The sequence below is a fragment of the Epinephelus fuscoguttatus genome, linkage group LG15 (genome assembly GCF_011397635.1).
Source record: "Epinephelus fuscoguttatus linkage group LG15, E.fuscoguttatus.final_Chr_v1".
NCBI classification, from domain to species: domain Eukaryota; kingdom Metazoa; phylum Chordata; class Actinopteri; order Perciformes; family Serranidae; genus Epinephelus; species Epinephelus fuscoguttatus.
Genome location: NC_064766.1, coordinates 17,358,401 through 17,429,527, shown reverse-complemented (window position 1 = coordinate 17,429,527; position 71,127 = coordinate 17,358,401). Strand labels below are relative to the sequence as shown.

The 71,127-nt window shown below is 40.9% G+C and overlaps 4 protein-coding genes across 7 annotated transcripts; 1 reads left to right on the top strand and 3 right to left on the bottom strand.

Annotated features, from left to right (window-relative positions):
* Positions 1 to 27,076: 27,076 nt before the first annotated feature.
* On the top strand, positions 27,077 to 29,568 carry LOC125901696 (Krueppel-like factor 2). Its single transcript, XM_049597534.1, has 3 exons — positions 27,077 to 27,413; positions 27,697 to 28,606; positions 28,729 to 29,568. Exons 1-3 carry the CDS (start codon positions 27,342 to 27,344, stop codon positions 28,902 to 28,904), a joined length of 1,158 nt encoding a protein of 385 aa, XP_049453491.1. The 5' UTR covers positions 27,077 to 27,341; the 3' UTR covers positions 28,905 to 29,568.
* A 2,232-nt stretch (positions 29,569 to 31,800) lies between these two features.
* LOC125901695 (epidermal growth factor receptor substrate 15-like 1) lies at positions 31,801 to 49,879 on the bottom strand. Of its 4 annotated transcripts, none has more exons than XM_049597529.1 (24): positions 49,790 to 49,879; positions 49,226 to 49,267; positions 48,993 to 49,082; positions 48,850 to 48,897; positions 48,660 to 48,755; positions 48,375 to 48,440; positions 48,168 to 48,293; positions 48,002 to 48,061; positions 47,609 to 47,875; positions 44,035 to 44,192; positions 43,653 to 43,818; positions 43,360 to 43,422; positions 41,904 to 41,989; positions 40,582 to 40,654; positions 40,285 to 40,446; positions 38,916 to 39,113; positions 38,199 to 38,363; positions 37,749 to 37,857; positions 37,171 to 37,310; positions 36,813 to 36,864; positions 35,337 to 35,422; positions 35,000 to 35,063; positions 33,609 to 33,745; positions 31,801 to 32,404 (listed from the first exon to the last, which is right to left on the bottom strand). In XM_049597529.1, exons 1-24 carry the CDS (start codon positions 49,814 to 49,816, stop codon positions 32,261 to 32,263), a joined length of 2,625 nt encoding a protein of 874 aa, XP_049453486.1. In that variant the 5' UTR covers positions 49,817 to 49,879; the 3' UTR covers positions 31,801 to 32,260. The 4 variants fall into 4 exon arrangements, with proteins under 4 accessions (XP_049453486.1, XP_049453488.1, XP_049453487.1 ...); XM_049597531.1 differs by lacking the exon at positions 33,609 to 33,745 and adding an exon at positions 32,845 to 32,861; XM_049597530.1 differs by lacking the exon at positions 43,360 to 43,422.
* Positions 49,880 to 51,643: 1,764 nt separating this feature from the next.
* LOC125901847 (calreticulin-like) lies at positions 51,644 to 56,152 on the bottom strand. Its single transcript, XM_049597800.1, has 9 exons — positions 55,975 to 56,152; positions 55,446 to 55,547; positions 54,169 to 54,372; positions 53,985 to 54,079; positions 53,671 to 53,880; positions 53,308 to 53,421; positions 53,052 to 53,195; positions 52,868 to 52,960; positions 51,644 to 52,744 (listed from the first exon to the last, which is right to left on the bottom strand). The coding sequence occupies exons 1-9, from the start codon at positions 56,069 to 56,071 to the stop codon at positions 52,526 to 52,528; spliced, it is 1,278 nt and encodes a 425-aa protein (XP_049453757.1). The 5' UTR covers positions 56,072 to 56,152; the 3' UTR covers positions 51,644 to 52,525.
* A 6,365-nt stretch (positions 56,153 to 62,517) lies between these two features.
* On the bottom strand, positions 62,518 to 68,494 carry LOC125901848 (retinal homeobox protein Rx2-like). Its single transcript, XM_049597801.1, has 3 exons — positions 68,045 to 68,494; positions 63,753 to 64,009; positions 62,518 to 62,955 (listed from the first exon to the last, which is right to left on the bottom strand). Exons 1-3 carry the CDS (start codon positions 68,325 to 68,327, stop codon positions 62,518 to 62,520), a joined length of 978 nt encoding a protein of 325 aa, XP_049453758.1. The 5' UTR covers positions 68,328 to 68,494.
* Between the last annotated feature and the right edge of the window lie 2,633 nt (positions 68,495 to 71,127).

The window sequence follows — 71,127 nt, the reverse complement described above, 5'->3', positions numbered from 1 at the left end:
GGCAGATCCCATCATAAAGAATCAAAACAGTCTTGAGTGACATGCAAGATGCAGATTTGGAGAAACAGGCAAGGAGAGATGTTCTGTTGTCTTTGAGCTACCATGCAAAAAACGCAGATAGGAATACCTCACAAAAGCTTAAGTCAAACAGATACTGTACTTAAGGCATGAGAAAAGATCGACAGTCCGGGTCCCATCCAACAAGCATGCGATGAGTCACGGCAGCTTGGGCAAACAACGTTGTCTGGCGTGACTCATAACCACTGACACATGGGCATCCAGAACACGTGGATGGGCACAAAACAGGCAAGTCTGGGCAGACTGCTGCATCCAGCCTGACAGCCATTTACACCTGGATAAATCCCTTGATCTAACTAAAACCAAACCATCCTCTAAACCCAGCTGTAAGAGTGTAAATGCATGTGAATGCATACGTTTTCATTTCATTGCACGTTTGTTTTTGTTGTTTTTTTTTCTTGTTCTAATGTGTGTCCGGATTGGTCCATCAACTGCAGCTGGATCCTGTTCCTCCACCCGCTCACATGGCCATATACTCTTGTGATTAACAGCCCAGTGCAAACAGCAACAACCTCGCTGTGAGTCACTAAGTCAACATGCAAGTTGTCGTCTTGTCTTTGGCTCTAAATAGTTCCCATCACACTGTCCAAGTCTGCTCCACTGGCTCAGAATGCGTGGCACAGTTATTTGTGCATATATCTGCAAAGTACGTAAAGTATGTTTACAATATGTGATTTTGTTTGTTTGCTTTGTTTTTGACTGAAGTTTCAAAAGCAAATGCACACACACACACACACACACACACACACACACACCTGTCACCCTGGCAGTTATGCAGGCTTTGCATATCCTGTCTTCCTTTTTGAACAGGATTCAAAGCTTAACATTTCACAGTGGACAAAGCAGAGCAGCCAACATCTCCTCCGAGCTAACATAAATCAATCTGATGCAAAACACAATGCTGTATATTTATTCACCGTTTTGCAGGAACTAGAGTATATACAGCTGTGACATGTGAATCCTGCCAGTTGAGGTATTGAAAGGTTACTGTAAGGTCGCTCGGTTGGTTATTTGGTACAGGGTGCTCCCACAGAGTGAAACAGGGTAAGCTGTCTTCAATGTGACATCAGATGACACTCCGTGCCAAACGATGAATGATTCTAGAACATTCAGTACTCCTGTTTGAAGCTCTTTGTTAAAATGTATGTGCCCATACTGTTTGTAATTCATTTAGAGGAATGCAGCTATTCCTGCTGATGCCCTCGGGGAAATAAAAAGAAAACACCTGATGACTTTCCAAGTCTTACAGCGCACATACTAACAAAAATCTGTTGGTGGTGTGGAGAGATTTTATTTGTCTCAAGAATGTTCCTAAATCAAATGACTGAAAACAAAAAGAGTAAAGTGGCATATTTATGAAGCTTTGGACCATTTTGTCTTATCTGCATGTAAAAATAAAGAAAACCAGAGACTGTTTTATGATGGGATCACTTCAGCTGTGATACAGTGATTCATGACTTAAGGCCCGACACACTAAGCCGACAGGCGGTCGTCAGTCAACGTTGGCTCATCAGCGAGCATCTGTCGTCCTAGTCTTTGCAGTGTGTCCCATACCGTTGGCCCTGGACAGCTTTTTTTCAGCCAATTCAGCATGTTGAATCAGTGTCAGAGACGGCAGAGCACAATGGAGAATGAAATCACTGAATGGCAGTTCAGATTAGTGCAAGAGAAGAGAAACGAAAGTGAGGAAAGTAAACAAACGGACAAAAAATCAAGAGGGAGTGAGAGCAAAACAAACTTGTTACATGAGGTAACGTTACTTTTCTTTAGCCAGTGAGCTCTTTGGCAGCAACATTGATGGTTTGTGTTTTTCACTGGTGCATGGTAAATACACCTTTCAGCATTGGATTGTGTTGTTAATGTGCTAACTGGCCTACGAGCGTCCTGTTGGTCTTCCAGTTTCCTTTTTTTAAATGATGATTACAGACGACCGCCATCTGCTGGAGTGGAGAATTATTTCTTACGCAGATGTTCACGTGCAACTTTCTGGCCGAGACGCAGGCAATGTGAGGCGACACAAAAGTCAGATTTCTACTGCTAGCTCACCTAGTACCACTGAGCTAGCTAACGTTACAGCTCAGTTGAGGAGGACACAATTACTGTTTAAATCTCGCACTGTCACAAGCACGAGCCTCTCGTCCATGAGTAGATGCACATTTCCTTCTGCGCCATGATACATTTGGTGGGTGTACTTCAGTAGACAGAAAATATTTCCTACATGAAACTGCTCACAACAAGGGTCATGATTTCTGGAAAGAGTTTTTGCTGCTGAATTTTTCAAATGTATTTTTTTGACGCTTTGAGCACCACGAGCTGAGCGCCATCTAGTTCCATTATATTAGAGTAGACAGACATCTCTATGGCCGATATCTCCAACAAGAGGAAAATATGTTGATTTTGGGATGAGGTGTCCCTTAAGGTTTCCCTGGACTTTCCCAGTGTGAAAACAAAGCTTTTGAATTCAGGATTTTTTTTTAATGTACTGAAAATGATAAAAGTGAAATGACTATTACTAAAAGCATGCATGGTAAGAATAAGAGGTGGATGGTTTCTGCCATTCATCTCAACTGTGTTCGATGTTTCAACTGTTTAACGGCTTTGGCACAGTCATGTGTGAATCATAAATAAGCCACAACCTGCAAAATTCCTCCCAGTTTACCAGTTTGTGATAACTGATAAAAGTACTGGCTATAATCCATTTCACAAATCTTGTTTCATGGCCACTTGTTGGTTAGACATCTGTTTTCAATGTTCATGGCAGCAGCAAGTGATGAGAGAAAATAAAGAAAACTCTTTCTGTGCTGACTTGGAGCGACCGTGACTGAACTGTAAACATATTTGAGATTCTCAACTGGATAACTTGCATGTTACATTCAGGATATTTTGAAGTGCAGAGTTAATGGAGGTTACAGCGAAGGCAAACAGATGCAGCAACTTTCAAATAGTACTTGAACCTTAGCGCTCTCAGCACAGCTGCTCCATGTCAAAGCCATGCTGGAAATAAAGTATCTCCAGCCAAGAAGCTGTTGTAGTTAAGTTATGAAATTTATGAGACTGATAAAGGGAAATCCTAATCAAAAACACATGTCATACTACAAATGAACCTGAATAAACCAGCTGCAAGTGACATCTGCAATGAGAACTCATAATCCAAAGGAATCCGACAGGTTGAGTGGAAATGTTTCACGATCAGTTTCATTTTTTGGCCCTCATGACCCTTGTCTAGTGTACATTTGTCATCTGCTGTTGTACTTTCCACAGAAAATCCACCCCGCTGTGGCTTGAAAGTGCAGCCACGACCTCTCTCTGTGGTCACTCGGGGTCCGAGGATCAAGACGAGGTCCCCGGGGTCCTGATGTGGCCGCTGCACTGGACACCACAGCTCAGAGGTCTCGAGCAGAGAATGGGATACGTTTTTTCTTTTCTTCCTTTTCTTTTTTTTTTTCTCCAGGGTCGCGTAAACACCAGCTCCAGACCTGAGTGGGATCAAAGTGCTCATTAAAGAAGCCCACAACCCTGAGAAATGGCAGACCAAATAGCAGCCCATGGTGGCGGGCAAAAACTAAATTTGGAACAAGGGCACGCATTCATTTCCCAGGAATGGGGTGTCTTAGGCAATTGCCATTGAGCAACGACAGTGTTTTAAACAGTAGTTTTTTAAAGCTACAGTTACAAACGGCTGAGTTTTGATGCGGCAAACAGAAGAAGAGTTGTTTTGATAGATAGATAGATAGATAGATAGATAGATAGATAGATAGATAGATAGATAGATAGATAGATAGATACCACACACGCATAGAAAACACTAATTTCTGACAAGTAATTTGGATGTTGCATTAAAAGTGAAATCGGTGGAGACTGACATTTCTGAACTTATATTGACTCCGAAAAGAACTTTGTCACATGCTTAGGAAATACTGTTGACACATCACAGAGATCTTGCACAGAATTTATGATGTGTTACAGAAAGGAAATTAAAAGTTTTATTTCAGAATACGTCATTAAAAAAGACAGAATGGTGCAAATGTCCTGCCAGCTACGTTATTTATTACATAGGTCAGTGCAGCTCATGCATGATCAACAAGTCTATAAACAGGTGAAAAAACCTCCAGTTAAAACAACATACACTTCTATGGAAGCTTTCTATAGAAAATGTGCATTACATCTAATTTTCATTCCACTGAGGTGTCATAGTTTCTGCTCATTTAACAGTTTCCGCCTGCTGGGCTAAATGTTGGAAATGCAGTGTTTGTGTGTGTAAAAAAAACACACTGAAGCATCTGTTGTAAGCAAGCGAACACAGGGGTGCGATTCACAGTTGGCCACTGATTCAAATCAGTATTGTTGTTTTTTCTCTTACAGGTTATGAGCATGATGGCAGATACTGCTGACGAGATAGAGAAAAACACCTTTGATGTGGCTTTTCAGTGAAAGCAAAAACACAGAAGCACAATTACACATCACCGCTTACAGGCTTCTTAAAGGCTCAATCAGAGAAATGTTAACATTTGTGCAGGGGACAATAGGTTTTCCAGTTCCGAGCGTAAATCAAAACGGCCTTGTGTAAACAGAGAGAATGAAACAATCTGGAATCATCTGTTGATTCAGATTTCTATTTGAGTCTTTGTGATTATGGCTTTCCCACCATTGCCCTGTAATTATAGGCCTGCTCTGCTCAGCAGTATAAGGTTCACATTACAAGTGCGGTTATCAACATGTGTGCGAGAGCGAGTGAGAATGTGTGAGAGTGAGTGTATGTGATGGGCAGCGGAGGACTTTACAGCGCAGGCTGAGCGTGCCTGTGGTTGACCTGTTACCCTTAACGTCCACTGTGTACTTCTGATCAGAAGTAATGCCTCTGGTGAGACAGTGTGATACATGAGTGTGCTGATGACAAGTGTGCATGCTTGTTAATGCTGGGAAGTAACTAAATACATTTACTCAAGGCTGACTTAAGTCCAGGTACTTTTTCTTTACTTGAGTTTTTTATTTTGTTCTTTCTCCCCACTACATTCCAGAGGATATTATTGTATTTCCAAAAATTTATGTGGCAGATATAGTATCAGTCACTTAGCAGATTAAGATTTTGTACACCAACAAATGATCAGTTTATAATATGATACATTATTATAAATCATACTAAAAACAGTACATGATAGTGTACATAGGGTCGCAGGGGGGCTGGAGTCTATCCCAGCTGACATTGGGCAAGAGGCAGGACACACCCTGGACAGGTTGCCAGACAATCACAGGGCTGACACGTGGAGACAAAAAACCATAACGCTCACATTCACACCTACAGGCAATTAAGAGTCCCGATTTAACCTAACCTGCATGTGACTGTGGGAGGAAGTCAGAGAACATGCAAACTCTATGCAGAAGGGCCCCAGTTGACTGGCAAGTTTGAACCCGCAACCCTGTTGCTGGGAAACAGTGCTAACAACTGCACTGTATTGGCATTGTACATTTGCAGATATGTTAGGTTAATGTGTGGTTATGTTTAGGCACAAAACACCAGGTCATGGTTTGGAAAAGATCATTTTTTGGCGTAAAACACCCAGGCTTAATGGCACAATCATGACTGGAAATGCCGCCCATGTCTTGCTAAAAAAAACCACCCAGTGTTGGTGGCACGGTCGCCGCTGGAAATGCCGCTTATGTCTTGCTAAACTCAACCGGTTTTGTTGTCTTGAACAGGGGTCTGCAGTGGTCTGGATCTTGGCAGACATCTTGCATAGATGTCACACTATCCACCACTCACTCAACCTCCCAATGACAAAGTCAGCTCGTACACTAGGCCACTTTAGAAACGTTAATATGATGCATATGTAACGTATTCGTAGTTTGCAGAAATGTACAATGCCAACATCTTCTTCTGGCGAATGGACTGTAATTAGGGATGCAACTAACGATTATTTTCATTGTCCACTTATTTCTTTGATTAGTCGACTAATCATTTTATCGAAAAATGTGTTAAAATGTTGAAAAATGTCAGTCTGTCTCTCCCAAACCCGAAAATGATGTCATCTAATGTCTTATTTCATACTCACCTCAAAGGGTTTTAGTTCAACGTCATGGGAGAGTGTGTAAAGCTGCTAATATTTTAACGTAAGAAACTACTAGAAACATGAGTGTGCTGATGACAAGTGTGCATGCTTGTTAATGCTGGGAAGTAACTAAATACATTTACTCAAGGCTGACTTAAGTCCAGGTACTTTTTCTTTACTTGAGTTTTTTATTTTGTTCTTTCTCCCCACTACATTCCAGAGGATATTATTGTATTTCCAAAAATTTATGTGGCAGATATAGTATCAGTCACTTAGCAGATTAAGATTTTGTACACCAACAAATGATCAGTTTATAATATGATACATTATTATAAATCATACTAAAAACAGTACATGATAGTGTACATAGGGTCGCAGGGGGGCTGGAGTCTATCCCAGCTGACATTGGGCAAGAGGCAGGACACACCCTGGACAGGTTGCCAGACAATCACAGGGCTGACACGTGGAGACAAAAAACCATAACGCTCACATTCACACCTACAGGCAATTAAGAGTCCCGATTTAACCTAACCTGCATGTGACTGTGGGAGGAAGTCAGAGAACATGCAAACTCTATGCAGAAGGGCCCCAGTTGACTGGCAAGTTTGAACCCGCAACCCTGTTGCTGGGAAACAGTGCTAACAACTGCACTGTATTGGCATTGTACATTTGCAGATATGTTAGGTTAATGTGTGGTTATGTTTAGGCACAAAAACACCAGGTCATGGTTTGGAAAAGATCATTTTTTGGCGTAAAACACCCAGGCTTAATGGCACAATCATGACTGGAAATGCCGCCCATGTCTTGCTAAAAAAAACCACCCAGTGTTGGTGGCACGGTCGCCGCTGGAAATGCCGCTTATGTCTTGCTAAACTCAACCGGTTTTGTTGTCTTGAACAGGGGTCTGCAGTGGTCTGGATCTTGGCAGACATCTTGCATAGATGTCACACTATCCACCACTCACTCAACCTCCCAATGACAAAGTCAGCTCGTACACTAGGCCACTTTAGAAACGTTAATATGATGCATATGTAACGTATTCGTAGTTTGCAGAAATGTACAATGCCAACATCTTCTTCTGGCGAATGGACTGTAATTAGGGATGCAACTAACGATTATTTTCATTGTCCACTTATTTCTTTGATTAGTCGACTAATCATTTTATCGAAAAATGTGTTAAAATGTTGAAAAATGTCAGTCTGTCTCTCCCAAACCCGAAAATGATGTCATCTAATGTCTTATTTCATACTCACCTCAAAGGGTTTTAGTTCAACGTCATGGGAGAGTGTGTAAAGCTGCTAATATTTTAACGTAAGAAACTACAATAAGAGTATTTTGGGGCACTTTTATAGTACTTTTCTATGAAAAATGACTCAAACCGATTAGTCGACTACTGAAATAGTCACCGATTATTCTGATAGTCAATTAGTCATCGGTTAGTTGACTAATAATTGCGACCTAACTGTAATGTACTGGTAATCGATTGTCTGCATTAAACTGGGTACTGTCCTTAACCAAAATACAAAAAACTGGCACTATGGCACACTTTGCTTTTTGGCATACTTGTGTTTCTATAGCAACTGAATTTAGGATAAACAACACATATAAGCATATATAAAAACCAAATTGATCTCCCACTGTGATATTCAGTCAGTAAATCGTAAACATAAAGTGACAAGATGATGAAGATAAAATGTGTTTGTCAAATTTAAATACGGGATTTTTACCTGTGAGGGAGAATTTCATATCATGGTATTTCTATCTTTGCCTAAATCAAGGACTTAGAGTTGTCTTCCACCTCTGATGTTTGTTTTTTCGAGAATGTGGCCAAAAAAAACTAAAGGATTAAGCAAAATGCTGTTTCCTGTGTCAAACGGGGAGGACGTTTGAGGAGAAACGCAGGCTTGCAGCTTTTAGGTAAAACCACATTTTAACTGTGGAATTTGGATTCTCCAGAGAAGTCATCAGTCAAACAGAGGACAGGACTGAGTTGTAGTTTCTCTAAACTCAAGAGACAGCGCCAACAGTCCCACTTTTTAAGCGTAGATAGAGATATTCCCTGATGAAGCTTAGACAGGCCTAACCCCGCATGATGAATTAGGCTATTCACCTCTCCCAAATCCACACAGACCTCTGTGTGTTTTGTCACATGAAAACACAAGGTTGCCTCTTGTACCCTGGGCCCAAGTATGTAAAAACAGAGGAAATAGCTGAAAGAAAAGGTGTCATTTTTCTTCTGAAAGAGTGCGTATGTGTGATGTGTGCATGTGTGTGTGTGTGCAACCCAGAGAGGGTGAGTGAGAAAAAGCTGCATGCGTGAGAAGCACATGGAGGGAAAGTGAGAGCGCGAAGGGAGAAAGAGAAACCAGCCTCTAATTCGCTGATCTCAGCTGATTACATTTTCCCGTCCAGACGGTAGACATTCCTCCAACCTGTGGCCGCAACCGTCGGGCCCCTCGGTTTTAACTCTGCAGCAGAGTCCCATTAGAGGTAAACAACCCTGAGTCTATGCAGACCACAGAAACAGGTGGGCGTGAGGGGTGAGACTGGTCACTGTAACCCTGTTAGAGGTCAACAGACGGAACATCTTCCCCAAAACTTTACAGCCACACCATGAGGATTCAGACTTCAAGGATTGTGAACGTTTTGTACGTCTGATTTTCTCACGGACATCAAAAAGGAGAAGAAAAATATCCCCTGTGGTTTGTGTTTGTTTAGACGGCTGTGAAAAAACAACATCTGTGCCACAAAGAGTTAAACATCAGATCTGTTTGCTGCTCTAAATACACCCTCAGAATGTGATCTGCCTGAGATGATGGGAGTGAAGCTGTCATTCCCACTGGGACTAAACCACTTCACATCACAGGATCGGATGACGCTGGGAAGACATGACATGGCAGAAATCACTCATAGTACATCCATGTTGTGTGTGCGTGCTCCGGCTCGAGCAGTCGTCTCGTCAAGCCTGCGTGTCACTGTCCTGACCTGTGGTGGAGTAAGTATGAAGAGTTAGTAAAAGGAAAAGTACCAATGAAAATATACTCGTTAAAGTCCTCAAAATATAATCTAATAAAATAAAATAAAAAAATATCTAAATCATTTGCTATGTAAAGATATAGTGAGGCAGTGACGTCCTGAGCAGAGACTATGTGTGTGCCGTACGTGCAATGTGTGTATCCCACTGGCTAGCTAATCACCATCGCTCTGCTCCGCGCTCACGGTGGTTACTGCTGATATAAGGACGCTGTTGTTGCGGAAGCGTAGTGCCCAACCTCCAATTCCCTCCTGGTAATCACCTGCACTGCTGCTGTAGTCAGCACTGTTTACTGAGTTAGCACCATTAGCTGCTAGCCACCAGCTAAGCCACCTCAATGTTGAAAGCCATGTGAAGATTGTCCAGCCCCAGATATGCTTAGATTGTGACATACAGCTCCTTTAATTAAAAGTACATAAGTAGTAGCAGTAAAAGTACTTGTTCTTTTAACTTATATACAGTTCTCTAGTTTAGTGCAGTGGTTCCCAGCCTGGGTTGGGTCCCTCCGAAGGGTCACACTCTGAGAATGTGGGGATTGCCTGAGGTTCAGCGTCAGTTTCTCGCCACCATGAGTCAGTTATCAGCAGTAAGGTGATGATTAATTAGCCAGTGGGATGCAAATTTTATTTTCCCAAGCATGTTTTGGAGTAGGCGGTACACGCCATGGAAAAAATAACGCCAATGGGGAGCACACACAGGGACTCACAGGGACTCAAAAGAGAGCAGAGAAGCTCAGATTGTGACACACACAGAGATACCATGACTTCATTTTCCGCTCAGGATGTCATCACTACACTGTATCTTTACATTGCAAATAGTAGTTTGCTGCTATATGAGTGCTCTGAATGTCATATACAGAACCTTAAACTTGTTCACTACACTATATCTTCCAGGAGAGTCCAAGTATATGTATGTCTGAAAATGTGCACCGTCATATTTAAACAATATTACATCTTCCCTCTTTCTAGGACAGAGGACAGACGACTCTACCCACAAATAGACATCTGAAATATAACATGGGCCTGGCCTACTGTACATTGCTCTTTTTTGAGGCAAGACCACTTGTTTGTATGTCTTGTATGATAAACGTATCATATTTTTTTAATGTAAAATCTTCTGTAAAATCTGAAGAGTAACTAGTAACCATATGTGTCAGATAAATGTCACAAAGGAAAAAGTACAATATTCCTCTCTGAAATGAAGAGTTCATACAGTATATAAAGTAGCATAAAGTGGAAATGCGCAGGTGGGCAGGCGAGTAGAAGTATTATGACATTGTTCTTGAGTAAATGGACTTGGTTACTTTCCACCACCACTGTACACCCGCAAACACATAAACACACACCTCAGTCCAACGCCAGCATCAGTTTTTCCGCCATGAAGGCCACAAAGGTCAGAGAAACACTGGCAGCATTTCAACAAGCTCCCCCCTCCCCTCCTTTTCTCTGCTCCTCAGCAGGCTGCACGTTTACTATCAACAGGAAACATCTTTCACCGTAAAGGAAGTGTTACTCTCTAATTGGCCTGATGTGATTCAATGACCGGACCGCTCTCAGCCAATGGGAGGGGGCTTATTTTAAGAGGAGGTATAAAAGGGAAGAGAGGCCTTTCCAGAAAGCTTAGACGGCACAAAGTTCTCACACTGAATACACAATGTGCTCTCAGCTCAACTTCTGCAAAGTTGTTAAGACTGTACATAGACGCATTACTAAGCACATCTGGTTTCATTGTTGTTTCATGGATCCCATAACACATCATGAAACCACAGTCTAAGCAAAAGAAGATGGGGGAAACCCAGAGTGCAAAAAAACTGACCTCATTATGATTCTCCAGTCTTGGCATATGTGTTTTTCCTTGCACATTTTATGAACAGAGAAAAATGATCCATGTATCCAGTAGCCTGTAATATATCAAATCATAAATCATTCTGGAACTAACAGGCATATGAAGGTGAGAGGAAGGACCTGTTGAGAGGGATTTAATGATATTTTTTTTTACTTTTGGAATTCTGCCTCATGACGGAGTAGTTACCCCCTCAGCTGCCGCTGATGCCACAATCTCATTTTTAGTGTGCACATTCCTAAAGGTGATTGTTCTTGCCAGTTTTTGATTTTTTTTGTCACAATGGGCTGTGAAAGGCATGAGAGCAGAGCCAAAAATATTACACACAGAGGGTGACATTCAGGGAGCGCGGCCTGGCGACGGGGAGCTATGACGGAGTTCCCTGATTAGTGAGTTACCACGCAGAGACAAAGGGCCTCTGAAATCACAGGAAACAGAACAATCAAAGAGCCAGCACACATTCCAAGAAAAGCAGCGCGCCACAGAAACACAACATGATCCAGGACGTTGCTGCGTCTGAACATCTGATGAAAGCTTTAGCTGAACAAGTGCAGTGAATTATTAGTAAGGAATGAAGCCAAGGACATAGCAAATAGCTGAAATCTTAAATTACTGGAATGCATACATTTGATGCTATCTTTGATCACTGTGTCTCCCATTTTCCTGCAGAGAGGGGGAAAATCAAAAGTAGACATGACTGTGAGCCGTAGTTAAATAGGAACTGACCCTAATTATAACTGCCACACTGTTTGAATCTATCTTACAATCTCACTGACAGGTATTTTCATACACTCGCAGATGCAAAACCCCCAAACCCTCAACACTGTGGGGTCCCTCGTCTCCCAAAAAAACACCACCAAGGCCCACACAGCTTCCCCACGATCCATTAGATGTCGGCCTGGAAATAACTGGCTCCTTCCCCTTCTCCAAAATGGCAGCTCCGTTTCCGCAGCATTGGTCTGTTGGATTAGAACAATTCCCCACCAGCCCATAATTTGTGGGATTCTCATAACATGCCACGCCCTAACATACATTTCCATTATAACCCCATTTTGTCCTCTGATGAGGATATTTCAGGATGAAGGAAGACATCTTACCCAGTATTTGGTGAAGGACCCTCCAGTTTTTGGGGGCCGCTCTGGGTTACGGCCAACATGGATGAGCTCCTTGCTGCTAAATGTCTCCAGTTTCTCCTCAATTGTTCAGTAGCAGGTAACAACAGGGTTGGGTGGAAAACCCTCAATGTGGGCGCTCAAATTCTAGGTCAAGCGAAGATGAAGGAGATCTATTTTCAGCAAAATGTGCTGTTTATCTCTGTGTGTAAAACCAGTGGGGAACCTCTTCCCCCACAAGTCAAGCCCACTTCTCTAACTTGTGGCGCATGTGGCTACCTCTGTGATGCGGTTGCTGGATTATCTGTTTTCTCTTTGTTAGGTCTCTTTTTGTGTGTGATGTAAACAACTACCACATTGATGAGCAATAAGTAGCTGATACTGAGTTTGACCTTGACGGAAACGTTCAGTATTTACACAAGATTAAAAACATGATTGCAAATCTCTCATCTGAGCATCGAATGCAGAGAACAGAACAAGCTGTGAGCCCTTCCTCTGTATTTCCAGGCCAACAGTGTATCAGTCAGGCTTGTGCAACGCAATGGGGCGAGGACGAAAAATGCCAGATGAGTATAAATCTTAGCACGGTCGACATCAGAGTCTGCAAAAACAAATTAGGGCCCGGCAGTCCCCTTGGCTCACTCAGAGACACACACATTATAAACACAACTGGTGTACATGTGTTCCCGTTAATCCCTGATTTGAAAGACAACATTCGACATGGGCCTCAGCGTAGGCAAAAATGCGGTATCTCTGTCGTGAGCCTGTGTGAGGTCCATGCTGCCAAGCTGACTGTAGACAAAGCACAAAGGAGAGATGCAGAGATCAAGAGACAATGTGAACGCAGCTCGCACATGTTACAGTTTAGCTGGGCAGGAAGGTTACAGCACGATGCCAGAATAGTGAATGATGCATTGGTTTCCTGATAGTGTTTAAGACAAAGAAACTTCAACACATGCCACTCACACAAAAAGGGACGCTCATTTTGTTCCATTACACCATCCCTCTGTTTACACCACCACACATACATGTGAAACTACACGGGCACACACATTTGCATAACTGCACATGCACAAGCACACAGATACAACTGTTACTGGTGCATTCATGCCAGAAACTTAAGGTAGCAGCTCAGAAAGGTGCATGGAGTAGAGAGGAACTGTGATTGTTCTTTGCAAACATGCAAGCCACCTCACTTTGCGTTAACCCACAAAACACAAATGCTCGCGCTCACACACACACGAAACACACACTTCAGGAAACTATGGCCAAACTGTGAGAAGATTCACTGTTCAAAAAACAGGAAGTGGTTACCAGCTGCATTAACCCAGAGTACACCTCTGTAATACTTACACTCAGAATACACTGACAACCTGCAATATCTCACTACTTTAAAACTCTAAAGCAGAACTGAGAAAACTGTTCCACCACCTCCTTAAAATTGGATTTTTATTGGCTTTATTTGCGCAAGAGACATGTGTTTAAACAGGCACATTATTCAAGGAGTCTCATTTGTGCTGGAATGCAGTTTCTCAAAGAAGCAGCCCCTTGTCATTAGAAAGTTGTATTCACTCACTCACATGCTAGTTTTTGTCAAGGAGCATCTCTATCCCTTTAACAAAAGAATGTCTGAATTGCATAATATGCCAAGCAGGTAGATTAGCAAAGGCTTATTCTCCTGCACCGTGTCTGTGCCTCGGGTTAAACAGAGCAGCTGCATTAGAGAATGTCACCCAGAGCTATAGGGCTCCCCTTACAAATGAGCACCCATGTATTTATGGATCAGATGTGTTTATCCCCTCGGCCTGCCGCAGGTTGAAGTGCATGACCTGTCCTGCTGCAGAGAAGTGCCCGGGCACGCTGATGATTGCGAGAGCTTAGATGGGAACAAAAGCATGAAGGAAATTAATCGAGCCAAGAGTCATTATCTGAGCAGTTCGTGTCAGCGGTTCAAGAAACAACACAGGCGACAGGTCTTGTGACAAGCCGCTGTGAGAACAGGTTCTGACAGTTGAGCTGCGCTGCAAAGAAGATGGGCCTGATAAGTGCTTAAGAGAGAGCTAAGGTGAGCTTTAAGTGGTCAGTCAAGGTCAAGAGGGTGGGGACCGCAAGCGAGGTCATGGATTCAGGGACACCTGAGAGAAGACACCACTTTGACCTCTGACCCTTAAAGACGCCTGTAAGACGTGGTGGCAGGCTCAGATTTTTAGGAGTGAGAGTTGCTCTGTATCGGCTTTCCCCGCTTTGTCATGGCACAAGCCGTTGCTAAGCACTGGGTGTGTGTACGTGGTGTAGTCACTATTCACTGTTACGGCACAAGATGATCACGTATTTTGGGAACAGTTGGTTGATGAATAAGAGACTCAGTCATAAAATACCGTGGCACAGTTACGTCAACAGTCTTTCCCTGTAGTAATAACCTCGGCCATTTACAAATAGACCTGACCCTGCTGTGACATATTCGAAAAACACGCATTGACACACATGGTAGTTATATTGTTCTGTCATAATCACTCTGATGTCACATGCCGTCATCTTCTTAGATTTCAACTATGCTATTAGTTTAGTCTTCACTCCTCAGCTCTTCAGCTATGATAAGAAACAGCCTCCGTCTATTTTCACCCTACAAAAAGGTCATAAATTACTGGCTGATCAATGGTGGGCCCCATTCAGGAAGTGACTGAAGAGGCACAGATGATACAAGAGATACAGGTTATTAAAGAGCAGCGGGGAGGAGGGGGAGTTTGAAGTTAACCAGTCGGGTGAGGCCCCTGAGCCATTACATTGGGTTAATTATACCTTAGTTGAAGTGTTAAATAGACCAGTAACCTGCGCTTTGGTGCCGTTTATTGAAGCCAGGTGTAGTAAATAAATCAATTAGGTATGCGGCTTCACAAGTAATTTGACTCACTTCGCTGCTTGGGGGAGGTTTCAGCTATCTTTGACTTTATGTTTGGGCACCGTGCGGGTGTTTTCAGTTCTGCTACAGCAGTTAAACACAACCATATTTAAAATAGATGGAAATCCTCTAACTGTAAACGACTTTTGTACAGATTTAAAATCAGGTTTCATCAGTGGATTGCTCATAGCCACAAAAGAAACTGCTGAAAGTTGGAGAGGAAACCGACATGCCACTCAGCAAACCACTCTCTCCGTTGAGGTAGCACACTTCACACATGATGAACTGAATATTTTGCATTGGTGTGGATTCACTCTGTGCGTCGTGGACCCACCTGGTTAGCTGACAAAACCACACTACAAACACCAATTCCTGTCAGCAGGCTAAGAGTGAAAGAGGGACACATCAAAATATGAATACTGCGCGTGCCAAATGGTCGGTACACACCGGATCTCGTTTGCTTGTCAACCACAGGTTGTTATCTGCTCAGCCGTTCTGCAACCAAACCCAAAAATCTAAATTACTCAGTTGTAGATACACCCTCCGCACCTGAACACTCCCTTCAACTGTTCTAACTGTCCAAAGTCAAAAACACATTGATTTAGCACTTGTTGTACCCAGAAATCACTTAACCATCTGTGTTTTTCTCAACATGAAACTCACACTGTGGCCATCACCGTATGAAAATTGAATCAGTCAAACAGTAATGCAGTTTCTATAGTGTGCTGTGTTAGACAACACATGGTACTAAATATACTTCAATAGATGCCAGCCGTCATCATCTTTCTCACCCCTCACCCACTCAAAAAACGTGTGGCAGTTTGACTCAGAGTTAATGTCCCCATCCTCCTTTGAGATAGCATCTGTAATGTGCAGAGGAACCTGTCTGACCCCCGCAGTGACATGGTCTGGTGAGTTATTGACTGCGTGAGTGCTGGACGGCTTGCAGGGAAGATGCCTCTGGCTTTGAGACTTGGAGGAGAACAGACTTCACCTGTGTGAATTTGAGTTCTGTATTCTGTATTCTCATTGAGAGCACCCACATTAGATATTTAATTATAATAATTATACTCTCACCACGAATAGAGGATGTACAAACATAAAACTCACTTTAAACTTTAAAAATCACTCTTTGTCAGTGGTTTCTTGGCTTTTGCTTTGTTAACTGTCATAATTCCAGTAATTAGAGTTTTTGACAACTTTTAATTTGTCAATAGATGATGTAGATGACACACACTGCATGTTACAGCACGGCTCTGCTCAACTTAACTTGTTCTCTTGTGGTTTTCCATCACTAAAAGTTATGAATGGTACCTAGTACTTATTTTTTTAATATCACCTCAGTTGAGCTGAGTTGAGACGAGAGGAGGACACTGATTGGTCAGAGAGAACAGTTGTTAATGCATCATGCACCATCCTGTGCAAGCCTTTAAGATTTTAAAGATTTTAAAAAATGGCAGCCTGCACAAGTACATTTCACAAACTACAGCGTAGAATTGCGAAGTGCAGACATGATTAAAATTAAAGGACCCACTAAATCTCGCGCTGAAGGTGATGTCATGGCACTTTCGCACAGCATCACTACGGTGATTAGATGAGAATCCCGACTACGCTGAGGGGTTGAAATAGAAATAGAGAAAAGACCTGGTATCAAAATGTGCTGAGTCGAGTCAAGTCAAGCCAAACCATGAAAGAGAGGCATAAATGCCCTCTAGGTCACACGTATCTTGAAGACACTCACGATTAGTCATACGCTGAACGTGTAGACAGCGTCAACGGAAGAGAAGCGCCAGCTGTGGTCTTCAATAGTAGAGAGGATCTGATCAAATTTTAACTGCAGTGTCCTGAAGGAGAACTTGAATTCAGCCTCTTTGTGTTGCTCAAGCAGTGTCTTGATGGCCTCCACTTTTGACGTAACTGGTGAATCATCTTTTTTTACATGACGTTCCTAATTTCGAAGCCATATTGCTGTGGCCTTTCTGTAAACAGAACCTTATGAGTAAAATCAGCGGAGTGATGAATTAAAGAGCAACTCATGTGTCTTAAGATATCCGGTCTGACCTGACAGACAGATTAAGAAACCTCCCTCGAACACATTTAGTCATATAGTTCTGCTGTAGGTTTGTCACACTGACAGACACATCCCGACCTTTTGACCCCTGCACTTCAGCTGGGAACCTGTCACTGCCGCCCACTTGATTTCAGACAGTCTGACCTTACTTACTACGCAATGCCATTCATTTCATCATTATTGTGGAACTCATACTCACTTATTTCCCAAAACAACTTACCGATAAGCTTGTAACAGCTCAGGCTGAAATGGCGTCAAGCGTGTTTTCAATGTCATCCATTTAGAAAAACACAACGCCATTCATGAGTACAGGATCAAAATCCACTCCCTGAAAGAGCGTGGTCCTGTGAAAACAGACGAGTGCACTCAAGGAATCGTAACCAGGTGTAGAAGAGGAAATACCTGGAGCATTCCTTGCTGCAGGAATGTTTTTATTAGCCTTTTTACAAATGTCGCCATTTCGAGGTGTGTACACTATAAAGTGCTCTGCAGGCTGGATCACTCCATCAAGCGAAGCGTGGCTTCAATGGGGAACCTGTGTCGAGGCCGGGTTATGCTATTTGAACAGCTGGCACAGTTTAGCTCGGCATGTTCAAATGTGCACAGGTCTGAGGCTGTCGTACCACACCGAGGAAAAAACACACAGGCCTCCCCGAGCTTTCAGCAGGATAGACTCAACTTCATACAGTGTCATCTTACTGAAAGTGTTGATCGAACAGTTGAGTTAGCCTGTTGACTTTACATGTGCCAGGAATCAGTGCAAACAGAACAGAAAGGGCAAAATGCTGTTCAAATGGCCAAGTCTAACTATCAGTGAAAGCTTCTGCACACTATGCATAGTCAATATATGAGCTTTAAAGGGACAGTTCATCAAAAAATATTCTCCCTTTTACCTGCTATTCATCAGTCTAGACAGTTTTGGTGTGAGTGGCTGAGTCTTGGAGATATCGGTTGTAGAGATGTCTGCCTTTTCTCAAATATAATGGAAGTAGATGACACTCGGCTTGTGGTGCTCAAAGCACTTAAAAGAATACATTAGAAAAACTCAACGGCAATGTCTCTTCCCTGAAATCATAATCAAGTTACTCAAGATAATCCACAGACCTTGTTGTCAGCAGTTTCATGCAGGAACTCTTTCCTCCATACCTAACTAAACCCACCAACTGTAGCACACACATCCAGCAGCCAATTATTTATAAAATGGGTGGAAACAGCTAGCCTGGTTGTGCTCAGATTCTTGTTTTCATGTTAACTTTTGTACGGATTAAACATACAAGATATAAGGTATTAATTATTGAGCCTTAGAGGTGATGATATATGAACTTTGCTAGCTTTGGAAGGAGCCAGACCATCTGTTTGTACTTGTTTCCAGTCGTTGTGCTAACTTAAGTTAATCTCTTTCAGGCTATGACTTTGTGATTTGCATAAAACCACTGGTCTAGCTCTCACTAATAAGAATATCCTAAAATGTCAAATTATTCCTTTAAGGTGAAGAGGAGGCAAAACAAAAATTCTCAATAACTTTTATGTCATGACGTTCACTGAGCCTGGCCAGCACTTCGAATTGTCATGTGTCCAAAGAAGGCTGGTCTTAAAATGTTCCAGTCTTCTCAGAGTGGCCCACTTCAAGCCCCTGAGAGCCTGCCCATTCTCATTTATCAAATAAAAAGCACCTTTCTTAGCACTTTGGAGAGAAAAAAACAACATTTTCACAGCCAGTGAAGCCATGTGTGTGTGGTATGACGAGTGGGACCAGTATGATTCCTGGTGTTAACAGCTAATAAATTGGGGCCCATCCCCCTGGTGCTCTACTGGCTCAATTATATCCACATGTAGCCATTATTCCTGCCATGTTAGCCAGAGTGAGCTGCATATTTTTAAAAGGTGGGTTTCCATAACACTCGCTGAAAGCTACACTGGTTGCCGAGACACATGTTTTGGTTCTGTGGAAGCCAGACGCTGGCTGTTTTAATGCAGAGGTGCTGTGGAACGCAGCGGGGCCCAGCATGTGCCCTTTGTTTTCCAAAGTCTCACCTCAGGAAAGTGTGTAGAGATTATAAACAGGTTTATTAGCTGAAAAGACTTGCAAGCAAAATTCTGATTTTTTTGTCATAAAAACCTTTTTCCATAGATACAAGAGAGGAGTTTTTTCTCAGGTATTTTAACACACATTTCTCTACAGTATACCTGACATACACTTGCTAGTTTACTATAGGCCTACACCTTGCTGAAAGTGATACTGTCTAATACAGCAGCTACACGTCCTTCATGAAAGAAACAACTTTTGTTTTAGATGTTTTAGACAGGTGTTGATGCAGCTTTATGCTCAGTTGTAGTTTGTGCTGCTGTTTATCTGTATTGCACTTTGCTAATATGTGTTTAATATTTTGTCAGCCCTCATTGATGTAAATGGGATGGAAAAAATATGTTTGGGAAAATCTGTCAGCTGTGTTTAAGACCTCTACATCAATTATCATGATGACAAAATACATGAAATATTGTTAGTTTTGTTTGTGTGATTGGCAGTGGTGCACCCAGAATTTTTTCATATGGGTGGCCAGACATGTAGCTGAAAATCTTGGGGTGGAACACCAAAACTAAAAGTCATAACTGAATTTCAGGGACTTTATTATGCTGCTGTAGTTTATAGACTAGTTGTAAACTATGTCAGTGTGGGAGTTAAGGAGTCACATGTACTTTTGTTTCTTATTTCACAGTTAATGTTACATGTTATCTTGTGTGCACAGACTAATACTAGTACAGTTTACACTTTGAGTTCCACAACAATCCTGTTTTAATGTGTTGTGTTGTATCTGGAGACATGTGTTAAGCTAGTTCTCCTTTCCCTTAAACAGAAAAATACACGGCTTTAAGCTGGGAAAAAAATTTGGATTTGAAACTCCGTCCTCCACCTTGCCCCTCTCTGTCTGTTTCTCATACCATAAATGAGACAAGGATTAGCTAGCTAGACATCTTTGTCCCTCCGCCTCAGGAGGAGAGCAGGCTACAGCTTGGGAGACAGACATTCAGTCAGTGTCTGTAGCAGCTCAAATTCAGCCAGGGCAAATCCCCCAGCACCGGGTCTAGTGTGTGTAAAGGCAGCAACAGAAAGTTTGCTAATACAGCAGGAGGTCTGGGCTGTCTGGTTCCCCCAGAAGTGGGATTTGCGCTGGCTGGATTCAGGTAGCAAGGGGGTTATCAATTGTATCAAAGTGGCTGTGGCCCCCCATTGGTGTAGTTGAGTTAGTCTCCCTGTGTTCTCAAGTATCTACTGCTTTACATCCAAACAATGTAAACAACCAGTCAGTGTCATGCAACACATTATTCAAATAACTGCTGTGCCATTAACTACTGTATATGCTGAAGGTTACTGACAGCTCTGTTTGGTGACAGTTATCTTTAACAGTGAAACTCAACTGTTCTTTAGTTATGCTAATTCACTAAAGAGAGCTAGTTGAATGCTCCCCAGCAGGTACAGATGTGTGTTCAGGACCGTCTGCCCTGTCCCCGTGCTGTTTTTTCAACGAATGTTTGAGGTTTTTTGAAATTGGAGCAGGACCAGAGCCAGCTCTTTGAATGTCATGGCATTGGCGCGTGCCAACTCTTTTCTGCTAAACATTTCTCTCCCCCCCTCTGGCCCTCCCTCCCCCCTTCTTTTTCCAACAGGGGGGATGGAGAGCCTCAATGCTATCATTCTTTGATTCTGTTTGAATCTGGCCGCGTGTGAGCAGGAAAAGGAGCCAAACGTGCTTCCTGAGTGGTCCGGGGGGAAACTCTGTAATAAGCAAGGGGTGGGCGGTTAAAAATAACTGGGCTATATAAGCCCAGAGCAGGATCCCACTCACTCTCAAACTCTCACTGACTCTCGCTCTGTGAGGACGTCCCGTGCAGGTCCGGCAATACCTCTCGCACTTACACACTGTTTTTCCATGGAAGTGAACGGAGTGTGCTACACGAGGCAGAGCTGATGTGTCCAAATCCTCACCGCAGTGACGGAACACTTACAGACCTGACACAGACGTGATGCATGCCAGCATTCATGTCACTAACTCGAACAGCCCAATAACAACTTGTATGTGAAAACATGAGGTTCCGTCATGGAGAATATGAGACACACATCTATATGACGGGCCATGGATCCCACCCTTTGTGCTGTCCTCTGGAAACAAATATACGTCACAGGTGTGCAGTTTGTTTCTGTCCAAAAGTTGAAAAATTGGACTCTAGCGGGGCATGTTTTTCTTTTATAGATACACAAGTGAAAGGATGAGGTAAAAAAAAAAACATGTACATGTATGACTTATACTTTTGTGCTTTTTTCTTTTTTGCTTCATTTCTAAGAAAGCCTCGTCTTATTTTGGTTGAGCCCTCTTGTTTCTTTCTTGGGTGGGGTGGGAAAAGGAAGTTCTGTTGTAAATACGCTGTGTCTTTTTTTCTGATTTAATGAACTGATGTCGTACTTCAAAATAAAAGTTGCAAGTCATAATAACGCAGACAATCTCAAAAGAAGATCTGGGTACAGAAGACGAATGCTTAAAATTCCTAACATTACCAGTCAAAGTTATTCGTGAGAAAGTTTTTGTGAGGACAAGTGCATTAAGAAAAGTGCTGCAAGAACATGTCAACAACTTCATGACTGGTTAACATCTTGACAACCTGTTGATAACCTGCTAATTTGACTGTATAGATGAGACAGCGACGCTAGTACGAGCTTACAATTGTGAAATGACAGCGTGGGTTGCCCAATGGTAAAAGTATTGTGTAAATGTCAATTCAGGGAAAGAGTATTCGGAGGCTTCTGTGGAAATGTTGTTCATACACACACACACGCACACACACACACAATTACACACATACACTTGTCTCATACAATTATTTTGGTGGTTCCTCTTCTGCAGGGAAAGTCAGATGTGCAGCTCTCATGGCGCTGCAGGTTGGGAGAATGTGTTTGGACTAAAGGACGCAGGGTCAAGAATTTGAGGAGGACACGGAATCCCTGCAAGCTCCAAGGTGTTTGTCCTACTTTTGACCTCTGACCTCTCCAGGGTGCAAGCACAAGGAGAATTCCCCTACAGGGAGCAATTAACCACCACTTCTTTATGAACTTCTTACAAATCTCTTTAGCTGAAACCTCAACTGAGACACGTTTTTATGTGGGCTGCTGCAGTCAGAAGAGAGTCCCACCCATAGTATGTGAGGCCCTGTACGCTCGCCCCAATTTGCCCAAATAAAATTCTCTTGTCGGGTACGTACAGTTCTCCACAGGAAGTGACGGATCAGAGTGAAATACAAACCTGTCTCTTAAACGTCATGCCCATTGGTGAGCACTCCTTCCAGGGAAACACCAGACTTCCCAACTGCAGCTTTCTTTTTTTTTTCTTTGCATTTCTCATCACTTTGCTGCACGTCACGTCACAGAGCATGCTGTGTGCAGTTTCACATGGTTTCAGGCTACTCAAGTGCAAATTTTTCACTTCTGTCTGGTTGACATTTGAATCCACCAGGTGCAGGATTGTCTCGTGAAGTCTTTTGCAATACTCCTGTTAACCAGGTCTGGCTGCGTCAAGCTGTTTGAGTGTGTGCAAATAAATAATGGATAAACCAGCTTGGATGAATATATGACAAGCTTCTATTGTGGTCTAAGTGTTGGTCAGAACTAGTAATGTTTGGTCTGTAACATGTTAAGTAAACGTTACATTAAAGGGCGGAAAAAATCTGATGAGGTGGATTTAGGTAATTTGCAAAGTTTTTGTCTTTTCAAAGTACAGTCCACAACTAAGTCCAGATTAAGGGCAAGGCTACATATTCATATTATAAGAATATTGTGAGTTTTAAAGGCTGCTTTACCGTTAAGTGACGTCATTTTCTGAACTTGCCGGATCATTGTTCAACCCAATTGGTCATTATATCCACATAAGTGATGACAATTTATCAAAAATCTGATTGCATAAATATTTCGTGAAAGCAACAATAGTCAGACCTACAATATTGTTGCAACATTGGTGTCAAGATATTTGGTCAAAAGTATCATGATATTTAACTTTCTCCATATCGTCGAGCCTCACAAACTTTATAAACCAACTTTTTTGTTGCTTAACTCAAAGTTAAAGGAGCAGTTCAACTTTTTGGAAAACAAGCTTATTTGCTTTTTTCCCCAGCTACAGCTTTTGTAATTACTGCACCAATCCAGCACATAAAGCTGTTGTAAAACCCAAAAAAGTCACAGTTACATTTGTTTTGTTTCCCCCGAAAAACCTTGACATTGTCCTGAGTTTCTGTTTTAACATGTGACATGCAAGAGACATTGCCTGTGTCAAACGCAATACTCCATTTGGTTTAGACGTGGGTGCAGCTGGGTAGAGCGTACAGAGGGATGGACATGAAGTGGATTACACCGTGGTTATGAAGCCACTTCATAATTTGGTCATAAACAACAGAGTCTCTGGCCATTCCTTGAATTTGTCTGACGATTTCAGCATCGGCCGTCACTGACAGATATTCCTGAATTTCATCATCTCTCTTGTTAGACATAGTTGTTGGTGTCTTTATGTAAATGCCCCGATCTCAACATACCTACTCGATTGATTCACACATAGGCTCATTACGTAGATTTTATATTAGTGGTAATGTCTAGATAATTTCAGGTTTACAGTGTATGTGTGAAAGGGGCTTTATTGTGCTTTAAAGGTGCTAGGAGTCCGATTTTGTTACCTTTGGATGGAGCCAGGCTAGCTGTTTCCATTGTTTCCAGTCTTTATGCTAAGCCAAGCAAATCATCTCCTGGCTGTAGCTTCATATTAAACTCACAAATATGAGAGTGGTATCAATCTTCTCATCTAGCTCTCAGTGAGAAAGCAAATAAGAGTTTTTTCCAGAGATGTTGAACTATTCCTTTAAGCAAGGTGCTGAGCCCTGAACTAAAATGTGAGTTGCTTTGGATAAAAATGAATCTCATATCAGTGAGGTCATGAAAAGTTTGCTATCAAAAAGCACATACATGATATTCTGTTACAGGCTGGTTTTACTAATTGAAGTACAGTCAGATTCCCACAGCTTCTGATATTCAGTGGATGAGAACCTTCAACGTGGTCACAGACCGTCAAGATATTGCAAAAGGCATTAAATGCAAAACAGAACTGATATTTCTGGTAAGTAAATTATGAGATATAACAGGGGGTCAGCAGTGGATGAAGTTCCCTAAATTGAAACTTTTCAGCATTACAAAGCGTTGAAGGTAGCTGAGTAAGAGGGGAAGTGAGACTGAGAGCACTCTCACTGGTAGCAGAGCAGGGGAGGACTGCTGCACAGAGCCGAGGTCAGAGTCAGCGGTCAGGGGTTCAGACTTCAGGCCGGCCGCTGCGCTGCCACTAAAAACACACTTCCTCTCCGGCCTTACTGGACTCTTGCCGTGTGACGCACTTTCCACTGAACACACAAGCACAGATCAGGGATCAGGATGTGGAAACCTCACAGCTGCACTGACAAGAGTTTACTGGTGATGGTGGACATGACAGCTTGATGAGAGGTGATGTGTCTGTCATGTGGAGCTGAGCTGCGTTTGCTCGGATCATCATGAGTACTTTTATGCTTTTTTTGTACAACACCTGTTGCAGAAGGGGAGGGAGTTTCCCCCTCTGGCGTTACAGATAAGATATGTGTTGCTATGTACAGAGCATGAAAGTACCTACATCTATTCAAGTGCAGTTCTGAGATAGGTTAGTTGTAGTTTTCAATTTCATACTCCTTTATACATGAACTGCACTGCAATTAACAGGTAATATTTTACATTGTAAACAGATACTTGTTACAAGCCATATTAAGATAAAGCCTATTAAAGGTCCAGTGTGTTTGATTTAGGGGAATATATTAGCAGAAATATAATATAAGTAATAAGTATGCTTTCTTTAGTGTATAATCATCTGAAAACAAGGATTGTTATGTTTTCCTTCCCTTAGACTGAGCCGGTTATATCTTTATACGGAGTGGATCCTCGTCTATTGAGCCTGCTGTGTTTCTACAATAGCCCAGAACAGCAGTCAGTCCACCATGAGCCGAACAGCATCACGACAAAAGAAAGATTTCTAACATAAAACTGCTTTTTTCAGTGTTTTTACCCATTTAAACCCCCATAGCTGTTTGTTCTACAGAGAAAGAGACCTCTGCGGATAATTCAGCCCTTGGTAAAAATCTCCTGACTGTCTGCATCTTGAGTTATCAGACAAAAAATGCATTATGTTGACAAAAAGTGAACACACATTAGCAGGTGCTGGGATGGCGACCCATCTGCGAAGAGCTGAGAAAACACTTATTTGTAATGTGAAACTGCTTTATTTAGTAACTTTACCATTTTTAATTACCTGTTCCGTTTATTTTGGGGAGGAGGAGACCCTCTGCAGGTAATTTGGCGCCCGGTAAAAACCTCCTGATCAATGAACACTGAAGGAATCCACTAAATCCTACACACTGCTCCTTTTGAGTACATAAATTAAACTATCCCAACAGTATAGTAGTTTAACACAGTAAAAATTAGACCAGAAAAGTAGCTGCTTATAGATGAATGCATCACCAATAGTAATCCAATCATAAAATATAAAGTATAACGCTGACAGGGCCATTCTGCCAGCTATAAGAGCACCTCTACTTTTGATACTTGCCACATTTTGTTGGTGATACTTGATATATTGATATATTTTACACTGTGGTAGTGCTACTTTTAATCAAGTGAAGCACCTGAATACTTATTTCACTGCTGCTGATGGTTTTGAGATTTAATAAAGCTGAAATTAAGTGGGAAACATGCAACTGTGGTCCCTGTGTTTTAGATATGTCTTATTTATATGTGGATTTATGCTGACATTACTAATAAAAGGGATTTTACATTAAGAAACAATATATTTTAACACTTATTTAAGGGTTTAGAGATGGTACAAGGTGCAGAGTTACAGTTGGCCTAATGACCTCTGGAGTCAGAGGATTCCTGCTGGGAAAACAATTTGACTGTCTTGGCTTCAGAAACCAGATCTCTCGGCAGAAACAGCAACAAGCAGGCCAGAGTTGTGATGTAAATGTGACTCCAATCGACACCGCAGCCCCCTCGTCCGTTATTTACACTTGAATGAGACGTTACCTTAAATCATGTTTACATCACGGCAGGTTAGAGCGTTAAAAAGCCGTGACAACCCTTTCAGACGACCCTGGCGCCTGTTTGGACAAGCCTGCTGTGAGAGAACAAAACCATCTTCCATTAATGATAATGAGCCGAGAGCGAGACGCGCCAAACAGGTGGAGCCAGCGTTGCGCACACGTCAGAGAACATCTTCATCTTTATATACAGTATATTTAATTATCTTAAACTTTTTTAGACACTTTTATAGCAGATAAGATGAAAGTTTGAAGAAAAATAGAGCAGATTTTTGGGAGTTTTTGTCATTATAATGGAGAGAAAACAAAGAAAGCATAGACAGAAGTGTTGTGAGGACTGAAAATAAATGATGCAGCCGCACTAAAGACTTAACAAAAACATACTGTTGAATCTAAAACATACATTTTTATGTTTTGGCACGTTATTGTGAGTTGGGTCTCATTATATTCCCATGCAATAATCTCCTCTGCCTGCTTTTTATTTAAAGAAAACTTAGTTATGTGTCTTTGCTTCCAGAGTTTCAACACCTCCCTGTGAATCTAATTATATTTTTATTTCCAAAAATCTATATCTCTTTTGTTGCTGTGATGATTAACTGACGCACTGACAGCCTTTATATTAAGTTGGTGTGGCTTGGCCTCCAGCAGTTTCTGTCATTAAGCTTGTTCTTTTCAGCATATTACGTAAGTATCTATGGTTGCTATATTGCTCGTGTGTTTGTAATTTGTCTTTTTTTTTCCAACTCCAGCAGCTCAGGAGGGTGGCGCCTGTGAGCGTTGCGTCAGTCGCTGGGGGCGGGGCTACACTTTATAGGCTCCGCTGCTGTGCCTTGCCTGTCATACAGCGCACTGAGCCCCGCTGCCTGCAGGAGCCGCTTTATAAAGAGCTAAATTTACCGAACTTTACGTTGTTTCCTGAACTCTCACAATTGGCCAGCGGTCCCCGGGTTAGAGAGTTATAAAGTTTGGAGGACCTCCTTCCACTTTTAAACTTGTTCATGACTTTGGAGCGCAGCTGCGGAGAGGCGACAGTGAAATAGACGCACAGACTCTGGTGCGGCTGCCGCTCAACACAACGCGACTTTGACAAGAGATAGTTATTATTTTCTACCGAACGATGGCCTTATCCGGAGTGATGCTACCGTCTTTTGCAACATTCACAAACCAAAGAGAAAAAACCTGGGAAAACGTAAGTTTAAAATGATCTTGCATTTTTGTTTAAAAGTATGTGGATGAGATGTGTGTCATTTTGTTTCACCTGTTTTGATTAGAATGGCAATATAAATATCTTGTAAAGCTATTGGAATGAATTAATTACTTTAGGAAAGCTAGAAAAAACGACTTAATTTATTGTTTTAAGAATCTAAAATTCGTATTCGGCTGATTTACCGGTCCACTTGCATATCGTGGGAAATTACGCACACATTTTATTTCTTACACTTATATCTAATATGATTTATTTATTCTTTCAGAGGTGGAAAGGAGAGATGGACAAACTAGTCTCCACCAGCTGCTCCATGCTTGAAATGGTACAAAACCTGGACAATCACAGCAAAAAGGACGACGAGGATCTGAGTAATTATTTGGATCTGGATTTTATTCTCGCCAACACGACTGGCTCAGACAGCGCGGCGGAATTTGTGAGCACAGTTGACCCCAACATGTACACGACGGGAAACTCTGTGCCATCCTACCAAGCAGACGACCACCGTTCCCCGCCGCCCCCGTACGGCGCCAGCCTCATGACAGAGCTCCTCCGCTCCGAAGGAACCAGCAACTATGGCATTACGCGCAACCCCTGCGTCCAGGGGAGATTTTATGTCAACACGGCGCATTTTCCCCGCCAGGAGATCAAAGTGGAGCCACACATGGACGGCTACGGCCCCGTTATGGGCATGGTGCCCCAGAGCTGCAGCAAGATCAAACAAGAAGGGAACGTTTCATGCATGATGTCCTTCGAGCAGCCCCGGGTGGCCATCTCTCCGCGGGCAGCCAGCAACATGACCCCGCCTCTCAGCCCCGATGACCAGGGAGCTTCGGACTGCCAGGCACAGCTGTGCCAGCCCATGAACTTTCCACACAAGTATCACACACAGACGGCTTTCCCGCACCACCCTCAGGCTCCCCAGATGCAAATGCCCTACCACGCTCCGCATACTGCCTTTGGCATGTATGATGAAGGTCTCAGCCTGCAGCCAGGTGCGCAGAGAGTGATGCTCACGCCGCCCTCCTCTCCTCTCGAGCTGTTGGAGTCCAAACCAAAGAGAGGACGTCGTACATGGCCGCGGAAGCGCACAGCGACGCACACCTGCACCTTCGCTGGCTGCGGAAAAACCTACACCAAGAGTTCACACCTGAAGGCACATCTCCGAACTCACACCGGTAAGTTTGAGTTTGATAAATAAAACCACATCTGTGCGCAATTACGCACAGCCCTGCATGGTTCAAAACTCTGTTTCCCCTTTCAGCACAACCTAATAATGTACCATTTTTTGTCCACGCAGGTGAGAAGCCATACCACTGCAGCTGGGAAGGCTGTGGATGGAAATTCGCCCGCTCTGATGAGTTGACCCGTCATTTCCGCAAACACACCGGACACAGGCCCTTCCAGTGCCACCTGTGCGAACGCGCCTTCTCCAGGTCTGACCACCTGGCACTTCACATGAAGAGACACATGTGAAGGAGCCCTTAAAAGGACTTGGGGTTCATGGAAGGGGTTGTTATTATTTGTGATTCAACTGATGTAATGTTTATTTAAATTGTTGTCCACATGACCAAAGTCTTTTTTTTATATATAATATTGAATTAAAAAAAGTTTTAGTGTTATTATTTTCTAATAACGTAGCTGGTACTACTTTGGTTCAATACAAGCTTTAGAAAAGCTTTGTTTGCTTTAGAGCAGGCAGACCAAGAAGGGGCTGGCCCTGTATATACTACTCTTCTCTGACAGAACTGGAACGCTGTGTTTGACACAAAAGTGCCTTTCTATGACTGTGCTACTGTAAAACTCTTAGTGACAAAACGACATGGCCACAAAACAGTACATGTTCTTCTCGACAGGGGTGTAATGCACATACAGTTGCCTAACATGTGCAGAGACAATGTTTTATTTAAACTGCCTCACAATGTCTGAACGGCCTGAACTGCTTTATTTTATTGCTTTCTTCCTATTTGGAGTTGATGTTGTCTCCTCTCGTGTGAAACTCTTGGATCCAGCCCCTCTGTTCACTATCAGGGCTTGACGTCCTGTGCATTATTTTTCACTTAAATTTATATAAATATGTACATGGTTTTATACTGTAAAATGTATATTTATTGTAAATATTAAAAACAATGAAATTGAACATTTGACTGGGGAACTCTTTACTTTCATGCACGTCTAGTAATTCCACACCCTGTTCACACATTTCGTTTTATGAACCACATCCACCCACTCAACAACAGGTTTCACACAGAGCTTACAATCTGTTGAAGTACGAGCAGCAGACCACCAGATCAGTTACACTAAATAGGTCATACATGTTGCCATTGTGTACCCACTTTAATTTTAAAACATGGGCACTTGATTTCCACTGTGATGTTTTGCAGCTGCAAGACAGAGAAGGGCAGCCGCTTGTGGGCTTAGCCTATAAATACAAACACTCCATTTCCATAATTACAGAGTGAGCCGGGAGCCGTCTGGACAGAGGGGCCCAGCAAACCCTCATCAGGGAGCCCTTAGACTCCCTTTCTGATGGGTAGAAATTATAGTAGGACATCAAAGAGCCTTAATACTACAATTACACAGAGTCACCCTGCACTACAGTTTCAAAGTATCTTGACTCTGTGCATTTTATGTCTGCATGGTGTCAGTGAGCATTTGTTTCCCCCGCATCAAAGGCTGCGTTGAGATCTATCAAAGCCAGATGGCATTTTAAAGAGTACATAAATATGAACTAATATTCTTGAAATATCTGGTTTGTGATCAATACAGAGTTCCCCTTTCTGTTTCATTATGACAATTTGGAAACGTAAAAAATAACTTGAAAGAACCACACCCTTCATCAAATGCGGAGCCTCGCAGTTCCACTGTTGTCTCATACTTTAAATGCATCCATTTTAAAACGTACAAGCAGAATGTGACTTGGATGAGTTGATGAAAACTTTACTAGAATTTTTCATATTTTTAAAAAGAGGAAGTGCACATTAGGTTAAAAATAACTGCAGTGGGAAATGCAAATGTATCACTCTCAATTCACTTTTTTTTTTTTTTGTTCCAATATCAACTCAACCAACATGTAAACAATCTATCTTGATCGCATGGTATGACTGTAAATTTGATCAAAGCATGGGATAAAAAATAAGAACAGGGTTCACTACTCACTTCCTTCATAACACACAGTGCGTAAATTGCGGAGATAATGTTGTTGTGATGTTTGACCGGCTGACTTCTCTCTGCAGTTGTCACAATATCTCATTTAAAATGTGACTTACCTTGTTCCAGGAATGTTAAAAATCACTTTTATTCAATTAAAAGTTATTACAGAGATTATTTTTTTAATAATCACATACATACTGTGCAATATTACATGTTACAATGTTGATATGTTGATAAATAAGGCGCTGTCACTCTGTACATGTCCAGTACGCTCTGGAATATACAGTGCATACATTATGTGCCGAATAAACCTGATTAGTGTAATATCATTACGAGGATGCGATATTTGAACAAATGTCCTCCAACTGGATCATAAGACATTAATGAAGACGACAAAAAATCCATAGAAGAAAAAAGATCCAACGGTTGATTTAAGAGAAAAGAAAGAAAAAATTGGCAGCAGATGTCACTGTGCATCAGTGGTAGTGTGAGGAAGTAAAAAGGATAAAAGTAAATGTAACAGCACCAGTATAAACAATGTAGGTTTACACCACTTCTATTTCATAGAGGCTTTTAGTTGTATGGGAGTGCAAGTTGTTAGGGCGTATACAAGGCAACCAATGACAAACCATTTGACAAGCACAAGCTGTTGACATCGGAGGGATGGTGCAACAGCAGGTGGACTTAACTTTGTTCATAAGAAGGGAAGACCTCAATGATTATCGTTAGCGTCTTAATTATTGCAAATGCACAAGGCAACTGATGATATGGTGCTGAATCATATTAAACCAAAGCCATGTGTGGACTTAAACGCTTAGCAGGGATTACAAAACATCATAATTCTACTTTGATCATGTGGATCGGGTTTGATTATATTAAAAATGTCCTCATTCCTTGAACTTTAAGGCCATAAATATTCCATATGCAGGCATAAATGGCAAGAAACACTTGTGAGTTGTGACATTTAAAATAAAAACCTAAACCATGCGAATGGATGATCGGATCACGAAGCACAAGTTCTTTTTTTAGGATGGACTGTGCCAGGGCTTGTTCATAAAACCGTCAGCTGACAATATTTACAGTGCATGACGACGCTTCTTAAAAAAAACAGAATTTGGACAAACTCTTTCAAAGGCCAGACTAACTAGCATATCTGGTTTAACTTTGAATACAAATTTTACCAGAGTAATTAAAGGTTATATAAAACGTTTTATACAGTGCATTTTACAAGGACTTCATACACCACAGATTGCGTTTGTATATAAATAAAACAGTAAAATATTATTAAAAGGTTTTTTTTTTTCTTGCAACAGAGAGGCGTTTGGATAAGGCAAGGTGATTTAGCTATTACAAGATATGGAGCTAGATGTAGCTGGTTTGAGTTGTGTTAAATCACTACGTTCTTCCAGGGTGAAGCCAGGCTTCAGTAGAGCGGCTCCGTATTGTCCTTGATTATAGTCGCCGTGTAGTTTGGTAGCAATGAACCATAACTGGTTGCTAAATGTGAAGTCGTTTGACATGAGTCCAGTCGTAGCTGGAGAAACACTGGTCTCATGCACAAATTGGTAACAGGGGCTCCGGGTTGTGTCGGGCCAGTGTTGGTGCTGTTGTCATGAGCCTGCGGACAGAGGACTGTAAGGCAGAGGGGAGGACAAAAAGATGCAGCGGGGCATGCCTGGTCAGGCGCTGGGCATGTCGGCCCTGCTGAGAGCGATGGCAAGCTCCAGGTCTTGCTGCTCCTGGAGCCGCAGCCTCCTCAGCCTCTCCTCCTCACGCTCGCTCTCCCGTTTGGCCCACTCCAGCTGATCGGTCTCACTTCCAAACTGAAGCAGAGAAGCAAACATTAGATGAGTACAAAAATGCAGCCTAAAATGTCAGCACAAATACAAGTCTGTGGGTGAAAACAGGATGTAAAATTGAACTGTGGATGCAAATTTAAAATCAAATGTTTCTAATTAGGCAGAACATCAAAAGCTACATTACACAAAACTGAAATGATTTGATATATAGCACTACGAGAAAAATAACTGCAGAAAAAATACAGACGTTCACAAAAAAGCAACACTAAACTACACAAAACACAGCGGCAAACTAGTGCCATAACTAGTTCCACAATTCTCCTGTAAACATACAGTGCTTGGATCAATGTGAAATTTGAAATTAAAAACAATCGTGCTCATGAATCATCGTACTCAGATTATGCAGTGCGGACAGGTTTTTTCACATGCAAAGGATTGACCACCACACCCTTGTACAGTCTTACCTTGACACATTCAGATCCTGGCAGAAAAACAAAAAATTACAATACAGAGCTCGATAAAAAAAATCCCTTTCACAAATGTCATGCTGGCATGAGAGATAAAATAAATTCATGTCATGTCAAATGGTACAAACCAGACACAAAAACCTGCCATGCATCTCTTCTCCACATGAGAGCACGCTCAGCCGTTAGGGTTTACACGATGGCAAAGAAGCGGAAGGCGGAGGACAAAGAGGCAGATTTACTCTGTTGTGCTCTGCTTCGAGGCATATCATGCTTTGACAGCAAATAAGCCTTTAGCTTGTACTTCAAGACTTGAAAAATGCTCCTCGAGTGCTACCTGACCAGGCAAGTTCACTGGCTCGCTGACTAAAACTGCGTAAATCCTGACTTCCTGCCAAAGGCTACAGCCAGAGACGACAACAAGCATGCAAAAGCCCCTTTACCAAGTGATTGGACGCAACAATCGACGAGTTAGACAAATGTGTGAGGACTGTCCATGGAAGTCATGCAAACATTTCATTTCCTACCACACCGAGCCCTTTAAAAGCTCTCAGGTGTTCTGTCAGTTGTTAGTTAAAAGCGAGTAAGCACGGCGGTCCTGCAATTGCTAACGTCACTGCATGAGGGAAAGTTGTCAGTAGAGGCCCAGTGATAGAGAGCTGACACCTCTGAGCCTTCAGCTCTAGAGTGAGATCATGAGATCAGCAGCTCATGCAGACAAAGATACTTGACCCATTTGAAAACTGTAAGCGGAATACACGTACAGAGCCAAAATCTGCAAAACCCACAGGGCGGTCTTTGGACTCTTTACTCGAGTGTGTCGTAACAAAAGCGTCTTTACTGTCTGCTGTGGAGCGAATGTTCTGGAACGGCTCTGATGCAGTCAAACTGAGCATACCTCCTGGAGAAGGAAGACATTCAAACAAATATGAAAAGCCATGTAAGACAACATACTTTAGTGCCTTCACTTCAAAAGCCAACAAAGGTAGCCCCCCTGGGAAAATGGGCTCACACTTTAAAGACTAACGTATAATATTGTGCTGCTGAATTTTCACAGGAAGCAAACAGCTTGAAGCTCATGGCATGCAGTGAAGTTACCCAGGGGAGAGAGATATTGGTTCAAAAAAAGGTGTTAACCACAATTTTTGAGTAAGGCTCACTGATGCATTGAAGGGTAACAAGCACAGCGTTGCTTTTTTGGAACACATGATTGTACAAAACGGACACACCCTTGTCTACTGTGAGCTTTGAACGCATTTCCTACAAGGACAGTATTACAATGTGGCCATAATTACTCATCTCTCGAAACTCTGCACACCATGCCACACTGGCTGCATCTGCAAATTCTAGAAAATAAAAACTCTTCTGTCTGATAAAGAACAACAGGGGCTATTCCAGCTTTAAATAACCAACCTATGTGTGGGTTTCTTACTTCCCCATATGCATGATGCACATCTCTGGGGCTGGTTTGCTGGGTAACTGTAGCTACTCATCTCAACCCTTCGCTGTGTGGCAAAGCAAAGGGGAACACCAACTTTCTCACGCTGTGGCTTCTGCTAAAGGAATAAGTGCAAGGTCACAACGGAAGGCCATGTGCTGGGCATGGCTATAGAAAGTGTGTGACTTAACATGCATGTGAAAAAAACAACCCAAGATAAAACATGAGGTTGAATGCATCCAAAAGGCAGAGAAGAAGCTCAGTTATCATCACACTATTCACAAGTTTAACTTAACACTGCACTTTAATTGTTGTCTCAATAACACTCTGTAAACACATAGTACTACCATACTTAAACCAACAGCTTTCCTGTTTACAACTTCAAAAGAAGAAATTGTTTTCTCTGTACCCTCACAGCTCAACAGGGAAGTAGTTTTTTTTTCCGCATACCACCAGGGCACAAAATGCCTTTTTAGTGGGGCAACAGTCGATGACAATGAGTGATGCAAAAATGTAGCTGCCATTACATTTTTGTGGCAAAGAGCAAATGAAAGTTCTTCAATGCAGTCCTGACCGCGCTGGCATGATAAACTGTATTGATTTCAACTGGTTTGAACCAAACATTACATGCTCATTATGAACATCACTGAACCATTAATGTCAAGTTAAGCTGCAAGCACAGTCATGTTCAAGCACACACACACAATCAGGGCTTACCATAGGGAGGTGCAGGCCGGTTAGGCACATTTTTCTTTGATGGGAGGACAGGGTTGTCTGACTTCTGTTCACACACAAGGGAAAAGCAAGAAAAAAAAAAACAACAAAAAAAACCTTCAGCTATCACACGAAATGATGACTTGAACAGAAATGTCAGCCAACATCTAAAGCCTCTGGCTTTATACCAGAGAGATGTCACGGATGTGATAAATTGTCAGAAAAACTAGAAAATCACTCATGATGAGAGTAAAATTAACAACACAGCTTTCTCCAGCTCAAGTGGAAAATGATGCTTTATGGTGCAACTGATTCATAACTCTGAGTCTCCGAAGCTTACCTTTGACATCTGACTAAAGTCGGCAAATCCACCCCCCTTGCCCCCAAAAGAGTTGCTTCCAAAGGGGTCCGCTGTCCCAAACACATCTGCGACAAGAGTACATTGAAATGCATCTGGAACATTTGAATGCATTTATGGAAAGACCCTGAAACTATAATGAAGTTCAGCCTCAAACCACACATTCAAAAAATCATCTCTGCATCTTGCTTATTCTGAAAGGGCCTTCATGCTATTTTCAGCGAGGGGAATGTGGCACGACCGTTTAATTTTCCATGACATTCCGCGAAAAAAACCTGGAAAGCAGAGGTTTTGTTTAACCTGACGTATGCATCTGATCAGTTAATTAAAGGCGTCAGTTGGCGTACTGTTAACCAGAACTGTGACGGGGTTGTTTTGAAGCTCAGCGGTTGGCCGCTTAATGAAAAAAACAGCAAACTGCAGATGGTTACAGTGAAAAAACAAAACATTGTAATAGAATATGTTTGTTGTGAGTGTGCGACCACAAGAGATCCCATTCATGTGTGAGTATGCAGTGTTTTCTTTTACGCACAGTAACTCGGCTCAGGTCTACAGTTGCCTCTGTGTTCCTCTGAAGGTGTGTAGCATGGCAGAGCATCGACCAGAGGTAGCCACTAACTTAAAACAACTTCCGTACCGAATGAGGCAGAGCAGTGCAACAGCAGCAGATATAAAGACAGGACAGAGGTAGTGGAGAGCTGGTTAAAGGAGTGGCAGTGTATTCTAGTAGAGCAGGACCAGCAGTCACAAAGTTTCTGTTATGTTTGGCTCCTGCAAGCCTCCTGTTTTTCCAGGGTAGGGGGAGTATTTTTAGTTGGCCAGTAGTTAAATGCGTAGGTACTCGACTAAAAATAGCCCTAAACCACAGGAAAAATTGAAGCCACAGTGAGTAAAAATTGTTTGCCCCTGATGCCCCCAAAAATAAAAGCTAAATGTAACACGTCACCCAGAATGGCAAAGAATGACTCTTTGAGACGTGTTTCACAACTAGAGCGTTCAGATGTCAGTTAATAGAGTCACATTCTGGGAAATCTCTACGGAAAATCAGCTTATACATACATAAATAGTACAGAGATGACTCCACATTTGTGCTTTTATTCAACAAAGCTACAAAAAGCCAATGAACAGTGTGATCTACTGCAGTACCCTAACCTGCCTGACTGCGGTAACGGCAATAACACAGAAGAAAATGTACAACCTACATCTAAAGAATGACAGAGAGCGGCAAATAAAACATTTAATTTTGTAAGCGAGTATGTGCTTCAATAAAGAAAACTAGAAAAACAATAAAAGCTAAACTGAGAAACTTTATGACTATATAAAGGCAAGGCATCCAGAATCAACTTCATGTTTTGGCACAAACAAATACTTCCTCTTTACATTTACAACTGGCAAGACCCAAAGTAAAATCTCACTCTGTGTGCCAACATCCTGTTATACTTGACACCTGCAACGTACCTGGTTTTGGACTGCTTGATGTGAAAGGGTCACCACTGCTGAGGGCACTTGGCTGAGAAAAACAAAGCAAAGCAGAAGCACAGTAGGTAAGCTATCTCAATTACAAACATACACAATGGCCACATCAGCATAACCACTAGAAATCTCCCTCTGTAGTACTGGTTTGTTTTTCTATTTATCTACAAAAGTAAAGACATGTCAGAGCTTGTCTATATCAGCCGTGACAACTACAGCAAGTCATTAAACATAGAAAAGGAAATTTCATTTTGAAATTAAGACAAAAGAGCACTGCATATAATAAGATTCATCACTCCCAACAAACATTATGTGAGTGGTAAAAAGAACACATGTTTGATACCTTGACTGGTGGTGTGGGTTTTCTACTGAAGGGGTCTGAGGATCCAAACAGGTTTGACTTGTCTGTCCTCTTGAAAAAATCATCAGATGAGGTGCCTTTGAAGGGATCACTTTCTTTGAAAGGATCTCCACCAAATGGATCTAGAAAAACGGATAAGTCAGTGAGAGGAGAACAACTGGTGTGTAGGAATGCACAATGTTGGACTTTTTGCCGATATCCGACATAAAAAAACTTATTTGGCTGATAACGATCTAGTCTTAAATTGATACATCCACTTTTTTTCCAATCTAATTTTGTTATTATCAAGTTTCTTCTGTAGTAGAGTTACATCATACTACGCGTGAATACTCTTATGTGATGGCCCACCAGCAGATGGAGACATGAAATAAAATGCTTTTCAATCTATGAAATATTCATTCATTGTGCAAAATAAGAAAAAGCATGATGGCCGATTCTGATAGCTCATTTAAAAGCCTATACTGGTCAATACCAATAACATGCCAGCAGAGCAGGGAATAACCCTAAACCTTACAGAAATACAGGAGTAAATAATAAAAGATACAAGAAGGTATTCAGACCTAAGAAGGGGTCGGGCTTGAAGGGGTCCTCTGACTGGAAGGGGTCAGCCGGAGGCTCCTTTGCACTGCTGTTGTTGAACATGGCTATCCTTGACTTGAAAGAGTCATCCTAATGAATGGATACAGAAAACAGTGAAGTCTTGACTATGATTTAGCAAAAACTGATCATTTTTAAATCACTTTCTATATTATGGCAGGACACAGTAAAAAAAAAAAAAAAAACATGATAATGCAAGAAAATATAGCAGCTAAAAACTTTTGGGACTACAAAACTAAACTAAAAGTTTTCATGAGCATATTTGTGTTTGCATTCCTCTGGCATCTGAAACAGGCACATTAGGAGTTGATATGAAAAATGCTCCTCATTAGGAGTAAACGTGATTAAATGTTCTGAGTTCCAGGCCAGATTCTTGTAGTGAAAAATAGAATATATATTCATGATTTCCTCACCGCACTTCTGAAACCTCCGTTCTCCTTCTCAGCAAAGCCTTCACCTAAATCTGGCAGGTTGCTGAAGTTTCCTCCGTTGATGTCGCTCAAAGCGTTGTTGTATTGTTCAATGGTCTTGGTCACTTCCTTTTGGTTGTCCTGGATCAGTGATAGCTTACTGCGAGCCTAAAAACACACAGAGAAGACTATTTAATCCATATCTGATGCCATAAAATATATTGATTCATTTTCTTTTCCTGTCTCTTTCTAATCATTGTCAGAGCTGCTCAACATTTGGGAATTTCCCACCTGGAAGAAATAAATGAGCTACTATGATTTGAAGCCACATTTTCATACAACAAGGCTTTTCAAAGCAAATGTAGAAGTGGTAAAGTCGATCAAAAAATATTCACAAACCACAATGATACAACGGTTTCACTCCAGTGTGCTTCACATGGGTGTGACTCAGAGCATGCTAAATAACTTAGCACAAAGGTCATGAAAGTAAAAGTAAAACTAACGTTTCACTGTCCAAATTCCACAGATAGTACATAAACATACATGGAAGTCAGTATTTTGATTGGCTATCCAGAGCTTAATTCTTTCCTCCAGCTCAAAAATCTGTCTAATTTCAAAGCCAATCTTCAAGCTACAAGACATAGAGTTGATCAGAGAGCTTATTGGCCAAAAGTGGCAAAACATCCTTATGTAACCTGTAGTTACTCCATCTGCACTGACCTGGTTGATCTCTTCCTGAGTGGTTTTGAGCGACTTGGTGATGCTATCCAGCTGGACCCGACCGGAGAGCAGGCTCTGCTCGAGCATTGCCTCCTCATCCTGTAGTCGGCTCAGGTCCGCCTTGGTGCGGCTCAGTTCATCCTCCTGGCTGCGGAGGTCGGTCTCCTGAGAGCGGATCTGGCTCTGCAGGGATGAGATCTGGAGGGGGACGGCACAAAAAAGGGAATCAGTGTTATATTTCTTGCTTCATCAGTTGGATAACATTTAAATAACTGTACATTTAAGTTAGTAATTTACTTTGGACTTCAGTTTCTTATTAGGGCAGATCAAAGAAGCAATATTTTAATAAACTGTTCTCAGAAGGATGCAAGAAAATAAAAAGGTTTGCATAACAGTAAGATGGTGGTCCAAATGTAACATTTTTTACTTAATTGGCATCAAAAGAACCAAGAATGTGAAGCTTCACCTCCTAATATAGAAATTATTTCCTAAACAGAGTAGGCTAAACACACAGCAGCTACAGTATTTCAAAAACACTTGATGACTTTGAAACCAACCTTAAAAATGTAATTTAAACTTTTACAAAAAATAAGTTTTTGTCATATTTGATGACACTGTCACTACATCCTTACAGTAATATATGACACAGCCTTGTGAAAAAAATAAGGTGTCTCTGAATTCTCCTAGTGCTCCTAAAAGCATTTGCAAGAGTCCATGTCGCCTAAACAAAAACACCCAATCAGCGCACAGGGTTCTCTAATGCAGCTGTCAATCATGTGAAATACGGTCAAACCAGGCAGCGCTGATCGAATCTATATTTTACCTCAAATGTTTTCAGAAACATATTTTAGTGTACTGTTTACTTAAATAAGAAAATTTGTGTTTCCGCTGCTATGTTGAAAACAGTCTAGTGACGCACCAACCAGAGCAAACATTTTTATTTTACAGCTAAACAGAACACTAAAGTATGTTTCTGAAAACATATGAGGTGAGAGACAGACAGTGTATTGACGGAATCTTGAGTCATATCTAGTCAGCACTGCCTAGGTTGACAGATTGACTGCACAACAGAGAGGCAGAAAAACAAGTTTTTTTTTCACAGATTATTTGTGTCATGTACTGCTGTCAGGATGCACTGTCACTTTTATATGACCTAAACTTGTTTTTCAATAAAAGTTACCAGCTGTAGCTTTAACCTGATCTGACCTCACTGTTTATTTTCACTTTATCGGGCAAAGATTACATCAAAACCACAAGGCAACTATCTGTGTGATACCATGTCACCAGAAGTGCAGATTAAAAGATTAAAAGATTAAAGCATCTCTTGTTTTTATATATGCATGCAGCTTTAATAAGTCAAGTCTCTAACCATCTGGGTCTCTTCCTGGCACTTCTGCTTGACGTCGTTGAGCATTCCCTCCAGCTTGGAGCGCTGCTGGTCCATTTCCTCCAGACGTTCTTGGGCATCCTGCTTCTGCGACTCCAGGTCCTGCAGGCTGCTGCTCTCCCTGTCTAATCCATTCTGCATTTCCTGAGGGTTCCACCAAACAGTGACAAAAGCACAGGTGTTTGCACGGTGCAGCTATTGAGTCTCATCTTTATCAACTATGAATTAACATTTCAACCATTAATGAATAACTTGAAAATTATTTTGGCTCGGCCTTACCTGAACTTCGGTGTTTTGCTGTCTGATGGCTTCCTCCTTTTCCCTGATTTCTTGCTCCAGAATGAATTTCTCTCTGTAGGTGAACAACATGGGAAAGGTGAGAAATAAATGGCTTTATTACTGTAAAAAAAAGACAGGGTGTCTACGAGTGTCAGACACCGAAATATAATGCTTTTTTTTTAGACCCTTTCAAGATAATTTTTAACTAAATTTAAGACTGACAAATCATGGGGCATTGGTGGCTTAGTGGATGGAACAGGCGCCCCATGTACAAGGCTGTTGCCGCAGCGGCCCAGGTTCGAATCCAGCCTGTGGCCCTTTGCTGCATGTCATCCCCTCTCACTCTCTCCCCCTTTCACACTTGCCTGTCCTGTCCATTAAAGGCAAAATGCCCAAAAATATCTTTAAAAAAAAAAAAGACAAATCATCTTTTTCTTAATCAAGCATTGCAGGTAAGTTTAAAGGTAAGTAGTATATAGTCTCACGCAGAGGAAGGATTTATGTAGTTAATTGCAAGTATAAAGTTAGAAGACAGTATCAGTTTCAGTGGTAGGTTTACAGATCATTTAATGACTTTTAAGGCCTAATATTTATAAATTTGAATTTAAGATTTTTTTAAGGACCTGCATACACTGCAAGGTATACTCCCCTTAATGGTCACTAACTATCCTGATGTGGCAAACTTGAGCATTCATGGGCCACAAAAGGTCCATAGCTGTTTGTTGATACTGCGTTTGGCATGATGTGGACACAGAGGGATTTCCAAAGAACAAACATTAAGGAAACAGCAACAGATGGGGTAACTATTGCAACCATTTGAACAGCATTTTCTCCATGACCTTTGTGGCAAGAGTTGAGGTACTAAAAGATATCAGATTAAGTAGTATGTCAGTGTACTAATGATAATAATTTGAAATATTGACTCAACATTGTGTTATATTTACTCCAACTTATACTTTTAAAGATTGTAAGATAACCTAGTCTAGGTATTAGCATCACAACTGCAATAATCTGAGCACTGCATCTGGTTCTATCCCAAGAATTTGATACACATGTTACTGAAAGCCCCGACTGTAAAATATGCTTTAACTGGCCAAAAGAAAGGCTCCATGATGACACAGCTTTCTTCACTAAGTCCCCCTTGGAACAAAAACACTCTAACAGGAGCACCTGGTTAAATAAAGGTTAACACTCTTTAATAAAAAAAATAAATCCAAGAGTTGAAAAGAGCTTTGAACCTGAACATCACTTCACTACAACCTACCCGCCTTTTTCTCAGAGGAAGAGAAACAAAGCTATCCTCCTGCTACTCAGGGGCTCACCTCTGCAGCTGAGCTATTTCCTGGCTGAGGTCATCCAGCTCTTTGATGCCTGTCAGCTCAGCCGACCCCGTGGAGCTGGTGCTGTCCTGAGGCAAGAGGCAGAGACGGATGAGTGAGAGAGGGAAGAGGAAAGGAGAGTGGGGTGAGGAAGCACGATGGATGAAGCGGGGGTGACAGAAGGTGAGAACAGAGACGACAAGTGTGACAACATCGGGTCGGACGGGAAAATGGACCCGAGAAAGAGGGCACAAGAGGTAGAATGTTCAAATGGGGAAAGGGGACAAAAAGGGGAGAGAAAGAGAGCGGAGGGGACATGAATGGTGTGCGAAGGGGGGAGAGGAGCCACCCGCTGAGATGTCTAACAAAACAAAAGACACAGGAAGGAAATACAAACACCTTGCACAGTTAGGGAGGGGGCAAGAGTTCCAGACAATACACACAGACAAGAGAATACAAAAGAATTCAATACTACGGCGAAATCTGGTTTGAATATCAGTGTTCAATTTCCCGCCAATCCTCTACTTTTACAAGCACTTTAAGGATGTGTCAGACATATGCTACACTTAAAGTGTTTGCCCCCTTAATGTTGTTTTTTAAAGATTCATGTTCAACCTCCAAATGGGAATTGCGTAATTTTTTGTGGAAGAGGTATTTCTTTTTAACAATAGTACTTGTGTAATTACAAAGAGTATATTTTTGTACTGCATTTCTTCAAATACTCTACCTTAATTATTTTGATCCATTTATTCATCAATATGTTTTTAATAAATACAAAAGACAACCATTTTTCATGCGGAAAACTACACTACAGTTAATAATTTAGTTGATGACTTTGTAGTCAAATTTGAAACGACACACTTTAGGCTGATTATTCAAAAAAATTGTGTTGACTCACCATAACTGTAAAAAAATGAAGCTACCTTTTTAATAAATTGTCCTTGTCCTTTATATTCTTACAACAGAAAGCTTGATGTCTGTTTTCATGGTCTAATACATCTAAAAAATTATCTTGTGTTTCTTTAAAGATAAAAGGCCTCTTCAATCATTGGTTGGCCAAAGTATAATATCTGTAGACCCTGATATTCTATACTCATCAACAGCTAGTAAAGTAACTGACACTACTTGAATTACTTCCATTATTAAGTTTCTAGTTTACATAGGTTGCTGTGACAGTCCATTGACGATGAATCTGCAGCAGGTGGCAGTGTTTGTCTTTAGCACAGTTGAGGTTAAGAAAAGACACATTTGGGGAAAATCAAACGCATGACAAATATGCTCCAAAGACTGATAATGATCAAATTGAATTCTGTGTTCCCCTTTGTTGGGAACATATTTTGAGGAAACTAATGCATAAAACAAAGAAGATGGTCCTGTTTTCACCTTGTGCTTCAGACTGAGATGGAAGAATAAGACAGAACAAAAGCGCCACCTTGTGACACAAAGCTCAGCTACTCACTCTGCGCATATAAGCTAGTGCAGCAAGATCAGGTCTCACAGCTGACATAAGCCCCACATAGCTCTGTTAGAAAGGATAGAAAAGAGCTCAAAAAAGCAAAAGCATACAAAACAGTTTTGCAAGGCAAGGCTGAAAAACCAGAGAGCAGAACTGACCATTTAAAATGAATATTGCAGCAAGAAGCATAAGGTACAGTTGCAAGAAAAATGGCTTTGGAAGATTGGAAGAATTTCAATATACAGGGCAATAACAAGAAGAAGCAGTGGCAGCAGTGGGCTAAAGTCAGGACTCACAGGACTCGCCACTGAAGCCGCAGTCCTCTCTGACGGAGGAATCATGTCTGGAGTTAGAGTAGAGGGAGGGTCTATGCCTTTAGTGACCTTCTGCTGGATCAGGTACATGGCAAGAGAAAACTGCTCCCGGTTCAGCTTGCCAGTTTGTTTGGTGTCAGCAAGTCCCCTGTGAGTGGAAGAGAGACCTCACTCAAACATAAGATACTGTATTCTGTCATATGTTGCAATCATTTTCTGGAGAAAACGTTATAATTCAAAATGTCCACCAGATGGAGGTATAGAGTTAAACCTGGTGAGATTAGCTATGCATAGATATGGAAGATTTAGTGTGATGTTGTTAAGTGTGGCTGTAATGAGGAAAACTTCTGCAAAAATGTCTCACCATATCTGAGCCAGCATCGTCTGGGAGAGAGTGGACTGCATGAAGATCTCTATGACCTCAGTTCCATTAACCAGGCCGTCATTGTCGCTGTCTGTTTTCTTGAAGATCCCATCATATCGCTCTCTGTCAGCCAGCGGTACCACCCAGTTCACCGCTGGCTAGAATAAAGAAAAAGACAACATGTATGTGATTTTAGATGAGGGAGACTAGTTCAGTTTCTTTTTTTATTTAACAGGTGGTATTTAGAAACGACCCCAATCAAAAAAGTTATGATCCTGTATAAAACGTACATATAACAGGATACAATCATTTGCAAATCCTTTGACCTATATTTACTTCAATACTGTACAAAGACAAGATATTTATTGTTCAACTTAATAAACTTTGTTTTATAAGCCAAAACACTGCACCATGCCACACTATATTAACCACTCAGGAATGGCCTGAGGAACATGACAAAGGGCTTAAGGCATGGACCTGACCTCCTATTTCCCCAGAGCCCACTCTGATCGAACATCCAGGGGATGTGCCGTACCCCACCTCACAACCCACAGGGCTGAAAGGATCTGCTGCCAATGTGCAGGTGGCAGACACAGCAGGACACCCCCGCCCAGAGGTCCTGAGTCCATGCCTTGAAAGCTCAGAGCCAAGTCAATCCAAGGAGGCCCCGACATGTCCCGCAAATGCTCAGTCAGATTGGGATTTAGTCAATTTGGAGACCAGGTCAATGCCTTGAGTTCTTTGTCATGTTCCTTGGGCCATTCCTGAGCAGTTTTTAATGGTGTTACATGGTGCATTGTCCTGCTGGGGGGGGGGACACTTCCATCACTGCCATAAGGGATGATGTTTTGTATGCAACAGTGTTTAGTTAGATTCCTGATCGGTGTATGCACTCATTCTTAGTTAGATGCCTCAACATTTGAAACAGGGTCATGTTTATTACTGTGTTACTTTACCTTTTCTTTAGCAACAATCAGTTAGTGTTTGGGAACGGAGGAATTGTTCCAGTTTTGTTGTCTTTTGTTGCCCCTGTCCCAACTTTCTTTAGAGTGTGTTGCAGGCATCAAATTCAAAATGAGTGTATATTACAAAAACAAAGTTTATTAGTTTGAGCATGAAATATCTAACTTTGTACTGTATTCAGTTGAATATAGGTTGAAAAAGAAATTTTCATGTGACAATGCTATTATGTTTTCCTATGTTTGTAATAAGTTACAAGTAAATGTGTAACTCCTCACATATCCACTGTTATTTCTTTTTTTTTGTGATTCAGTTGGTCATAGTGTGATTCTGAGACAGTAAATGAAAAGTAAAGTAAAAGATTCCCTCAGATAGAAAAAAAGATGGCTGTCTTAATCATTAATCTCATCAGCCCCTCCAGGATCACTGGCTTGTTTTAGGATTGATACGGCCTACAATGCCTAATTTCACAGCAGCTTTTATTGCAAAGTTATGATGGGAGCATGTAAAAAACTGCAAAAACTATTGTAAGGTTTTTTTGTGTGTAATTCATTAAAAACTGAAGGCAACTTGTCCCAGTGACAATGAAATGACACTGTTCTGAGTGTTCTAAGTAACCATGCTACCATATTTAAACAGTTTATTTGAAAATTTCTATTCCCCCAACTATTTTAATATGACACACACACACACACACACACACACACACATTTATCAAACGGGCAAGAATCCCTCAATCTGAGTTATGAGTTTGTGATTTATACTGTTATTACTAACTATGCATATTAGATCTACCTCTAACTATTTGATCTAACTAGCATTTGCAATAGATATGGATGCAACAGCCTCTGTCACAATGATGTAGCTTGTCTGTTGTCCTCGCGTTTTAGCCATTCTGAGTGTTTTGCAGTAGAAAAGTGTTTGTCAATCTATGTCATTCACCACAACACTGCATGCGTTGCGTAACAGTTTACTCTTGCTTTGTGCAGAACATGAGGGAACTGCCTTGCGCAGTCATTAGGGGTAATTTTTCCCAATTTTTCACAACCAAAAACAAGAAAGTGAGTTTGGTAACTTGCGGGATGCTATGATGATTGCTCAAACTTGCAGAAAAATTGTGCAAAATTCACAGAAATTGGTTCAATTTGCATTAACCAATGTGCAACATCCTGGAGGGACTGTCCAGTGAAAACTGACGTGAACCTGGATGGTTGCTTTTGTTTATTAATTTATTTATTGCGTGTGCATTTGTTCTTTGTATGTTTCTGTGTTTATTTCCCTTTCCTTTAAGCACTTGATTTTGTTGTGATATATAATTGTCAAAACAGGTGTAAAGTTTTCCTTATTGCCTATTGTTAATCCTCTGGCTGAAAATAAAAAGCAAAATTTTCTTAATAAAAAGTGAAAAAAAATCATCATATAAAATCTACATTTGAATTGAAACTAATATAATAAATTAGCTAATTCAAGTGACAGTACATGTGTAAGAAAACTGCATTTCTAAGAAATCTGGTATGAACAGTAACTTTTTTTTTGCCCTGGGTTGAGTCAAACAGAAAGAAACAGCAACTAAACTGGCAAGGAGAAAAAACAGGAATGAGATGTGGCAGAACAGGAAAAAAAGGACATCATAACATGACAGTCACGTCAGGTGATTGTGGTACAAGTGTGAACACAGTCTTACTTTTCTTCCCTTTCAAGGAAACCTGTTTCTCCAAAAGACACGGAAGAAAAATCCCTGCAGCTAATACAGGGTAGAGAGAAAACACACTGGCCTGTGCACAATGCCCAAAACAATGTGGCAAAACAAGTCTACCCATTAGAAACAGAAAAGGATTGATATATGAAATGCTGGTTTCCAGGCTCTGCCCTTCAGACACTTACTTAAGGAGGAGCACGGAAAAGTAATCTTATTGATTTTCCAAGAGGATTTAATGTCTTCTTGTGTTTTTCACTTTATACCACTTGAAAATAACAAGCCACATTCAAAAAGTGAAATCCTGATATAGCCCAAGATTACCTGGGACTATATGAGACTGCAATTAGAGCAACAGATGAAGCATGCAACACATTTAGTGAAGCCAAGTGAAACCACCCAAGCTAGCAGGCATAACATCCTGTGAGTCTTGTTTCCTTCAAGAGGAAGGAAACAAGACTTGTGAACAACAACTGTTAAAATAAGTGAGAACTTTTTTACTACACTTATATATTTTAAAAGAGAAGCAGGGATGGGCGCTAATTTTCTAATAACATTTATGAACTTTGAATAGAATTATATGTGAAAATGTGATCATATCAGGTTACAAATTCACAAAATACAGTTGTCTAAATAAACTGTTCTTATGTTCTCTGTTTTACATGACTTATGAGCTGTCTGATGTGGCAAAGAAAATCAGATTATAGTTGCAGTGAACATCAGTTTGATTATTTTAGGTGTGATTTCTCATACAGTGTCTATATTGTCATGCATAGCAATATCGGAAAAGTGTTTTCAATAACGTGATAATAATTTTAACCATACTGCCCAGTCCTTGAAAAGAGCACTTTCACAGACTAATAAGTGCAGTGATGAGGTCACTGCGCCTACATCAGAAACACAGGTGAGTCAACATACCGGTGAGCTGGATTTAAAGGAGTGTTTTGGGGAGAGGCTGACAGCACTGGTGCTGAGGGGAGCAGCTGGGACCAAAGGAGGAGTGCTTCGCAAGGAGTCTTTGAAAGGAGCCGAGCCTGGCGTAAAACCGGAGAGCGCAGGCAGTACGGCCACAGCACCTGGCAGCCCACCTGCAGACTTCTTCCTTTTAGATGGGGGTATGAGGGAAGTGGGTAAGGTAGTTGGGACAGGCTCCTTCTCCATGGCACGGTAAACGAGGTGCATGGCCTATACAAAAGGAAATCAGATCATTATTGATATTCAAAAGAATTTCTCTTAATTTAAAATATAAAGGATTAGCTTCCCAAAAGCTAGAGTGACAGCAACACTTAAGAAAATAAGGGGCAAGCTTACCACTGTGAATTCATCTTTGTCCAAGTGCCCATCTTTGTCCACGTCGCTTAGGTCCCAAATCTACAGATTAATTAAGTAAATGCCAAAATGAACAAGTTTTACCTGTTTTGAATTGTTAACATTGCAAAAGTGTTATCTGTTACATCACTCCAACATGTAATATTACCTTTCCTAACGCATCCAGAGGTAGCTTGGAGTTTATCAAAACTGGCTTGACTTTATCGCCAGAGAGGAGACCATTCACAGGGACCAAACTCTCAAAAATGCCCTCAAATTTCCCTTTTTCATCAGGCTGGGGAAGAAAATAAGCTCAAGTTTAAGGGATAAGTTCACTTCTCTCAGGAATGTTTCTGAAAAAATGATATTAACTCACCCTAATTGCCCACTGTGAGTCAGGTCCTGTCGTTGAAACGCTTAATAAAGGGCTGTTAGTGTCTCTCTGTAAGAAAAAAAAGGTGAGAGTAAGACACTAACAAGCAGAGCAAGCAAATACAGTTACTGGCGAAAGTACACATAGGGACACAGTTCCCCTTACAGTATCACTTTGTGAGACATTCAGTGTCCATTAATTACTCATATGAGCATCAGAAGTAGTTTGTATGTTCCATACCATATCATTAGATGCTGCAATTGTCAAGAGAGTCACGCCATCACTTACAAATTTAGGTGCAGCTAAGTTCTGGTTGAGGTTGCTAAGACTGATATCATTTCCACCCTGTGCTGAGGCTACAAGTCTCAGAGCGATGAAGAAACCCTACAAAAGAGGAAGAGAGCAAGTCAGATCCGGGGTTTTATGCACACATCAGCACCACCAATCACAGCAAATTTACAGGGAAATTCAGTGTTACCCGTTTATCCAAATAGCCTCTTCTTTCTGAATCTGCCAAATCCCAAATCTAACACAAAACAAAACAAAACAAAAAGTTAGATGCTAGTGATTAAATATATGTGCGTGATTTTGTGTGAACATGTACATGAGTTTAAAGCTCACCTTTCCCAATGTACTATCTGACAGCCCTGATTTCTTGAGGAACTGCGCTGCATCTCCAGCCGATACTTTGCCTGTGCCTAGTGGATCCAGCTACAAAGAATCGACAACAAAACACTAGGTGGATACAGCAGACATATCTGTTTTCATCAAGAGATTTTATATGACAGATAGCATTCATCTGAATCAACAGTACTAGAGCAGCAGTGTAAATGAGAGCGGTAACCAAACCTTACCTGTCTGTAATAGTTCTCATAGACTGGGTTTCCACTTGATAACTGGAGAAGCAGACAGGAGAGAAATACAACACCAGCTAAGTTACAAATGAGAGTGTCAGCTAGCACGTACATCAAATTAAGTTTCCAGAAAGCTAAATAAAATATCTGTAACGTTAGCAGACTGAAGCTAGCTTGTCCGTAAGGAGCATTAAGTAGATGGGCACAGCTCTGATGGCTAACGTTAGCTAACTAACAAAAGGGTTGTTATGTTCAGTTTTAGCCACTAGTTAGCCATGTTTTTATTTTTATCATTACCACACTCGCTGCTAACGTAACTGCCTTCCTTGTAATAGCAACATTAGCTTCCCTGTTCCTTTACAGCAACTTTGCTATCCCTACTTATCCTAGCTAACCATGTAAACTTAGTGACAACGAAGGGTTGCTAATGCGGCTACACCGGCTAATATTCACTACAGCTTATACACTAATAATAAGGTTAGACCGTATAAATACTGTCACTGTCGCTTGATAATGAAGAATATACCAATTTGAGACTTCTCTTGAGCTAATAAGAGTTGTTACCTGACTGAGAGTCATGAGCGCCGCCATATTTCCTGGTGTCTCGGGAGTGCGCAAACGCCCCTAAACCGAGCGGGCACGAGCGGCGACGGATCGGAGAGGCTGTGTTTCCGGTGTGTGTCGCATCTCGGTCACTACACCAGGGGCACTGGCAGGGAACTGACCTTACTAAACTCTGTCCACTCTGTCTGAGTGGATTAAGAGCGATTAAGAGGTGGGGAAACATATTTCCCCAGACATACACTCTGACTGGATAAACAGTGGTGGAATGTAACTAAGTACATTTACTCAAGTACTGTTTTTAAGTGAAGATTTGAGGTACTTGTACTTTACTTAAGTATTTTCTTTTCATGCCACCTTATACTTACTACATTTAAAAGGGAAATATTTTCCTTTACCTTCATTACATGTATCTAATATTGTTAGTTACAAGTTTACAAATTAAGTTTATGAATCAGATTTTTTTTGTTAGAAATTAATCTACCCAACACTTTATACAAGTACTGCTAAAACAATTAGTCAATTAATCAGTTAGCTGATTGACAGAATTTTTTGATAGACATTAAAGTAATTTTCTAATTTTTTTTTTTTAAATAATGTTGAGTTTTGTTTTGTTTTCTTTAATTTTATTTTTAGTCAGTTAATCAATTAGCTGATTGACAGGACTTTTAATAAACATTTAAGTAATTTTCTAATGTTTTTTTAAGATAATGTTGAGTTTTGTTTAGTTTTCCAGATTATTTTCCAGATTATACTTACTTTTACGTAAGTAACAGTTTCAGTGCAGGACTTTTAATGTTACCCGAGTATTTTCACAGCGCGGTAATAGTACTTTAACTGAAGTAAAGTAACTGAATACATCCTCCACCACTGTGGATATGTCGCAGTCATAGCCCCTATGAAAATACACATCATATAACCAGACACAGGCAGTGACCTGTGCAGTTGTGTACACACAGTGCTGTTTATGTGCCATCCCATAATGCACTGCCTCCCAACTCACTTTTGAGTTCAGTAGTATAACTGAATGAATATTTCTGGTTTCTTTTTCTTTTTAGGCTGATATATTGTTGCTTCAAAATGTGCATTTATTCAGCTGTATTCTATAAATTCCTTAAGAAATAGCAAGATTGCCTGGTTTTGCCTCTACTGGGCAGCAGGCAACTGCACAGCGACCCCAAACCCTCCAGGTACCCAAAGGCTCTTTCATTCAGTGTGTGTGGTGTCTGCAGTTAATGCAGATTTGTGTAGGAATAAACACCCTAATATCATAATATAAACTGCATTTTTACCAAATGGTGTCATGTCAAAAGTCCATGTGTTATAATCTTTTTTTTTCTGATATTTTTGCTTTTATGGTGCATAATTCAACATATTCAATAAAAGTACCACAAATAAGACTGGTATTAGTCCAGCGGCAGGAGTACAGGTTGTTATCTAAGACTCTGGGTCAAAATATTATGTACATGACATGTGTGATTTGCTGTGCTTGAACGCAACACGACACAAACTGTTCAAAGCCACTGGGACAAACCTGTGGGTCAGTAAGGGCCTCTCTGGAAAATCTCTCCACTTATGTCACCATTATGAAATTTTAGGTCCTAATTATTAAAGTTTATTTATTAGTTTCAACAGTTAGAGGAAATAGAACTTCATTTATAATCCATAATCAAATTTCAACTTTTTTCCCCACCCAGCACAGAGGATGAACTGACACTTTTACCATTATACATTTTTCCACCCAAGAAAGAAATCTAGATGTAAAATCTGTAATATGGCTGGCTCAAAATTCTGTTTTCAAGTCTGTATAACATACCTTTGAAATGTGTGAATGCAGTACAAAGTATGACCAAGCAATAAGGTTATAATCTTTTAATAAAAACTTTGGTATCAATAACATTCTGTCCAATAAAAATAAGTATGTGACCCTCAGTGATGTCATGAGTCACAGCAGGGGCTCACCATCTGTTTCTCCAGACTTTCAAGAAAAAATGCAGGTCCCATTACATAACCATGACGACATTCAAGTCATTTCAAAGTAGAAAACTATTTCACTGTTGCGCTTTGATGAAAATTATTTTATGTCTAAACACTTCATTCAGTTATGCCTTAAAGTGTGTGGGAGGGAAAATAAAAAAAGTCAGTGCCACAGTCAGTCACAATAAGTTATGATACAATCTTGATTTCTGTCTGTATTTTGTGATTAGCTTTTCGCAGTAAGTCTTACAGTTTATGCATTATATGTTCAGTTATGTGCATTTTTTGTTGCAAGAGATGTTTTTTTCCTCCAGGGACAAGGAAGTTAAATTCTGAATGGCTAACTCTTATTCTCTGTAAATCTCAATGTGTTATTTTTAATCAGTTTCTGGTTGATTGTGCGACCTGTGCAAGGGAATCTGCATATCAAATAGATGTAGAGATCAAGAAAATCAAAAAAACAGTGGGTGTCAGTGCCTCCTTATTCTCTGTTATTACAAAATGAGGAATGGACTTTGCAGGTGACAAACCTTAGAATCAATCCAGCAGTTCAGGGGCAACAGGGTAATATAATGACCAAAATTAAAGAGAAACTAAGTCCAATAACATCCACTTGCCCACATTCACTACATTTGCCCACCCCACCCAAATTAGGTTGTGTCCGAATCTCAGGGAAAGGATGCACAGCAGCCACAATACCCCTGGGAAATACAGGACAGAGTTTCTAAAGGAGGGACAGACAAAATCTCTGGCCACACCCCCTCAAAGCTCATCTTTAGGCTTTGCTTCTTCATCCATTTCTGAATGTACCACCTCTATGTCGTCCTTTGTATCTTCCTCATCGCCAACGTCGTCATCATCTTCCTCATCCTCGTCTTCATCACCCTCCTCGTCAGCTTCGGTGTCTTGTTCTTTGGTCTTCTCCTCCTCTTCTTTTCGCTTCAGGTCATCTTGCTCCTGTTTCATTTTTCTCTCTGGTTCCTGTGGTTAAGAAAAGTTTCACAAACCATGTTGCTTAATCTATTCAGTACCTTCCTGCCAGTGGTTTCATGCATTGTATGAATGACAATAAGGGACTTTAAAAGAATGTCAGCAGCAGCATACCTTTGTCACACCCCATGTCTCGTTTCCAATGTCTTCTGCTTCCTTCACGTCATCAGTGATCAGGAAGTTGTCAAAGATAGTACCAGATTTCACCTGAGGAACAAAAGTAACAAATGTTTCACTGAAGTTTGAGTGAGCATCACTACGGCAATGACATTACTATTCAAAGGTCTCTTTCTCTCACCTGCCAAAGGTCAAGACCTAAAACAGCGATATTGTCGAACTTGTAGATGTTTGAATCAGGGCTGTACTCAGGATTGTCAATCTCAGGATGCACCCAGGGTCCTTTGTAGTTGGGGTTGTCGATTTGTTTGGGTTTCCATTCTCCCTGCAATGCAGAAGGTATTTATCAGACTGCAGAATAAATGTTTAACATCTCTCAGGCAGAGCAGATCACACAAAGAATACACTCCGGCCATGACTGCCCAACTTTAGCCTACCTTGTACTCTGGGTTCGGGATCATGGGTGGCTCCCACTCTCCATCCATATCCTCATCCCAGTCATCAGGCTTTTTGGCATCAGGATCTGGAATGTTTTCAGCTTTGTCCCAGTCCTAAAGAACAACAAAAAAAACAAGATAGAAGTTGAAGTAACAGAATTTTGAATGTAAATTCAACTCTTTGAAGCGCAGGACTGATGTGGAAATCTTGGAGTCATAAATGGATAAACACTCCTCCTCCAGTCGGAATTTCCCGTAGACGTGACAGCACTTTCAGTCAGTGTAAACACACAACAGAGCAAAGGTCAACTTTACCCTACATGAGGTCGACTACCTTTATTACTTAATTATAAGCTTATTCACCTCAGGCTTGGTGTCATCGGCATCGTCAATCTTGGCACGATCATCCCAGTCCTCTGGCTTCTTGGCCTCAGGGTCCTTAATTTTCTTAGGAGGCAGAAAGTCCCAGTCCTCCTCCAGACTGCCAGATTCTACCTTCTCGTTATCAATCTTCACCTCATAAGTCTGATCTGGATTCAGGATCAGTGTGTACAGGTGGGTCAGCTCATCATCCTAGAGGAAACAGAGGTGTTTAAATTAAGCCACAGGTGCAGAGGTGGTGCATGTTTGTATGTTATATGACAAACTTTTTTCTAAATTTAAAAGGCCAGAATTACCTTGCACTTGATCTCTTTCTTGATGAGATGATTCTTGCCCTTGTAATTGAAGATGACGTGGACTTTCTTGGTGCTGTAGCCACAGATATCAGGGCCTGGGTGAAATAAATGTAATTAGTAGATGGCACAAACCCTTATTTTAACCACTCAGTACTTGTTAATTACCCTGAGCATTATCACTTACCAAACATGATGTAGTACGAGGAGTCGCCATGCATGTCAGTCTGCTCCAAGTCAGCGGGGAATACCTTCACATAGCCACCTCCACAGTCGATCTTTTGCTCATGCTTAACTGTAAACTGAATGACCACAGGCTTGCCCTCATTGCTGAAAGGCTCAAAGCGGGCAGAGGTAGCGTAGAAACGAGCATCCTGGCTGGTTTGCAGACCTGAAAGAGAAGGCAAGTTTGTTTTGCATGACAAACAAATTAGTTTCTCTTTCGCTATCACTGAGGGAGCTGTTCTACAAAAACAGACTCCAAGGCAATTAAACATAGACTGGATTAAAGAACTGTTTATATCAGAAGAGCTGCACATGAGCTGTCTGAGACAATGCTGAGGCTGTATTGTTTGTGTTAGCTGATTACCTTAGTGAATATCAAAGATGTAGAATCAAATTAATTAAGTCCATTCAAACATTAATTCAACATTTAAATTTTATTTTCAAATATTTTTTATATTCTATTTTTTAATTTATTTTTTTTAATCAGGAACACACTTTTAATGACAGACACCTTGGTGTCATTTTAGCTATACTGAAAACAGCATGATCAACACTAATGATAAGTTATTTTAAGTCAAAGCACGTGATCCTTGTGGATAAGAATAGTGGTTCACAACATATAACCTTAAATTCCCCTTTTCTGTCACAGAGTAAACTGAAAACCCTGGACTAAGCGCCATATTTTATAACTATTTAATATTATATTCAATGCATAACAATAGCAGTACAGAACAAACCACATAGTGAACGCACTAAATGCAGGAAGTTTGCATAAAAAGAGAAATTTGGATGAATTTTAAGCAGATTATTTCCTGTGATTACTGCATCAAAGACACATTTTCCTGATATTTTAGGAACTTTGTATTCAGTCTGTGTGATAAATTTTTAATAGGCCTCTTTTTTTTTGACAAATTCAGTGTTTTCTTCTGCCTGACTCTTAACCATAGTTCAATGATCTCTTTGGGTGTCTTAACTATGTACTTTTCTAATGTAGAACAAGGCTGTTGAACAGAGAGTGAAGTTTTTATGCTCAGGTCTTGACTGTGTACTTATCCTGTGAATGTTTTTTTCTTGAATAATAATCTAAACCTGAAACTTAACAATTTCATTTCATTTTCTTCATTGAAATAAATCAAATGCTAAAACATATATGCTAATATATATATGCCACGAGATCACCTGTGAAAGCTTTGGTGACCCCTAGTTTGAAAACCAGTGGATTATAATATAAAACATTACCTTTGTCTTTCTCAGCATCTCCATAAAAGTTGCCAGCCGTCAGCTTCCACTCCCCATAGTCAGACTTGTGTTTGGAGTTCACCCAGCGACTTCTCCATTCATCTGTAAAGAAAAAGACCAGTCAGTTGTCGAAGTTTTAACACAATTGGGACACCTTCAAAAACAACAAGCTACTTCCCTAAATTCACATTACCCAACTGTCCATTCAAATTCGTTCAACTAGCCACACATTTACACTGAAATGTAGCCACAGCTAGCAACTTATATATTAGTAGTACTGGTTTAACGTTAGCTAGCTTTGGGGCCTTGCTCGAGTTAGCCAGCTACCAACCCACTAAAGTTATGAAACCGAAAGTGGACGTATTTTACACCGAATGAACGATTAAACAAACAAAATAATAGAGATAACAGTCTTTCAAGACAAATTCACGATGGTAATAGTGACAAAAATACGGTTAGCAGTCAAGCTAACATGTAATGAATTATCCTGCTGCACAGCTAGTGTTATACATTTCTGTGCCAAACTTACCACCGTCCAGAAACTCCTCCCGAAAGTAAACCTTTGCATGTGCGCAGTAAACTGCTAATATTACCGCAACTACACCCAGGACCTGCATTTTCCCCATTTCGGCTCAACTTTCCACTGCTGACAGCGTCCTTGCTGAGTGCTGAATACCTTGAGGAGAAGGAAGAGATGGGAATATTTTAGAGTCGCTCCAGCGAACAGATGTCTGCCTGTCATTGGTCAACGACACGGTGTGGCTGGACCAATGACAGTAGACCACGAAACATATGTCCGCTCCACAGCCTGATCCAGGATCAGTGCTTATTTAGATCAGTCAGACTTGTCATGATATCAACAGTCCTGTAGAGGGTGCCAAAACTCAAATGTAGAAAATAAAATGGCCAGCAGAGGAAGTCACGGAAGTCACCACTGCACTAACGTCAGTCAGCTGATGATAATCAAACAAAGCCCAGGATACTTCATGCACACTTTATTTAAGGCCCAAATGAGCATGAATACATTTTTTTTGTGTTAAATGTGGCCATCATCCAGCTGTGGTTGTCATGGACCTCCACAAAAAGGGTGTTTTCAACATGCCAGGTAAGTGCATTAGTATATGCACTCTTATGTAGTTTTAAGATATAAACCTAAACTTTTGTCATCTGAAAATTCATGATATTTCAAGAACGTCTTGAGGGAATTTCATCAAATTTGGCACAAACCTCCACTTGTACTCAGGATGTACTGATTAGAATTTGGAGGTCAAAGGTCACTGTGACCTCTCAAAACATAACTCAGATATTCATACTCTAATTTTGACAACATTTTGCACAAATGTGTAATTTAGACATTTTATTTCCAAAAGGTCAAAGGTCAACTTCACTGTGACATCATAATATTAAGCAAAAAAAACCTTTCTGTCTGACCGTTCATTCGGTCTGTCTATTATTTAACATCATAAATCAGGAACATTTGGTTGGATACTGAATTGGTAACACTGGTGACACTAATCCTGGGTGCCCATCTTGAAACTGTGATGATTGTATAGAGTTTCTGTGCTGCCAGGGGGAAGATGAGTGTGAAGCATCCATGTTTTGGAATATGTAGCTTTAGACCAGTATCGTCAACTGTCATGGCCACATATGTGTGTGGACTGACATCATGGAGATAAACTGTATAATATATAGGTATAAGAACTAACCCTTTTGCTGTACAACCTGCATATGAGTTCTGGGCTGTTCTGGATGGGCGACGTACCCAGAAATTAGATGTTCTTAAGACTGAGAGACAGTGCATCGTTCCACAGAGCCGGCAGAAATGGCTGATGTGTCAGTCACAGAAAATAGACTTGCAAATGAGGTCATGCAGCTAAAGGCAAGCTTTGCATGTCATCAGAATACCAAATTTCTCGTAATCTATAAAAGTGAAAACTGTCTTAGATACAAGTCCTGTATTGTCCATTTCCCTAACTGGTAAGACAGCTTTGCAAGGAGAGGTGATTGGACCATTAAGCTTCAAAAATGGACCTCATTCTCCGTCTGAGGATGGAAATATGATTTTTGAGAAAGTCTGGGAAGCTTCAGATATGAGCTTGTTTATTTAATCATACTGCTTATACTGTTTTTTTTTTCAAGACACTAAGAAGTTTCTTGTATCAAAATGTCTGATTTTGAGGGCAAGGCAAGTTTTTATGTGTAGTGCATTTAAGCAACAAGGAGACTCAAAGGGATTTATATGAAAATTTTAGTATTGAAGTACAGCTTTGAAAAGAGCATAGATTTATCATAGAGTTTCACTTTCAGTTTAACTTTAAATAGAAAGCTTTTTTTTTAGTTAACATGTATGTGTATGGGAAGTGCTGAGCATGCCACTGGATAAATGAGTTTTGCTGTTATTAGACATGGTTCCCAATCAGTCAATAAATCAATATGTTTTACTGCGAGTGTGATATGGAATAGATTTAGAGTATGATCATATGCAAGTTTTAGTGGGTGTCCTGTGTACAAGGGCATTGTTCTTGCCGCAGCAGCCGTGGGTTCGGCTCCAGCTTGCATCCCTTCGCTGCATGTCATCCCCTCTGTCTCCCCCTTTCACACTGAAGTCTGTCCTGTCCCCCCCAAAATTGTAAAAGAGCAGAAGACAGAAATAGTGCCCTATACTCTACTTGCATAAAGAAATAATCACAAAAGAGTTTGATGTTGAAACTGCTCAAAATCTCAACCTTTTTGCAGAGCTCTGAAAAACAATAACATGACAGCAATGTGAGGTCTGAACTACAGTCTGCAGTTTATGAAAACCCCTTATTGCAAATATAAGATGGCAACGAAGACAGCACTCAAGCTTGTTAATTGCCTGTTAAAACAAATCTGTGTGTTGCCAATCTTTTTTTCCATTAGTTACATTCAGCGCTCTCTAATATGGCAGTGTTAGGGTTAGTTACTGTAGGCATTTACTGATCAGTTAATAAAAAACGTTGGTGTTTTTTTAGCTTGGACCCTGTTTTCCTATATTTTGTGTCTAAGTGACTGAGACAACAAGTTTTGAAATTTGTCCAGTATTCAGAGAGCCGCAGCGACGAAAGGCAAGTGTACATTGTTGATTTATGTCCATTAAAATGGCTTGTTTTTGCCACTGACAGGCTCAGATTGTCATCATAAGTGTCTGACAACATTACAGAAAGTACCCCACAGAGAAATTGAACATTTTTCCTTATCTTTCACTGATCGTTACTGTGACTTAGTCTCACTCAGTAGGAAGTGTCATTCTGAGATGTTGTTAGAGGTGACTTGTTGAAGGAAAGACAACAGTGGGAACATTAGTGAAAGGTGGAGAGAGAAGTTCTCAATGTCATGCCTGAACGTTTTAACCGATTTCAACTATGTGGAAAGTCAGTAAGATTTCAGAACAAGACTTCTCCTTGGCTGAGACTTGGTTCCACACACTACACTCAATACTGGACCAGTTTAAATAATTGTTTTCTCCATTAGTCACTTAGACACAAAGATGAGTAACAGGGGGTTTGTTTTGGTCAATGCAATGAATGCAAAACTAACCCATTAACATGTGTGCTGGTGCATGCCATGCTCATGTGCGTAAAGCGAGGGAGGGAGTGCTTCTTGAGTGACATGTCCTTTTCCCCAAAAGAGAACACTGGGGGCGAAGACGAGCAACTGGCGCCAGCCATCAAAATCCCCCCACCGTCTAAGTGATCCCCAATTAAGTCAACGGGGGAAAATGGTGTCCCTTTGAAAAGTGTTCTTAATCAAACCCAATTAATTCCGCTCCTTTCCCTTATTATTTCCACCGTGGACCACGTCCCGCTAGTCAGCCTGTTAACTAGAGCCTGCGCCCCAGCGAAGGTCACGCTTGGCCAAGCAAAATAACATAATAATGTGCGAAATGAATCACTACTTCTGAGTGCGTCTCTTGCAAATTCTGGGTGTTGCTATATTAAGTCTTTCGGACAAAGGTGTGTTAAGAGGGGGTTATCACTAAATACAGCTTTGTGTAACTCATTTTATCTTCATTTATTCCACTGATTTATTATGCCAAACTGCTGGGGCTTATAATGGTATGAATATTTAGGAATTGCCCTATCAGCAAAACTGAAGCGTGTAAATGAATGGCTGGGCAGTGAGAGAAATAACTTTATGAGGTGCATTATGTCTTATCCTGGGCAATTACTTTCATGATGCAGAGGTGCTACTTCATTTGACAATCCTTGGTATAATTTTTCATATTGTTTTGTTCTCATAAGTTAACTAGGCCACGAGTGTTCTGCCCTAGTCTCTGACGAAATGTCCAAGGCTTAAACAATAGTATTAATTTCACTGGCAAGTCTACAACAGTTGATATGTATGGACCGGACGCAAGTTTACCTACATCCTCTGAACAGTGGCAGTCCATTAAACATGGTAAAAGCCAGGGCAATAATTCTTTGTCATATTTTAAATGGTGCATTCTAAAAGATGACAGGTTTTAACCCAACTTTAAACTGAGACATCTGCCTCACTAAGACTTAAAAACAGTACTGTCTTCTCAACATTTTCCTTTTAATGTCCCACCTCTTGTAGACTATTGTCAGACTATTGTTTGTTTTTTTTTGTAATATACTGACCCTTGAACGCCTCTCATAAAGCCACTGTATCAGCATCTAACAAATTTCTACCACAGCCTCCAAATCTACTTTCCCATGGACCGAAGCTGTGAAGCATCTGACAGAAGCGTCTTGCTGACGTCAACATGTCACAAAAAAAAAGGTGGGTATGGAGTTAAGGTTGTCCGCCTACTAATACATCGCCACAAAGTCCTCAGATGCAAAACAGAGCTCTACACAAACCCCCCATCCAAAAATAAATTGGAGCGGCTAAACCACACAGGCTACTGGAGGGCAATTAGAACTGGAGCCCTTGTGGCCTCTGCAGCCTAGCAGGCGGGGCCTCCTGACACCCCTGGTTGGGCCTGATGGAGTGGAGCTTCATCTGCCTAACGGTCTGGCAAAGCTCCACGGGCCTGGATGAACACAACAGGCCTCCATCAGGCCAGCTCGCTCTGTCACAGTTTACATGGCCTATTGTACACCCGTGCTCATTAACAGCACTAAGTCATGTTGGTGGCTCACTAATGCATGTGCAGAAAGAAAAACAAGATCCACTATCAAAGTGCTGCCACAGTGGTGCTACTGTAACTTTATTTTGTGTTTTGCACATGGAAAATGAAAGTCACATTCTAAAAACTTGAAAGGACTAGAAATGAGTTAGAATGAAAAACATAAAAATGATAAACATCCTCACACCTTTATAAATGTGTTTTCTAGTAATAGGAAATGTTCTTTTTTATTTCTTTGGCTTTTTAGTCCACTGTTGTCAACAGGGATTATACAAATATTAACAACAACACCTATAAAACTGACAGTGTGGATGCTGCCATTTCTAAAGGCCATGATAAGATAATGTTTTTATGTGATGTAAATGATAACTCTTCCTTTGACTTTATCATGGTGTCCACAACAGTCTCAAAGCACTGCCACAGTACTCAGTATCATCTCCAGGTAGGCAATGATAACACTAACTTAATGACACATTATTTTTGCAAGATAGTGGAACGCATGGGTGAAATTAATTGCAAGCTCTTCTTCCCTTGATTCCATTAAATCAGTTTTTTGTTGTCTTTCAAGAGAAAGTAGTAGGAAAATGTACTTGGCCAGCCCAGCACCCCTCTGCATAAACACTTAAACACAAGAGAAAACTATCATGACCTTACGTGTCTGACAAACCTCAGCGTACAATAATTTCCTTCTGGTTTTGATCCAACAGTTAAATCAAACTGTGCAAAATCCATGGGTAAGAGAGGCTGCCAGCACCCATTAACTTTCTCACTCTTAATCCACCTGTCCTTAGTGACTATTTTGTCAACAATGCAATGAGGAGCATCTTTCACCTATAAGATGAAGATTAAGAGGGCATAACAAAAAACAGCGTTGATTACATTGTGCTGTATCTGTAAATTAGAACTAATATAAATGGTAAAGTTTGAGGGAGGGCCAAAGATAATCAGGTCTTGAAAAGGATTTTTCCAGGGCATCTGAGGGCATTCTGTCTATGGCTGAGAATCCGGGGTTAATCGCTTTAAAAGCAGTAATTAGGTGTTAAGAGGTATGCTTGTCTGTTTAAATTAGCCTCCGAGCTAGATTACGCTCTGTGACTTCCGATAACCTCCCCCCATCGGGGCTCAGTGCCCTCCAAAAGGCCAGTTTAATGGTTTAAATAAAACACACACATATCACTTTATAACCTAATCGAGATTTAAGAGGGAAAAGTTGTTTTAAAATAGACATTTGTGCCCACTTACAGAACCTGAAAACAAACCAGAAAATGCTGGACAGCATCTACACTGTTCAGAAAAGTTAACACATAGAAAATACAAAGAGAAAACCCAACCAAACAGACAGACAGTGAGAAAAACCTCTTTGAACAAAGCAAATATATACTAAAATTGTCTAGTTCTGAGGCTCTATAGCAAAATGCCCAAAGCACAGCACAGTGTTCATTAAACCTCATGAAAATATCATCACTTCAGGGTAGCAGGAACACGTAGACAGAGTTAGGGTCAATATAATTTTTTTTATAAAATACATTTCCACAAAAACAGGACACTCCCTCAGATAAGACCGCAAATGTTACTACAAATGACCACAGGCTCTACTTAGCCTCTCATATACAGTACTATATTGCATTTGTCAGTACTGTCTGAAATTTCTCAGAAATATACAAAATGAATGTTGACACAAAACATTCACGTTAAGGATTTTCTCCTTTTGAGAAACCTTTTGAGCTAAACCTAATGCCCCCCGGTCCTTGGGACTAAAAACATTTTAAAGTGAATTTTTAAAAAAAAAAATTCACAAGAAGTTCATTTACAGAGTTGCTTATTCGTGTCAGTGAAAAAAAGTCTGACTCCTTTGGTGTCATGTGTCCTCGTCATGGGTACGTGAAACAAACAGTGGAAAAGCAGTTTGTAAACATTCACGGGAGCAGCTCAGATATCATCCCTCAGTGCCTCATTAGGTCACATGTGCTGCCAGGTTTTATCCATAGACTGAATGTGCTCTTTGGCCTTCATCCTGAGTGCTGCGATGCTGGAACTCCTGTCGTCCTCCATCGGGTATTTGTCGTTGAAGCTGGGTGGGCACTGGTAGGGAGGAGGGCCCATTGGCTGCATACCTTGGACCATGCCAGGTGGGGTGTTGAGGAAGCTGTGGCTTGGGTAGGCGGGCTGCAGGCCCTGCGGTGAACCCATAAACCCTGGGATGGTATGCATGGGCGTGGCACTGGAGATAGGCGAGGTCAGCCAGGGATCTAGGGGCATCGGGTTGGCCACCGGCCCCACGCTAGGAGGCATCGGTGGACGGTTGAAGGATAGCATGGGGGAATCGTGAAGCTTCATGGTGCTGGTGTCCATCTTTTCTTGTCGTCTCCACTTGGCCCTCCGGTTCTGGAACCACACCTGGACAAAGAGAAACGAAATAAGATGAGATGTTTTTCCTTCGCTTGCCCATAGATCAGAAGTCTACTTGCCTGAAGTTGTACTCGTCCCTTTACAAGTCGTTTAATTTATTCGTGGTTAGCAAAGCCATATTTAATCTTTATTTAAGTAAACTCCTGTTTCCACAACACTTGAAATGCTCACTTATGCTTCAGCATATAAACTTTTACCAGCTGCCATTTCTCACTAGTGCCAAGTTGGTACTGCACTTGAACAACTTTAAGCATTGATGAGAAGGAAGCGATATGCCTCACTCATTAGCCTCTTTAATCATGAGCTACGCACTTTTTTCACCACTTGACAGATCAGGCCCAATCTGGGTGCCCAACTAGGCAAGTGAGTTGCTAGATTTACTTGCCCTGGGCAATTTGGCAGTCATTATTGTTGAGCCCTGAGATGGTGCAGTGAGGCACTGAGACACAACGACAAAATCATGCATAAGAAAAGTCTACATTTTGCACAGATTGTGCTGTGTACCGCCTGCTACTACCACTAGGTGGTGCAGATGTTGGAAGCTGTTTTTATGAGAAGCGTTCTAGGTTTAACTTTAGCTCTCCCAAAAATAGAGTTATTGTATTGCTGCAGGGTGCAAAATAAAGTATAGGGAAATTTAAATAAATAAAATGAATGAATTTTAGTATATTGATCTATAAATGATTCAGCATTTTAGGCTTAATTAGTGATAAAGTAAAGCTGAATCCCTCTACTCAGTATAGTACTGGTTGTGTACCAACATTGGGATATCACACAGTCCTTACCTGAACTCGAACCTCAGGCAAGTTGACCTTCATTGCCAACTCTTCCCGGCTATAGACGTCTGGGTAGTGGGACTTTTCGAAGGCTCGCTCCAGCTCATGGAGCTGATAGGTGGTGAAGGTGGTACGGTTTCTTCTGTGTTTCTTTTTAGTGTGCTCTTCCTCTGTATTGGCCTCTGGAGACCCCTCAGCGACGTCCACTTCCTTCTGCAGGTTGTTCATTTCTTCATCACACTTGTCACTGGAGAAAAGGTCCGATTCTGAAACGTAGGACAGGATACGTATAGTAAGATGTGTAAGATGCAAGAAAATATATGCATGTATAATTCGAATTAACGCAACATTGTAAACAAACTGGTTGCAACTGGTATTAAGCCAGTAAGCTGTCCTTAAAGTTTGGTAACAGAACATTTTTACCAATCGTATTTGGTTGAGTAAAGCCAAGGACATAAGGACAGGGCAAGGTAAAGGTAAACAAGCAATTAAAGATCTTGGAGAGGTTGGGCTACTGTACATTCAACATCACAAAAGCAAACCTCTCAGCCAAGGAGTCTATCATTTAATGTCAGTATATCAGTTTTGTGCACCACCATTCCTATAAATCAAAAGTAATAACATGCCATATCAGTGAATCTTTGAGTTTACATCTTCTTTTGGTTTTACAAAGACAGCTTGTTTGGTACTGTATTCATTCATACTAAATAATGCAAACATTTTCACGACTTGACTTTTGTCTAGTTTAAAGGCAAAAATGTGTCACCAGAAGAAAACATCTCTACGTATGTGTAAGTGTTAAAATTAATGTAACATTTAACAGACAGCCTGATCAAAAAGTGAAATCTTATCTCATCTCTGCGTGATAAAACAGCTTAATGACTGATGCCCTTTATACAGTTGAGGGCTTGCAAACACCAGGGGTTTGGCAAGTCCAAATGACATCACGTCTTTCACTGAATTCTTCCCTTGCACTAATCCCATAGTAACAGATGCTACCAGTTAAACCTGCAAGTCCCCGCCTCCTCTAATCTAACAAGGGACTTTAGTTGGCTTCTGCACAAGCCGAGTAAACAGTCACTGTCCAGATTGCGTCTTCCGAGAAATGGATGTAAAGCAAGTGAGCCATGTGTGTGATTCACCAAAGCTTGTTAATCATACCAAATCGTTTAAGGCAATATGGTCAACAGATCATTGGTTGATTGGTTGATGCCAGGCAGCTTTGTGTTCAAGGTAGTTTGTGAAATCTTTCAAGCACGATTCCTTGAAAGGGTACTTTAGCACGGTGAAAATTTCAAGGTGATCTGGAACCACTCTTTAGCCAAAGGAGTCACTCTGTGGCTTTGGCATACAGTTGTATTTGACATAAAGCACCCCCACAGAATGTGTAATCTGCTATCTGCCATATCAATGGTGCAAATGATCATTTTAATCATCACAAATGTGGCAGAAATAAATTTGCTTATTATTGAAGTGCAAATCTTGCAGATAGATTTTAAGTTAAATAGTCTTACAGAGGATCTTGCTTTGGTGTATGAAGCACTTAAACAGTGGCATTATGTCTTCAGTAGGTGTCTCTGTGGAGAATGGAGGCTGTGGTCAGGTGGGGTTGTTTACAATGGAACCCAATAGTTAAAACCTTTCACGGCAGAAAAGAGTATCAAAATAAGTATCCAAATACACAGAAACACTGTCCATTCGTTTATGCTCCTCCATTGGTCAGACTTGCTTTTATAGCTCACCCATTGGCTTTTGTGGCTACTGTACTGTTCATGCAGGTTGTAGCTTTGTCAATATACCATTAATATTTTCAGCTGTTAAGTATAAACAGCACCTGCATAGCAAGCTATATTCAGACAGCCATGCTTTATGACATCCTCTATAAACTGTACAGAGTTATTATGCCTGTTATTAAAAATCTGTAGTTTTTAATTGTACACAAATCTTTAATGTTGACTACGTAACAGCAGGTCACACTCACACATGGCCACTTAGAAACTATGAGTTGCAATTTCTCATGGATATGCACGTCCATAATTCTATAGCACTCTAACCATTCTATTTTTTTAGATGCTTGCAAGGTGTGTTAAGTTTCTATATGTAACCTGTTACATGTTTTGATTGCTTTATGTAGCCGGTGAACAGATTTAAAAAACATCTTTCTCGGTTGCTTATAATTATTGCTGTGGGGTGTACTGATTTCTATATAAAGGGGATGGACTTGGGATAGATTTTTCGGGAAAATCCAAAGGATGTGATGTGCTCCCCAGTTCCTGTCCTGTTTTCAGCTCCCCCACAGCACCAACTCTTTGTGCAGCACTAGCTAACGTTAGCTAATAAATGGAGTCTGCTACTGTCAACAAACAACCAGCACCTACCATAACAGAGTCCATTCATGCTGTGGCTGCTTGGAAATGGACCTTCATTTAGTGAGTGTGGCAACTCTAATTCAGCCAGTACAATATCTGGCACTTGCCGTCTGATCTTGGACTGCCCTGACTCACTGACCTGCAAACTTTCTGTTGCTGCTGTTACACAGGTTAGACCCAGCCCACTGTGACCCCTGCTCCGGGATTTGCACTGGACGAATTTAAGTTGCTACAGCCACTAACCAAAGTTAGGCAAAGGTGTAACTAATGATCGCTTTCTGCTAGCCAGGAGCAATGCAAGGCAGGGGTGTCTAAGTTAACTAGCAAAGCTAACCTAAGCTCAAGTTAACCAGCTAGCTATAACTTAGCTACACTGCATGGACATGCCATTGGTTGCTTTAACATCAGCTGCTCAAGTGATTTGCAAATGGCCAGCTATCATGGAGCCAATGATCCAAATAAAATTTAAGAACATCACAGACAATAGCATTATTCTTGATGTGATTGTAGTTTTTCCAGCCTCCTAGCAACACAGTGTGGTCAAGTCACTGTTTTGGCCAGTGCCTAGGTGCTCACTTGAGCCTGCCTGAGTGTGAGCGTGAGTAACAGGATGCTGACTGCACTTTACTGAACGACCATCTCTGCCATTAATAACAAGGATTGCAGCTGAGTACAAGTTACACACAGACCCTTTTAGTAGTGAATATAGCAACATTGCATTAAATAACTTACAGCAGGTGAACAGATTAATAAAATCTGAAGGGTCATGTCTATTACAGGATTTAACAGTATTTTTAGGATACAAGTGGTTTTAAAACAAAAGTGAATGAAAACTGAATTATGTTCCAAACAACATCCCTTACAGTGGGTCGTAATGGCTGATAACAGGGTAATTTCGCTGGCTTCTTAACCTCTTATATACAACCAAACTCAGTCCATACTTACAAAAACCTGCTGTGTGGACAAGCTTCGCTCTGATCTACAGAACATTATTTTAAATTTGATCAACACATAGCAAGAAGAGCACAGATGGAAGTAATTACTTTCTTGGCTCTCCTCCATTTAGATGTGCCATTAAGCTAGCATGCACAATACCAGAGCCCTGGCACTAAAACACCTGAATGGAATGTAACTGTTATTAGTAGCTATATGTGTCAAGTCAAAAGAAAAACTGAGCGACCTGCTGCAGGAAAATGTGTGTAAAATGATGCAGAGGGCATTTATTATACTTATGTTTTACATACAGTAATGGTGCAGCCATCACAAAATGTTGCATCTTGGTTTTAATTATTTTACTCAGCTAAATATTATATCTACTCTTATTACATCTATATTAAGTAAAACTTTAAAACAAGCAGAAAGAGTCCATGTGATATTGTAATTTATCTCTAACTTTGAATATGTAAGGCTACATTTAAGTGGAAAATACTGAGCTGGGACACTCATGAGCAAAGACTACATTATCTAGGACACTATGGCCCTTGTATATTTGTCGTTGCACTGCAAATATGACAGTACAGTTGCAGAAATGACTGGTTTTCCATGAATGAAACACACAAATATAAATGCAGGACTTAAATGTAGTACTGTGACGCCCTTTTCCACTCACCAGAACTGCTGCCATTGTTGCTCATTTTGCAAAGTGGGGGCTAAAGTACAAGCTATATGTACATAGTTCACATCACCGTCAATTCAGACACCCAAATAACTGAGAGGGGTTACTTAAAGTTGACATGAACGTCTTTATGTAAGGACCCAATATTTTGGGAAAATTGTGTGGGCGTATTGCGTTTTAAACCGGACACACAAACCTCTGACAAACTTAGTACAGCTCTACTTCCACTTGTTGTAGTGTTGAAGACAAAATCCCCTGAACTCATTATGATCCTGAAGAAATGTTTTAGAGGGTTTTTTTTGTCTGAAAAGACTCACCATGGTAGGTAGAATGTTGGGAGTTGTCACCCAGTTCTGGAAGGTGCCCATAGGTGTCTGAGGGGACCTGCTTCTCAGGGTGCGGTTGGTTTTCTCCATTGGCTTTTTGACTGTCATCATCGCCCACCGAATGGAGTAAAGGGTCCTGGTCTTTAGTGAATCCCAGTATGACATCAATACTGTGGACCCTGCCTGCACCGCTTGACCCGGCACCTTTTGCCATGTCATAGTTGTCCAAGCAACTATCGTCCACTATTCCCAGGGTATCCATTGACAAATGCATCCGAGCCTTTTGAGACACTTTCTCTTGTCTTTGCCAGAAGAAAAAAAGCAAAATGCTACCAAGTCAGATGAGGCAGAGCAGTTATTCAGAGCTGTTGTTCTGCTTCACGTGCAATGGAAGAGATTTATGTGAAGCGTGAGGGCTGTATCCTTCAAGGATCACTTCAGTGAGGCTGAACGTATTGTTTACACAAAAGCGGAACAAACTCACATCTTTGTCTGCAAAGGAATGAGAGAAAAGAATTAAGATATGGCAACAACAGTAAAGCTGTGCACTAATAAGTAATTTCATGGATTTTTAATCTTCTTTGCAGACTGTTTTACATGTAAGAGTTGCAGTGGAAATTAGACATGTCAGTGTGATATCTGTAGCAGCAAGCAGGTTCCCTTGTTTTCATTACACTGAAAAATTACTTTAAATAGTGAGTGTGATTATCTTCCTATTTTGGCCATAAAAAACAAGTTTGTTTTGTTAGTATGATTTCCATCATGATGGATAATCATGATCGTAAACACGTGTGTTGTTTACGCAGGCTATATTTCAAAAAAAAAAAAAAGATATGGAAAGAAAAAAGAATTCAGAAGTGAATCAGCAAAGTTTATAGTGTCTAGAAAAAGTAATCAAATTGTCTCTCAAGTTGGTTCCCATCAGTTTTTAGTTATGCATTTTAAACTGCAGAAGTCTTTACATGTGTATGAAGATTATTAGGTTTAAATTCTACCCAAATACATTTTAAATGTCTTGAGAGGCACCAAAAAGCAAGCTGCACTTGGACTGTATCTTTATCTTTTTCTTGAATACAAATGAGCATTATGGAAATTCATGCATCAATAGACAGGACTTACAGAATGCACATTAAGGAAGTACATAAAGTAATCTTACCTTCTGTCAGATTCCTACCACAGGCTACACTACGTACATGCTGTCTCTGTAGTCCATAAGTAGACGAATGACACTAACAATATCTACTGTAGGCACTTGTTACTCCTGCTTAAGTCCTTGAAATCCCCTGCACACAAGTGAGCAAAGGACTTACCACTGGAGTCCTGTGCAACAAGCACATGTAACGTCTTTCTCTCCTGACAAAACTCTCCTTAACCACACAAGACACCAAAGCTTGCAGGGAATGGTAGTAAAACCAAAGGGTTTAAGAGGTTTATTAATTGGAATCCTTCCCCTTTAAGAATGACTGACAGTTGTTTTCTGGTCAAGTAATTGCTCCAAATGTGTCCTGCATTCAGACCACAGAGGGAGGCCATTGCTAATGAAGCCTCGACAAAACTTTCTTTCAAAAAATCTATTGTCTGAAAGATAATGGCTCGTACTGAGAGTTTTCGCTAATCCCTTCATTATAGACAATGTAAGGGAGAAAAGACACAGAGATGGACTTTTAACTTGAATGGCTGCACACTGCAAAGACTTGTATTCAAAAAATCGTTTCATTCAAGTGGGCACTTGATACTTAGTGAGCAGTGTTTCATTTAATAATGAACTAATAAAAAGCAATGTTGTAATGGTTTCATATTTTATTGTAGACAAATTTACTATAAGTAGTACACAACTAATTAATAATAATTGTCTGATGTGTGATGCATGAGGACCTACAAGACACCAAAGAAAGTCTGTAGTTTAAAGTATAGATATCCTCTTTTTAACCTAATTAATTCAAGCAATTAGCTGACAAGACTAACTTTGAACCTACCTTTATCACCCCTTTAACATTCCTCAGTTGATCGTGTGACACACAACCATATTGTTTACAAGTGTCAAATAAATAGGATGATTAACATGTTGTGTTTGACAAATAATCTTATTGCTCAGCCTCTGATAGTTAACAGTAGAATTGGGTTGGGGGCATTGGGGGTGTTTTATCCTGCAGCCTGCTAGTTTCTCCTCTGCCAGCTGGCACAACCAAAGCTGCGGCAGCTACAGTAGGTGTTGCAGAGATCAATCCTATCCTTAATGAGCCTAAAGACTTCACTAGAGATTTCCTCTGACCTCACTCTTCCTATCTTAAGATATATTTAGGAGTTCTTTGCAGGCCAGACAAAAAAAAAAAAAAAGAAAAATCCAACATGGAAAAGTGGTGCAGAACATATTCTTTAAGATGAGAAAACAAATGTTTCAGAAACAAAGCCTCATCAAGAGCATACAGATTTTTTAAATTATGTTATTATGACTCAAACACCACAAATACCCTTTGACACGTATTAAAGACCCTAGCGGGGAGCTTCCATCCACGGATACACCATCCTCTAGGAGTCAGGGAGACACACAGAAATGTAACACTTTTCTTAGAGACTGCCACATACTTAAGCGACCTGTAGAATTTTAAATGCTAACAAGTTTAAAGCCATCTGGCAGCACTTGGCTGCATTGCCAGTGCTTTCTATGAGCAGAATGGCTGTGGGTTAAGTGGCTTTGGCTGAACACCTTTTCTCGGTTGTCATGGTTGTTTTCGAAGAAAGCGGAGACTGCAAAGCCCATTACTTTTGCCTGCGAGCGACAAGCTTTGCCACGAGATGATTGAAATGAAAGATGTCCCTGGGGGTTGGGATTTGCCCTGAAGTAGGTTGTTGTCATGGAGTGAATCTAAATAAAGTCAGGCCTGTGGGGCGTTTTGGAGAGATAGCTTTCTCTAACTTTCAATACATGCACAAAAACAAAAGAGCATGCAAAAGGTGCATTCACTGATTAATATAGTGTTTTCATTTATTTATTTATTTTATTTTTTAATGAGTGGTAATTTTCCGTTGTGTTCTGTGCCATCAGATATTTAGCACCAGGATTTCAAAATATT

What these genes read in the sequence shown, in the direction of transcription:
- LOC125901696 (XM_049597534.1), top strand. Translation starts at nt 27,342, where the DNA reads ATGGCCTTATCCGGAGTGATGCTACCGTCTTTTGCAACATTCACAAAC. An exon ending in GAGAAAAAACCTGGGAAAAC is followed by an intron (nt 27,414 to 27,696) that starts GTAAGTTTAAAA and finishes TTATTCTTTCAG; the next exon opens with AGGTGGAAAGGAGAGATGGA. An exon ending in ACATCTCCGAACTCACACCG is followed by an intron (nt 28,607 to 28,728) that starts GTAAGTTTGAGT and finishes TTGTCCACGCAG; the next exon opens with GTGAGAAGCCATACCACTGC.
- LOC125901695 (XM_049597529.1), bottom strand. Translation starts at nt 49,816, where the DNA reads ATGGCGGCGCTCATGACTCTCAGTCAG. An exon ending in ATGAGAACTATTACAGACAG is followed by an intron (nt 49,083 to 49,225) that starts GTAAGGTTTGGT and finishes GATTCTTTGTAG; the next exon opens with CTGGATCCACTAGGCACAGG. An exon ending in AACCCACACCACCAGTCAAG is followed by an intron (nt 36,865 to 37,170) that starts GTATCAAACATG and finishes TGTTTTTCTCAG; the next exon opens with CCAAGTGCCCTCAGCAGTGG.
- LOC125901847 (XM_049597800.1), bottom strand. Translation starts at nt 56,071, where the DNA reads ATGGGGAAAATGCAGGTCCTGGGTGTAGTTGCGGTAATATTAGCAGTT. An exon ending in AGAAAGAGATCAAGTGCAAG is followed by an intron (nt 53,881 to 53,984) that starts GTAATTCTGGCC and finishes TGTTTCCTCTAG; the next exon opens with GATGATGAGCTGACCCACCT. An exon ending in AGACATGGGGTGTGACAAAG is followed by an intron (nt 52,745 to 52,867) that starts GTATGCTGCTGC and finishes TCTTAACCACAG; the next exon opens with GAACCAGAGAGAAAAATGAA.
- LOC125901848 (XM_049597801.1), bottom strand. Translation starts at nt 68,327, where the DNA reads ATGCATTTGTCAATGGATACCCTGGGAATAGTGGACGATAGTTGCTTG. An exon ending in CCAACATTCTACCTACCATG is followed by an intron (nt 64,010 to 68,044) that starts GTGAGTCTTTTC and finishes CCTACGTTTCAG; the next exon opens with AATCGGACCTTTTCTCCAGT. An exon ending in TGCCTGAGGTTCGAGTTCAG is followed by an intron (nt 62,956 to 63,752) that starts GTAAGGACTGTG and finishes CTCTTTGTCCAG; the next exon opens with GTGTGGTTCCAGAACCGGAG.